The sequence below is a fragment of the Solanum verrucosum genome, unplaced genomic scaffold, assembly GCF_900185275.1.
Source record: "Solanum verrucosum unplaced genomic scaffold, falcon-dt-bn FXZP01000128.1, whole genome shotgun sequence".
Lineage (NCBI taxonomy): Eukaryota > Viridiplantae > Streptophyta > Magnoliopsida > Solanales > Solanaceae > Solanum > Solanum verrucosum.
The window spans coordinates 1,182,833-1,252,333 of record NW_026020327.1 but is presented as its reverse complement, the minus strand read 5'-3'; the positions used below and the strand labels follow the sequence as shown (position 1 = coordinate 1,252,333).

Sequence of the window (69,501 nt, the reverse complement as noted above, 5' to 3'; positions counted from 1 at the left end):
CTTGAGAAATTTGCTGATTAGTGAGAATAAATAATTTGCTATATTAGTAGAAACTCGAGATCATGGGAAGAAGACATAAGCTTGCTGTATTTTTCATTCTTTTTCTTTTGTATAAATATTGATTTATTATTATTATTAATGATAGTTGATAGGGAAAGATTCTAAAAGGCTTTTCTTGTGTTATTTCGCCGGCTTAACAATTATAAAGAAAAGAAAATGACAATTTGATGTATAAAATAATCCGTATTAGCCAGATTCAAAAAAAGATGGTTTGAAAAAAGAAAAAAAAAATCTCAAGGAATTTTTATAACAACTTAACCAATATATTAATTTTTTAACTTGTATCAAGAGGTGTCAATAATTGTATATACATTTATTAAATCAGTACATAATGTAATTTTCCGACGATGGGGTATCGCTTAACACCCCTTACCCAAGGGTGGATCTGCCCCTATACATAGAGGTAACTTTATTATTACTTCAATGCGATGACAATTATAATAATAATTTAATAATTATAATAAAATTGAAAGTTACTTCTCAATTAGGTCGTCTTTACTCCATATGTCAAATGAAAATCATAGTCAGTAATTGTTACAGGTTTTATTTAATACTCTTTGTTTTATCCCATGTTTGACCTCATATTTACGTTATCATTTCAAAGATTTAGCAGAGTATTCTCTTTTAACTATGCAAAATTATTTACACTATCAATATTGAGCAAGATATGGTGGAAAAAACATCTTTGTATTTCGTTGAGCCAAACGAAGCCAAAGAAAAACAAGTTTGACACATTGACAATGCTCATGTCAAAGAACTGATTCGTGACACACATCAATACTCTAGCAAGTCATCATGGATTCATACGGCACAGTGTTGGGTTCGAAAGTGATTAGGGCGTCATGCGGAAGCTTACAATTGCAAATCATAGAGTTGATAAATTGGATGACAAAAACTTATACTAAAAACATAATATTAATATATAAAAACTAATATAAAGTAAAATATTATAACTGTAGAGAGATTAAATCTTCCCACAAACAAAACTCTTAAATGTCTACATGTGGAAGTTATATGTGTTTTTGATATGAGAAGGGGGTCTTCAATTTATAGGATTCCAAACACTTCCTCTAAGGAAGGAATAACCCAAATATGAAAGAAAATTATATTCTCCTTTCAGGAAAAGTAAAACCATTTATGGTAATGTTTTGTCTTTTCTTTTAGGAAAAAATAAACTTCAAATAAGGTGAGAAAATCAGAGCAAAACCCTAACACACAGTTGAACAACTATACATATATCTAAAGGTATCTATATATAAATTTTGTCTTCGGAGTTCATCTCAAAAGTTCGGACCATAATGCTTTGAGTGCAACAAGTATGACCATATTGCATCACATTTGCAAGAAGGGAAATATATGCAATTAGTGAAGTGATTTCTAAACTCTCAAGCAACTAATATAAATATAATTAGAAAGGTAAATATCATTTAAATGAGATGAAAAGAAAGATATAAGAAGTAGAAATTAAATCTAACAAAGTTATAATCATGACATGAACCTCAAATGCAACATTTGTTCTCAAAGTTGAGATAATGTAACAACAAACCACACCACCTCCATATATATATATGAGTCATGGAAGTAAACTAAACATGAAGAGAGCTTTTAATGGTGTATGAATTAGAAAGCACAGCCTAAATAAAGTATTTAATTCGTCTTCTTAATTTTGTACCAATTGGATATATATATATACTAAAATTAATATATGTCGTTTAAGAAAAGGACAACCTCATGGGAAAGGTTCTCAAAAGGTAGTTTTTGTCTTATTTGCTCGTCTTAGAGGAAAGGAATATTAGATCGGTTTAAACATAATCAGAAATCAGGTTGATTTGAAATAGAAATTTTATTGGGACATGCAATATGGATTATTTATCGATTGGGAAAACTATCAAAACTTTCAAAGTTCTTATACAATCTTATCAAATAAACAATATAGTTCATAAAATAAGGTGTCGGAACATATTAAGGCAACGTATTGATAATCACATATCTTCAGAATTTTTTTTATAAATAAATGCTTGTGATTACATGCTTGTACAACTTTTTAAATATACATATTCTTATAATCCATTAAATCAACAAGTAGTAGTAATTAGTTATTCTTTAATGTAATTTTTTCATATGGTACAAACAATTTCTTCATGTGGAACGTGATTTTTTTAAAATAATAAATAAATTAAAGTGGTGAGTCTTTTTTTTAATAAAGGAATAATTTCAACACCTCCCTCGAGGTTTCTTAACTTTCACATCCCTATGGTTTACGATATTACGTCTATTTCCCTTATTTTGATTCTTTTTATAACCAATATTCTTTAAATCTATTTAAAATAAATATAGATTAATTATAATTTGATAATTGTGTCCCTCTTTATATTAGTTTCTTCAGATTAATTCATATTATTAAAAAATTATTCATTTAATAAATACTTTTAAAATAAGATAAATATATATTATGAGATTATTTTACGAAAAGTTGAGACTCTTTTCGATTTGAATATTATATTAAAGCAATTTCTTTTTATTTCATATATTATTTTTGGGTCAAAGAGATGTACATTTTGCTTAAAAGTGAAAATGACTGGTTGTATTATATTAGCCATTAGTAAATGGAATAATATTGCATGCTTCTTGATAATGCAACAAATCTATTCTTTTTATTTAATCAAAAAAGTTTAAACGTAGGTTAGATGTGACCCTCACAACTAATTGATTATTGAATGGTTCATAATTACGCCTTTTAACACTTTACGTCAAGAAAACAACCAGATTATTAATTTACTAATAACAAATTAAATTACTTCCATGGGAAAATGACACCAAATGAAGAGAAACTCCAAAAGGTGATTTTTGTCTTATACTCAAAAATTAATTAAGTTTGCCGGCCATAAGTCCACGGATGAAAGATTTTGAATAGATGTGTAAAATTAGCTTGTGAAATTATAATCGTTTTAATTTAGGTTGAATATTCGATATGTGTAGCTTAGTTTAATCCATTTCCGCCACTGAAATTTGGGCTGACATCTAGAACAAAATGATCTATGAGTAATATTATTAAAATATTATTAATTTTTATTTATTTATTTGATGTTATATAAAGTATTTTAAATGGCTGTTTTGGAATTCGCGTCGGGGCAAGACACTGGCAAAAGGTATACATCGAGGCTTATATGTGGGGTTTAGTTTTATGAGGTTTATGTTGTAGCCTGTAAGTGTTCGATTGTATGTCTTAAACACGTCTAACAATTTTTATATAAATTTCTTAGTTTACTATATTGACCCTCATAATTCTTCGTAAATGAAAGATATTTTGATTTAAAAAAAATTCCATCTATAAAAAAAGATGAACGTAACTCAAATAATAAGTCATAGTATTGCATATTTATTATTTGAGAATATCGTGTGGTTTGAATATCATTTAAATTTCTTTTTAAAATATTTAATCAAATTACCCTTCGGGGTGACCTTGTGGGTTGAGATTGGGACTTCCATGTTGATGGTCTCAAGTTCGAAATCCCTTGCCAGCGAAAGCAAGGAGTTTGCCTTTTGGATCGAGCTCGTCGCACCTCTTTTGTGTAGTTTGCAAGCTATTGCATAGGAGCAGCAAGCAACTGCGAATTTCCCTTGTCATAAAAATAATAATATATTTAATCAAATTTTACATATTCACTAATCATTATTTATCACTGTTTTTGAATTTCGAATTGGTACAAACTATGTCTATCCCTAGAGGGAGGAAGGGACACTTCTAGTCCAAAAACCAAGAATAAGATCAATTATGTTCCAATAAATGGACGAAGACGATTTTAAATAAATAAAAATTGGGTAATGCTAAATAGCCAGAAAATTTGGTCATAATTTGGCCAGAAATTTAAAAAGTCTATAATATCCTTTTTATTTTAAAATAAACTGTTCTTTTTTCCATTTTTAATTAAAAAGTATTAAAGTTAAAAAGGTAAAAATGTTCAAAAAGGTAAAATAGCATAGTGTGAAATATGTTATTATCACGACCCCTAACCGTCGTGATTGACACTCACACTAACCCTCAGGTGGTAGAACCATTACTACAACCCAAACAAACAAATTTTATGAAAACTAAGGCATTTAAAGATTCAAAAGAAGGTTTATATGACTATAAATATACGGAGTTCTCATAAACTCCAAAGGTTTAAACAAATAACTTAATCAAACTAATGTGGAAGAACGACCCCTAGAACCTGAAAGTCAATGTACCAAAACTCTACTAACGACAAGTCTAAGAACAAGGGGTACAACTCCAAAACTAAACAACACCTTAAACAAATAGTCTGAGTCCGAAAAGAGTGGACTTAAACAAGAAAGATCCATGGCAGCCTGAAAGAACTGGCTCACCCTTGAATCCGGTCACGCTCAATAGTCACTTAGCTGAGGTCTATTAATAGCCGCCTTAAGATGCCTTGTACTCAACAAAGAACAAGCAAGTGCAATATCAGTACACAACCATAGTGTACTTGTAGGATCACGCGGCTATCCCAATAAGTGAAACACATACAAGTAACCACAACATTATAAAACAAGCATATACCGAACATATACAATATTAGTCACCTTTTCAGGATCAATATAGCATCCACATTCTCAATAATACACATTGGTTATCAATTTAGAGCAACATACAGTCTACCAATATCAACTATCATTAGATATGAACATAATCATCACAAGTAGATACACAACACAATTCAATGGTCCTCTCACGGAACTCAATTCAATGGTCCTCTCATGGAACCCACACCCAAACTGTTAGCATATCGGAACGTGGTACCCGATCCAATGTTTATATCGAAATGTGGCAATCGATCCCATGTTTATGTCGAAACGTGGCAACTGATCCAATGTTTATGTCGGAACGTGGCAACCGATCCCATGTTTATGCCGGAATGTGGCAATCGATCCAATCAACAAACCACAATCACAGTGTATATTCTCACAATCATACAACAAGAGGTGATTCATGGCATACAATTAGTCAATTATCCTCAGTTACGATTAGGGTGATCAATATTGCAACATTCGCATACATACATGCATTATAATGAGCAATTACAAACCTATATCACACCAACATGGAATCACAACCATAACCTACCTCGAATCCAAGCTTGAATCCCCTAAGGCACTTGAATCTTTCTTTCCGGATTCTTCTCGTTTGTTCGTGGTCTAAAAATATACAATTAACGCAAGGATCAATAATCAAAGGTCTTATTATCCGGATTATAACAAACACAATAACCCTAGACCAAACCCAAGAACCTAATACCCAATTTAGGGCTTTTTCCACCACTAGTTTCAGATCAAAACCCTTCCCCAACAATAATTACCTATGAATTTACATTCTACGGATCGAAAACGGATTCGGGTAGTGAAAATCTTACATTTAGCCTCAAGAATGGTGGAAAACTGTCAAGAAAATCCCTGGGTTCGTTCCTTAGCTCTCAAGTTCGAAAATTACAGAATAAAATATTTTTAGGGTTTATTTCTGACTTTAAGTCGCGTCTGTCCCGCCACAACAACCTCACCCCGCTACAGCGTCCCAGCCCTAGTGGCAGAAAATATCACTATAGCAGCTTGAACGGAACAATGAGCAAAATTAATAATTCCAATACCCCCATTTCACAACACACATTCAACCAACGACACTCAAAAACTACCTGTTCACGCCAAGATCAGTTTCAGAAGTTCTACTCACCCGAATTCAATTCCGTAAAGTCGTACGGATTCCTTAACGTCTTAGCTAACTTCTCATGTAATTAAAATCATAATTAAATCGCCCAATCATTACCAGATTTCCCTAGACTCACATGAAATCCCAAGTTACTGCCAAAAAGTTTTCTGACCCCAATTCTTTCCCCATTGGCTTTTCCCTAACTACGGAATTAGGTCGTTACAGTTATTTTACCATTCTGGCCAAATTTTCCGGCCTAAAGGATTTTTCACACTAGAAATATTTTAAATCATTTTTCATTTAATATTTGTATTAAGTGAATGATGATATGTACCTTCATGACTACGTCATAACTTTTTAGTGTCTCATCAAAAGTCAGCTTAATTAAATTATACATGTCTAATTAATTATAAATTCCAGTGAGGATCGATACTAATCCAAAATTCATAATATGCTTCGTATATTCTCTGCACACATTATAATATGATACCCAACCTTAATATAATTAGTTTTTGATTTGTTTCTTCTTATGTTCCTTTGCTTACCTTTACTTAATTTTTAATTAGTAACTTTATGGGAATCTTTTGTGACAAAAAAACATTTGATTTAAAACGTTTAATATTATGACAGAACTCAGAATTATTTGATGCATTGTTATTATTTTTCTAAAAAAAGAAATTTGTTTTGTCTCTTTTGACACTAATTTGAGCATCATGCAATAGTTTTTTATAATCACATCCATTACGATATATTTAAAATCACAATATTCAAAAGTCTTATAAACATGTAAATATTTTAATTAAGTATTCAAAACTATAAATCTCCAGGAAAAAAAAACTAGTTTCAATTAAATATTTTTCATAAATTGAATTTATGCACAATTTAAAAAAAGTGTTCTCTCCGTTTCAAATTACTCCCCCATTTTGTATTAGTTGTCCACCTTAGTTGAGATTATCTTACTAAAAATAGTTATCCCATATTAGTTGTCGATCTTACTAAATCAAAAAAGTTAAATTTTTTCTATATTACCCTAGCAATTAATCCTTTTTTGAAAGTATTCACGTTTGTTTGTAAAATTTTCAAAAAGTTTTTCAAGAATTGAATTAGTAAAAATATTTTCTTATTTATGATTTCTTAATTAATATACGTGTAAAAAGAAAAATGATCAACTAATATAAGACCGGGAAAGTATTTATCCTGATTCTCATTTACACGCCCCTTGAGATACATTCATTAGGAAGAGTTTTTTTTTTTATCATTTTATCTTTCATGGCTAGTTGAATAATCATAATATATTATTCTATAATTAAGGTATTTGTGCTCTTCAACAATAATATTTTCATCTCAAAATACTTGTAGTGTTTCCATTTACATACCTTTTAAGAAAACATTAATAAAAAAGAGTTTAGTTCATCCTTATTTATGTTTTACTCTCTTCATTGAATAATTACTCTGTGAACTTCTAAAATGATAACTATTCTGAGACATAATTTTAGTAAAGGGTCTAAAGACGACAAAATATTTTGAGACGAAAGAAATATCTTTCAAAGGTGAAATGGAAAAAATAATTAATTTTGTCCCAAATATTTAAAACGATAAATAATTTTAAAATATTATTATAAAAATCAAGATAGATAACTTAAGACAGAGGGAGTATTACTGGAAGAAATTAATTTCAAGATATATTTAATTCTAAGAAGAATACGATAGAGAGGACAATAAGTTGCCTTTTCCAACACTAGATGGCGAGGAACTTTCTATTTTCTTTTCATTTGGTGTTTAGTATTTATTTTAAAACACGATTACTTTGAATTAGTCTTTGAAAGTGACATATTGAGAGTAAAACATTTTGTATCAAAGACGACTTCATATTTAAAATTTGAATTCAATTTTCTTAATTATGAATAAAAAAAATACTTATCACTCTACCATGATCCGTGGCAATAAAATGCCGAGGACTCAATCATGTAAAGAATCATAATTAGAGCCCCACCCTTTTTGTTTTGTTTTTCCAGTATTATGTTTAACATTTTGGACTATTCTAGCATGATTAATTAAAGTTCATGCATTAACATAAGTACATCGTAATTAGCATGTCATCATCACAATTTATTAATTGGAGAATTAAGTACCAAACCCATTTTGTCTAGGCATGCTCTTTGAGGTCAGAACACCAAAATTGGCCATTTGATGAATTATTTTTAGAAAACTTTGAACTCACAATGAGGAAATATAAATGATAAAACGAAAAAGATACTTATTTAAATAAATAGTAATTTCTAAATTAAGAAAATAATTTCACTATTATATGTCCAAAGTGGTTATTTCCGTTTGGCCAAATCCATCGGTGACCTCCTAAAGTTGGCACCAAGTTTCACTTAGATACTTCAACTAGGCGATGTTCATTTTAGACACCTCATGTAGAGTTTTGTTGTGTCATTTTGACACATTTTGCTGACATGTCAAAGTGAGTGTGATACACTCAACAATAGCGTGTGAAAAGATTAATTTAGCCATTTTTTATTTTATTTTCTCTTCTTCTTCTCCATTTTTCAAGCCACCATCCCCCACCATTTTTTCAAGCTTAAACTTATTCAATGGAGGTCGAATTTCTTTATTCAAATTTGTTTTTAAGTCATTTTTCTTCTTCTTCATCACCATCACCTCTCTCCATTTTTTGCCATTTTTTGCCGGAAAAATGGATACCAACACCCATATTTCATATTTATTCTCTCTTTCTTTCTTCCTCTCTCTTTTCTTCCAAAAACACAACACTAAAAAGAAAAAGAAAAAGAAAAAGAATAAATATGAAAAATAGTAAAAGAAAAAAATAAAAAATATATAAAAAGCACAAAAGAGATTTTGAGTGTAATGAAAAAGAAAGAGTTTCTTAGAATAATATTTTTATTTTATTTACTAAATATATTTTAAAATAATTATTAACTGAAAATAACACATGTAATTATTTAATTGATTGTTTGTCACGTCATCAACAAGTGTATTACACTCTCCTTCAGTTTTTTGTTTATTGTCAGAAAAATGTCAAAATAATATAACGGGACCCTACATGAGGTGTCTAAAATGAACATCGCTTAATTGAGATGTCTAAGTGAAACTTATTGTCAACTTTAGGAGGACACCAATGACTTTGGCCTTTCCATTTTTAGGAGGGCACCGATGACTTTGGCCTTTCCATTTTGAAGTAAGTTGATTCACCATTTGTACTACAAGTTGACAAATTTGACCTTATTATTGAAACATGTGTCAAATAGAAGGGTTGAATTGAATTTAGGCACGTTAAAATAGACTGAGTTAATGAATGACGGATTATTGACTCACTCAAGAATTACTAATTAACTGAAATAGTCCAAAATGTTGGATATATATATTTGAGTTTCAGTTCAAAGTTAATTTATGTATATGTGTATCTGTGTATGAGATTGGGAGAGAGAAGAGAGATGAGCGAGATTCAGATTTCGAAGAGGGAGAAGATTGTGAATATGTGCATCTTAATGAATATCTCAATTTTTCATTGAGATACATGTTGTATTTGAGATATAGACTACTTATCTCTCTCGATCTCGCACATATCTTTCCTCTCTAAAACTGTTATTATGAATTATAATTGGGCAAAATATTATAGCCATCATTTATAATTATGATCCAAACTATAATTATTTATCAAAATCCCTCTTTTAATAAATGGACCATTACCCTTTGTCATAATGAGCATAAACACACATTAAAAATAACAAAGACTAAGAACCCAAAAACAAAAAGTAAAAATAACAAAAGTTTCAATAGAGAAATATTATTCAAATGATAACAATAATAACAGGGACATTTAGGTTCGCCTCAACTATTAATTCTCCTTAACGTTACAAATATTGGTGGCGCACTTAGCTCTACAAATTCGCCATTCGTCTGGTTCTGCAACAATAACATTCTCAATTAGTAATTTGTCTAAATAAATCTTTCCATACAAATGCAAATTAGTCAGTCCAAAAAATAAAAAAAATTAAAACGTTATATTTAAAAGGACTAGATACTAACGTATATAAAATTTTGAGCAATGACGAAGTGAGCATCCAATATTGCAATAATCAGAATTAGAAATAATATCATGTGGACAATTCCATCCACAACGATCATAACATTGATAATCTTGAGGAGCACAACCCTTAACACAATTCATAAAACAATCATCATTTGTATTAACACAATTTATTGTTTTCAAAGAAGAAAACATTAAAATCATTATAAATGATATTATCATGGAATAAAAAATATCATTTCCCTTCCTAATTCCCATTATCTTAAAACAAAGAAAAATATTCCTCTCTTATGCTATAAGTGCTAGTATTGTAAAAAGAAAGATTGTTGTTAAGTAAATTTATGACCAATGAACAATTATTTATATATGTTTAAGTAATTAATTACTTGCCTTGTATAGATATAAGAATAGATTATAAGCAATTAATTTTTTGTTGACTAAGGAAAAATATAATTAGTTAGCCAATTTGGTCAATAATTATTAGTAAATAAATTGATTCTTGCAGGGTAAACTCGATTTATCAAAGGCTATAAATCTGGTCTAATGTATTACTTTGACCATGATTTTGAGGATATTTGTCATTGTTTTAAATAGGATTCTTTATGAAATTTTAAATATTCAATTTTCATTCTTTAATTTGAATTAATTGACATGAATTAAGTTAAATTTGAAAGTATTCAGACAATGAATCAACGAGTGGACTATATAAATTTAGAATGTTTATAATTTTTTAAATTATTAAAGCAAAAAAACGAAAAAGAGGAGGAAATAACATTTGGCATTTAAATAGCATTTGATTGTGGTAGACAAGAATAGATGCATAATTTTTATTTTTCATTCTTATTAAAAAGTAACAAAATTATTTAATGTTGCTATGGACATAGGACTTTTAATATCCGGTCCTAAGTTCAATCACACTTCATATAAATATAAATAAGAAAAATCTCTTAAAGATGGAAATATATATATTCCTATGGATCTTTATCATAAATAGTGCACTATAAGTATTGAAGGTATTTGATCAAAATCTTTAGACTTACTATTGGTAGATGGTAATCTTAGAGATTTGATTTATATAAAGATAAGAAATTATTATATTACCAAAAAAGAATATATAGTTTTTCCTTTTTTTTTATAAGTTGCTAAAAATAATATAAAAATCACATGCAAAATAAATAGGAACAACTTCAAAATAAAAAAATTAAAATTAAAAGGAAAAACTAAAAAATATGTTTTATAGTGAGATTTTAAAATAAATAGCAAATTATTGCCCTTATGATATTTTTTTAGCAAATTATTCATTCCGATTTTTTAGGTAAGATTTTATTAATTCAAGTTTGAAACATATCATTTTATATTTTGCTAAAAAAATATAAAAAAGGCAATAATTTGCTATTTATTTTGCATGTGATTTTTATATTTTTTTTAGCAATCACAAAAATAAAAATAGGAACAACTTCAAAATAAAAATGTGATTTAGCAATATAATAATCACATGCAAAATAAATAGGAACAACTTCAAAATAAAAAACAAAATTAAAAGGAAAAACTAACTAAAAAACAAAAAATTAAAACATAAACTAAATACAAAAAAAAAAAAGGAAAGAGACGCAGGGGCCTTGCGCCTTGTAAGGTTGTGCAGCCGTGCCCCTTATAAGGCGCATAGAACTTTGCGCCTTGCTCCTTTTTACCTAATTTACACGGCGTTTGTTAGACCGTCTAAATGTTGCCCTTTTGAAATTTTTAGCTAATTTTCTTGCCCTTTTGGCTCCGAACTCAACAATATCGTATATATCTCATCCACAATTTCCTCTTTGACTATATGTCATCCTATTATGCTACGTACACAAAAAGAAAACCTCCGGTGCCACCATTTGATCGTCGTCACAACTCCACCTCCAAACTACCGCCACCGCACCTCCACAACTCCACCACCTCACTGTTTCAACCACACATCTTAAAAATAGATTATAATTTATATATACAAGATATTCTAATTATTCACTTTATATACATATGATATAAATTGTATACGTACTGCATAATGCATTATACACTATGTATAGTGCATAAATATAGTGTATATAAATTATACGAACACTAATGTGTATGCATTATAATATAATTATCATTCATATTATATACATTATTTCTAATACCCGTCGTAGTCATGTAATCCTTCACACTAATTAATCTGTATAACAAATGTATAACCAGCATATATAGTCAGGTTCTAATGTATACACATAAATTCTACACATATCATACAATTAGTATACGTTAATTACATACATTTTTCGTGATTTTTCACGTAGCCTATTGTTACCAACTCCATGAATGGACATTATTAAAATCATCAGATTTGGTGAATTGAAACTTCCCTCGACATTAGTATTAGGTACTGTGTATATGAAGAATATAATAAATGTATATATTGAGTACTGTGTATTTGAAGTGTATAAGCAATGTTATACATAAAATATTTTTAAAATGTATATATAGTGTATAACATATATTTTAGCTACAATATGTCTTTTGATTTAATATGGCCATCTGACTGTAAATATTTTACTAACACTCTGTTTGAATCATTGTTAACCATTGTATTGCATTGTATTGTATTGTATTGTTACTATACCTACAATGTTTATTTTGATTGTTACTTAAAATGCATTGTATTGTATTGTTAAATTTCGTTGTTACGTAACAATGAAAACCCCTATTTTATGAAACAATCAATTTGGTGTGTTCCCATTGCTACTTAATTTCTTTTTCTAATTATATCTTTACATAACATTTCAAAATACTATTTTACCCTTTACCTTATATTATTTAATTCTAGTCTAACCTCCTACCCTAGAATAATTAAGGATATTTTAGTACATTTATAAATTACAATACAGTACGATACAATCAAACCAAACAACTAAAATGTTATTAAACAACAACAAACAATACAGTCTATCCAAACATTGTATCTACCATACATTACAGTACAATACAATACAATACATTATGAAACAATGGATAACAATGATCCAAACAGAGTGTAAGATGTTTACTTATGTACTTGCCTAGTTGGCCTTATTAGTTTTAATAAAGGGAAAAAAAGACAAATATACCCCCGAACTATCGTAAATGGTATGTATCTTCCATCATACTTTTGGGACATTGGTGCCCCTACCGTCAAAAAACTAGAGCATATATGCTCTTCACTCTAACAGAAGACTATATATGGACACGTGACACAATCTTGTCCGTCGATCTGATATTTAATAAATGTCGGGTCAGTGGATAGGATTGCGACACATGTATGTCCGTTATTATAAAGGGTATATATGCTCTAGTTTTTGGACGACAAGGGCACCAATGTCCCAAAAATATAACAGAGGGTATCTGCATACCATTTACGATTTGTCTTTTTTTCCTTTAATAAAAAAACATTATGATCCAGTCCAATTAATTCATTTGACCCCGTAAATAGCGTCATTTCTAAATCATAAACTTTGAGGTTCAATTTCTATGGAATATATGAGTGTATATATAACCTTTGTGTTAATATATATACGCAGTCTCCATACTAATGGGTGTAAGAAGAAATCGATCTTTTAAAATTTGATACGTGAAACAATAAAGATTTTTTTTGTGTAAAAAATAAGTATCATTCGTAAAAATAACATAAAAGTAGAAGCAAATTCGTAAAGGATTAGGAAATCAAATCTTGTGTGTATATTGTTGCAACCTAAAAAAGAAGAAGAGATAATAATACACGCAACATTTTAATAGCTGAGTTGATTACGTATCTAAACTCTTGTCTTGTTGGTGAGAGATTCAGAGTCCCCGTATCTGTTTTTTTTTTAAAAAAGTAAAAGCAAAAGAGGCTACACGCAACTAAGCTATTGTATAATGTGCTTCATTGCTTGTACATCGAATTTGTCCTAAACCCGGGTCCAAATTGCTAAGGCCATAAAGGCAACACAAAATTCTCTGCTTCACTCTATAAACCAAAACGGATTACCCCTCTTACGCCATTGTTGAGCACGATCCCCGAGCTTGAAGCACAGTATTAAACGGTAAGTTTCTTCTGCAGTTACTCTGATTATCCAAAATTTACGAATTTCTTAGCCTTTTTGGTGTAATTTTAGGTGTAAATTCAACAAATACGCCAGACATGAATGCCCTAGTGAATGAATTCATAATCAAGCTGAAGAAACGGTAATTCCCGCTCTTTATCTCTATGTGTGTGTGATAATCTACGGAGCGATGATTTTTTTTGTTTGCTGTATGTATTGAATGTTGCGGGTAGGAAAATTGAGGGGTCGAAGACAACAGCGAAATTGACAGCGGAAGTGTTACGCTCATGCATATCGCAGCAGAGACTTCCTCAAACTAACCAGGCTGCTGCTCTTATTGATGCAATCAGAGGTATTGGGGAAAAGTTGATTGCTGCTAATCCAGTAGGTATAAGCTTCTGTTTCTTCTTTTATCCTTTCCGTTTCACTTCTGTAACTATTAATGTTTCTTGTGGTTCGATTGTCTTTTGTTGTAGTTACTATTCCTTTTTTGTATGCTCTGTCTTGCTTTCTTTAGTATTCTGTCTTGTCTTCTTCACTCGTGCTGTTCTCTTTTTTCAAACTGCTGTATACTGCTTTTACTTGAGCCGGGGGTCTATCGGAAACAACCTTGGGGTAGTCCACTTGTGGGATTACATTGGGTATGTTGTTGTTGTTGTTGTTCACAATGTCTGTTGAAGAAAAAAAAATACATAAAAGTGTCATCTTTCTAACAAATTAATGTTTTACTTGAGGCAGTACACACAATTAATGTTGAGCGTGTGCTGTGGTTTTTAGTTTATATCTCTGTATGACCTATAAGTCATAGATTCAAGTCCTGGAATTAGCCATTGATGCTTGTATCAGGGTAGGTTACCTACACTACATTCCCTAGGGGCGCAGCCCACCTAGGACCCTGCGTGAATGTTGGGATGCTTCGTGCACCAGGTCCTTTTTGTTATATCTACATTTAAGCCTCAACCTAGCTTTCTGAGATCAACTATATGAATCATTAACAGCCATTTTGCTTTATTTGGTTCCACATTTTAATAATTTTCTTTTTTGTGGGGGATAAGTTGAAAATGTATTAATAACTGGAAAAAAAATAATCAGACATAATCGTTTTTTTATAACCGTGGTGTCCGCGCCAACTTGGGCAACTTGGGCACACCTCAACTAATTCCATGGGTAACCAACTTTGTCCACCAAGGTTGGGATAGATGGGAAGAAATCACCTAGTATTTTTTGCCTTGCTGGAATTTGAACCGGAGACCTTATGGTTCTTAACCCACTTCATTGGCCACTAGGCCACACCCTTGGGTGCTAATTGGAGATAATCTAAACAATAAGAATATGGTATATAGTAAGAAGACCAGGTACTGGTTAACTGTTGAAACTAGTAGCATGTTCTATCTCTCCTTGTCTCTCATCTCCTTCATTCTTGGCTAGTTTGTTGTAGGTTTTGTTCTATAGTATTTCCAGTTGACTTAGAGTTTCGTTTTTTTTTCTTTTTTAAATGGTACTCTTAACAAATTTTATGTATTAATGCACAAAGGTTGTGCAAAATAAATATTTATAGAGAAGGAAACTGACAAAATGCTATCCTATCAACTTACAAAGATTGTAAAATCTCTAGGATCAGTATTTAATGGAAATTCTACTTTACACCAAAAATGAAATAACACAAGGGGGTTTATCTTAATCTTCCGAATTAACCTACCCATGTCTTCAAAGCATCTCAGGTTCCTTTCCCTCCCATCAGTCCACCAAATGCAGGCTGGTATCATCTTCTATTTGCTTTTTCTGCCTAGGCAAACCTCCTCCCCTTTTCCAGCATTTCAGTAAGTCCAAAGAACTTTTTGGCGTTACCCATGTGAGACCTCTCATGCACTGAAAAAAATTCCAGATTTTGAAGTCACCTCAAAATGCAAATATAGATGACCATTAGTCTCAGGTTTCTTGCCACAAAGATGGCATCTAGAGCATAGCTGAATGCCTCTCTTCATTATATCTTCTTCTGTTTAGCAAGCCTCCTTGACCACCAAACAAACAAAGCAAGCTACTGTAGAATTTAGCTACCTCTCAATGCTGCATCAAGTTCCTCCTGAACCTCTGATCCCAGAGAGTTACCCTTCTTGTGAACCATGGATATATTGTGCTGTCATCTCTGGCTTATTTTAGATGCTAGGGAAGTTGATCCTCTGCTCATTTTATCTAAATCACCCGTGGCTCAAGAAGCTTATCTTGTTGTTGTCCTCATCTTCTAACCTACTGTTGCCACTTGTTTTTTTTTCTACTTTGTGATATTTTTCATAGACCAAAACCAAATGGTAGTGTGGTGTTCCTACTTCTCCATCCCCTAGTTGCAGTTCCATACTTGTCCACTATTACTTTCCCACATATAACCTTGCTTTTTTGTCCCGAATCTCCATACCCAATTTACCCAGCAGTCTTTTCAAACGCTTTGAGGTTCTTCACACCAAGTCCTCCCCACTTCTTCAGGGAAATGACATTCTCCCAGCTCACAAGTTGGTGCTTCCTAGTCCCATATCTTGCATCTCATAGGATGTTCCTCTGAGCTCCATTCATGCTCGGTGCCAATGATGGCATACAATGTGGAATTTGGTGATTGAGATAGTAGAGAAGAGTCTAGTCGTATGTAAAAAGAGATGCTTGTCGAAAGGAATGAGGTATTGATTCAAATTACTCTTGTCTAGTATCCCCACTTATTTCACGCCGCTTTTTCAGGCTCCTGGTAAAGTGACAGAGAAGTTGAAGAGATATCAGCGTATTTTCTATGGGATACAACGAAAAAATTAGAAAGTTTCAGTTAGTGAATTGGAGAGTTTTCACATCTCCAAAGAAATGAGAAGGACTTGGTTAGAAAGATCTCTCGGTCTTTGAAAAGCCTTGTTAGGGAAGTTGTATGGAGATTTGGGTTGGAGGTGAATGCGCTTTGGAGGGGTGTGGTAGCAAAGAAGTATGGTATCATGAAAGGTGGGTGGAGGACTAGAAACATCTTAACGCCATTTGGGTGTGGCTTATAGAGGAGCATTATGAAGGGGTGGGAAGACTTTAGTAAACATGTTTCTTTCAGGACTGGGAATGGTAGCAGGGTTAGTTTCTAGGCACCAGATGCATGGAGATGGCTAGAGCTGGATTGCTCACCTTTATATCTTTTCATGAGCAGTTATTAAGTAGAGTTGAATAAATTTTCCCTCATTGTGCTGTATGGGTACCTAATGCCCTGAGGAAGGTATTTTTCTATCGATCAAGGCTTTCTTGAGTTTGAAATAAGGGGAAACACGCAAGGGTGTATCAGCTGTGCGAAAGCTTTTACGTGGTTGTCAACGAGGGGTATGATATTGACAACAGACAATCTGAGAAAGAAGATCACTTATGTTAGCCGGTGTTTCATGTGCAGAAGTTCAGGTGAAGATGTAGATCATCTCCTACTGCATTGTCAAATGGACAATGGCTAATCCACTGTGGATGGTGGTTCTTAATTGGTTTGGGGCGCAATGGGTGTTGCCGAGCACAATGAAGGAGGCACGCATTGCTGGGGCATCAAGAGGGGGAAGGGAAGTCCTAGGGCATGGAGGTGTTGCATCATTAGCAATTATGTGGATTATTTGGAAAGAGAAATAAGAGAGCATTTGAAGGGGTTGAACAAGATTCTGTAAAGATGCAAAATATTTGTTTCTAGTTTCATTTTGGTGTTACCCTTAGACCTTGTATAGAAGATAGGGATCTTCTTTAGAAAGTCATATTTTGACGGTTTTTTTGACATACGGTATTGTTCCCTAATTGTTAATAAAATTCTTTACCTTATCAAAAAAACCTTTGCATGGTTTTGGTTGTGTTATGAAGTCTGAATTATATTGCGAAAACCATATCACAACTTCCTCTTACCAGTTATTTGGTGTTAGTTGATCAAATGAATTGGAGTTCTATGCTAATTATTAGCTGAAGTAAAAGAAGTTGGAAACTTACATGTGGATGTAATTCTGATGGAAGATAATATTTAATAGGTTACTGTGTTTGCATATGTTTTATTCTTAAGCTGTATGAATAATTGGTAACGAGACAATGGGCCTTTTCCGCTTAAATATGTTAGGAAAAACTCTCTTTCCCTCTTTTCACATTGCCATTTTCCTTATGTACGTATGGAAGTGTATTTTCAATTGTCGTAATTCAAAAAGAAAAAATAAAGTGTAGGGAAGAGAAAAAAATTCATTAATGAACATGTCAATTATCAAGTGCAAGCTTCTTCTCTTATCAATTACTACCTCTCCTGACTCCTATCATCTTTTATGATCAAAACTGTAGGGAAGAGAAAAAAATTCATTAATGAACTTTGAAGTTTCTGGAAAAGTCACTTTCAGTTCTGCTTTTAGAGCACTAAGATTTAATTCAATAAGCATATAACTCTCACTTACCTATCCAAAGGAAAATGCTCTCTTTAGTTTATGTGTTAGTCAAGATAGGATATGTAAATGAGAATAGATCAACGGTCCAATTTGAAGACGACATAGATTGCATCCAGATGCTCAAATTCAATTTAACAAATGAGTACCCTTTTGGTTGGACTGAACATGTGGTGCAGATGGAGTTGATGACCTCTCAGAATGACTCAGTACAAAGATCAAACCAAAATCCTATGTTTTCCCTATAGTAGCTTAACCAAGATTGAAAGAATACATTTTTTTTTGCATTTTGCTAGTATCGTTCCAGTTAATTCTTCTACAGATACTGAGGTTTAACTATTTCTTCTGAGACTCTGTTGGTCTTCTTTGCTTAAGGCTTAAATATAGAGCTTGTTTGGGCCATGATCTATTCTTAGTGCAGTATCCAACTAGCCATAGCTGATTACTGATAACGAGGTTGTATTTTGTTATTTTGATGTCCAAATTATTTTTCCATGTTCGAGCTTCTTTCAGCACCTAATTTTGGTTGTATGCTTACATATTCCATGTACAAAAAAATGTTTTTCTCAAGCAGTAGTTTTATCAACCTAGCACGAAGTTAAGGGTGTAAAGTAATCTCACCTGTTTCTTTAATTTATTGTTATTTTTATACAAAACAATCTGCATTCATCAACTTTTGCTCAATATTCTGTAATTAATATGTTAGAAAATGATTACAAAATTTATTATCTAAACATCTTTTGCCAATATATAAAACCCAGACCCAGGCCAACTAATATTTTCAGGTGAAGTGAGGGAGTAAACATATTTGATAAGTCAAAAATTCCAGGCGGTACTTGCTCTGGACACTAGAACTCTTACGACAGCAACTGATACCTTGACTTTAGTTATTACCAATGGTTAGAGTGTGTGTCTCCTATCCAAAGACTGAATAAAACAAGGATTTTGTTGAATGAATCTGCTAATATTTTGACTGAAGGGCTTATGATATTCTGCTAGTTTCAATTTCTTATGCTGGAGGAGTTTATTTTTTGTGTTCCTTCTTCTAGATCTCCTCTCTTTTGCTAATTTAACTTTTGATGATATTGCATGAACATAACAGAGCTTGCCGTCGGTAACATTGTTAGGCGAGTTCTTAACATTATAAGGGAGGAGGATGTATCTTTGACAGCTGCTGCTGTTGGTGGGTTGGGTATATCGGCTGGAAGTGATGATGAAGATGATGTCAAGCAAGATGATCATCAAGGTTTATCTGCCGCAGCTGTGGCTGCTGCTGCTAGAAACACCTTGAGACCACCTTCCTTGCAGACCCTCCTTGAAGACATCCCACAATCAACAGCTGTACCTCGAACATCTTCTTCTGGTGGTGATTCTGAAGGAAAAAGCAAATGTAAGCAGTCTATAGATCATGATATAAATCATTGTTTTTAGGGGATAAGTTAGATCATGACATTAAACTATTTTGAGGATCTTTAAGATGTTTTTCTAATAAGTGAGTTAGCAAATTACCATGAGGCCACCAGCTGTTGTGATTGGATTAGTGCTGTGAATGCATTTAAACACTTCATGTCACTCCAGAAATTGTAAATAGTTGTACTGGGATTACAAGAAATGAGTCTTGTCAGGTTGTGACTTGTTTCACATTTTCTTTACAGCTGCTGATAAGAATTCAACGAGCAAGAAACTAAAACATAATGTCATTGAGGCTGTTAATGAACTTATTCAAGATATTGCTACTTGCCATGAACAGATTGCTGAACAAGCAGTTGAGCATATTCATCACAAGTATCTTCTTTCTCCCTCTTTGTGATTTGGCTGTCAGTTTTTACCCCATTCATATTTCTGATATTTGGTGTCACCTACCAAGCTAATTGGGGTCGGGCTATATGGAATCAACACACAATAAAATCAGCATAAAGTGCTTTGCAGGTCACAGAACTTGAAGGCTGTCCTTCCATTCAAAGGGTATATATAATAACGCCTAGAATCTGGGAACTATAGTTTACTTAAAACTGGTTGTTATAAAGCATCAAGTAATAGGACTTATTTCTTTGTTTGAGCCTTTGAGGTCAAGTTCAAAGATAACTGCCACATTCTTGTCGGTTATCTATGGGTATTGACCTATAGGAACACAAGCAAAATCAGCAAGGCATTTCAATATATGAAGTCTTCCATCATTCAGTATTCTTGGACTTTTGCCAACATTTGGTTACAGCAAGAAACAATCACCATTAGTTGGGGCAGCACTAGTATTTTTGTGTAGTTCTCTTCCTTTCTTGTTCTTTTGATCTGTCAAATTTATTATTACTTATCCAATTGCATAGCATGGGCTTTGTTACCCAAGTGGGGGCATTAGAGTGATGGTACAAGTATAAATAAATTTCTCAAAAATTACTATCCAATTACAATGTAACATAACCTTCTACTGATTCTTTTTTAATAAATAGCCTTCTAATAGAGCTTTGCAAGAGTCTTATGTTAAGCCTGCCTCGTAGAGCTGCTATTTCATAGAGTATAAAACTATTCTGGTAAGGGATTGCCAGTGGAATTGTCAGAAATCTATTGGTGAGATCTGCTTTAATAACAATATTTTCTGTTTATCATGAAAATGACAACAATTTCAACCCAGGGTCTCCTCTGCTACCCGGGGATCGTATTAGTAGTGGTTATCTAGAAAATGATGGTCTATGGTAGCCCCTATACAGCATGCCTGCAAACTAAAAGAATAAGAAATTCAGTTTGGTTGACCTATATGTTCAGTGAAGTCAAACAGATGTGCACTCAACTAGGTAAGTTGGACTGACACATAAAGGGAGCTTATTGTCACAGTGTCAGTTCAAAATTATTTTCAAATGCATTATTTAGTTTTTCATATAAAATTCTTGCAATTTCTAGTAGCTGTTGACGGATTGAAAAGTATGGGAGGTTGACGCTTTCCTCTCTAATCCAGTTATATGTATTCCAACTCTTTCTTCACCTTTTAATTGTTGTCTGTTCCTACGTTCTTTTCAGTGAGGTAATCTTAACTTTAGGCAATTCAAGGACTGTGATGGAATTTCTATGTGCTGCAAAGGAAAAGAAGAGATCTTTCCGGGTTTTTGTGGCTGAGGGTGCCCCAAGGTTGGAGAAGTGGCTTACCTTTGATCATTAAGTGTTGTAATACTGTATGGTTACTGTAATTTCCTTCTTTTATAATTATCTGTTTCTTCTGCTAGTTTGATTGTCCCTCCTTGGTTTTATTTAAGGTATCAGGGGCATGCCCTTGCAAAAGAATTGGTTGCAAGGGGTCTGCAGACCACAGTGATCACTGATTCTGCTGTTTTTGCAATCATCTCAAGAGTGAACATGGTATGTTGGTGCTGTAACTTCTAGCATTTAATTATGAGGCCATAGTCTTTTACCTGAATTCTGATATTTCCTATGAAAAGGTGGTTGTTGGAGCTCACACTGTCATGGCCAATGGTGGGGTTATTGCGCCTGTTGGAATGAACATGGTGGCTCTAGCAGCTCAGAGGCACGCTGTTCCCTTTGTTGTTCTTGCAGGCACTCACAAGGTATTTTAGCATCACTAAGGCATTGGGTTGATCCTTCAGGAAATTAATATATTTTACTCCTACTTCTAGTTCTATTAAAAATTAAAGAACTAATTCCATAAAATAGATTATGTAAATATTGGAATTTTCTGCTGCTGACTGAAATATAGTCTTGTAGCCTAGAATCTGTTTTTGTTGCTGCAGTATTAGCACCTATGGATAAAAGAACTATTTGAGTTTAAGTAGAAGTTTACTTGGAAATAAGCATGAGAGGTTCCTTCACTGGTCAAAACATCATGGAGAACATGAAGTGCTCTAATTAGACTAAGGTATAAAGAGAGGTCTGTCTTGCTTTGATTTTGTATCCATGAAAGGTCAAGAGCATTTCTTAAAAGCTTTGAAGAGATCATTTCGGCAGCTGGAGTGACCTAATAAAAGGTTAATGTTCGCTATTCAATAGTGTTGTCTATGCAAAAGGATGTCAATAAGCAATCAGTGAATGCAATGTTGCATTTTGGTGACATCCATCCGGTTTTCTTTCCCACCTAGTATCAACACTGAAGCTGACAACTACAGAACTACCATGCCACATCTTGGCTCCTCTATCCTTACTATCTTAGAACCACAACAAACACATATAAATGCATCTAATCTTCTTGTCATGCCACTATTAGTCTCTTGCCGATAGCTCGATTAGCAGTGATGCCTAAAGAACTATTCTATATATTTCATGGTTGAAGTTGCATTGCTCTAGGGTATTGTTCGATGGGAGGATTAATTGATTATGATAGGCCACTACAGAAAGGTAATGATTATATCTCACAAGTCATATTAATAAGTTTAAAATGAAACCAGAAACATGAAACTTTATGGGGAAAGGAAACTGGTTTTGTACTCTACTACCACTAAGAGCCATAGATTTTAATAATGCTAACTGAAACCTTAGTCCAGAAGGCTAAAAGGTGGGGGAGAAGGAAGCCGAACCTCTAATCGACCTGGACACATAAAGAATTCTAAATACAGAACTATAAATTTTCCATCTCGAAAGAAATATATTGTACATTTTAAGCATCATACTATGGTAGTTAGATTTGAAGAAAATTACATACCTATTGAGATGGATAAGATAAACAAGACTCTTAGGGCCCGTTGGCCATGCGATATGGAATCATGATATGGAATCAGAATATGAAATCATGAGATGAAGTTGAAGTTTTGTTTGGACATGCGATATGAAATTTTTGTGTTGTATATTTTCTCATAAACATAAGAATCCCATAAGTTGTAAAACTATTAAAATAGCCCCAGTTATTTATTCAATCTTATCAAATAAACAAAAAATAATAAAATCGCATAATAAATTATTACAAAGTTATTTATTCTCCACTTAATTCCAGTTAAGTATTTAATATAATCCTCTCACATAGTATGGACAATCTTCTCATGTTGAGCTTGCATTTCTAGATCATATGATCGAGAAGACGAACCAACATTGTTACTTTGAGCCATTTGTTGGTCAACTCCTTTGGTATTCTCGCAAATAATTATGTAACAATGTAAAAGTTATGACAATTTTCACTTGTGTGTCAATATCATATGGTTCATGCCTTGTTTCACTTGTGTGCAATTACACATTTTCAGTGCATTAGTTTCGTGCTAAAATCAAACATATTGGAAGTAGTGATTATCAAACATACATCACCATTTTTGTCCTTTTTCATATTAAATTGCTTTAAACATTTTCATATGTAGCCGAAACAATAGTTTTTTTATTATGAAAAAACCAAAAAAGTATTACTCCCTCCGTTCTTATTTATATTCACCAAAAATCAATTCCTACTTTATCATTTATATTCACCAAATTTAAAGCAATAACAAATTTTTATGTTGGTGAGAATAATAAATTTTAAAAAGTAATGATGTGATTATTAATTTTATTTACATATGAAATAAATGGTTAGTAGATATAAATGTGGGGTTGTTCTAACAAAATATAAACTTGTGGGTCAACTTTTATATATAAAAAATTCCAAAGCATGATATGGAATTCCCAAATCATGATTTTTGGAGAATATGGTATTCCATCTCATGATATGAAATCATGAAATGGAATCAGCGTGAAATTGCATGTCCAAACGCTGATTCCATCTCACGATTCCATATCGTGATATGGTATCGCATGGCCAAACACCTACTTATAAACTGGAACCTGAGCGCATAGAGAATGAAGAAGACAGCTAAACAAGTCGCACTACCATTGTAGGACATGTGTTATTTTAAAATGCTACTTGTTATTTCTTGGTATTCTCGTGGTTGAGTCGAGGAAAAACGATAAGAAGTGGTGAACTATTTTTCTCAGGTCAAATATCTTTTCTTACTACATCTGCTTCAACTGAGAATCATTTGTGTAACTACTTGTTTGTGCAACAGTTATGTCCTTTGTATCCACACAATCCAGAAGTCTTGCTGAATGAATTGAAATCACCAGCTGAGCTACTGGACTTTGGAGAATTCTCAGATTGCCTGGATTTTGGGAGCAGCTCTGGTTCCCCTCTACTTCATGTTGTTAATCCCGCATTTGATTATGTGCCACCAAATCTTGTTAGTTTGTTTATAACAGACACGTGAGTTCCCCTTACTATTAGTATTTTTGAGAATATATTTCTTCATGTAATGTTACTCCTTGGTGAATGCTAATTGACGATGATGTAACCCGACCTTAAGATGCATGAGATGAATTTATAACTCAATCTACTTAAAAGCAAGAAGAAATATCCATGGGAAATCTGTCTGATCAATATTGACAGTACAAACTAATAAGTGTGAAATATTTTATTTTCTTATATTTTAACATGTTTCCTGTTTGGCAATACGGAATCAGATGATTGTTTGCAATATCGGTTCTCTGATTTGACTACATGATCTTTTATTATATTATTGCTTTCTGTTCCCTTTCTATTTTAAAACTCTGCGCTTATTCTCTTTTGCTGTTTCAGGGGTGGACATAATGCTTCATTCATGTACCGGCTCATAGCTGACTATTATTCTGCTGATGATATTGTGGTGAAACAGAAATCGATCTCTTGAAATAGTATCAAGCTTCAGCTGTTCTATAAATATTAGTGAGGTATCTTTACTTTTTTGGTTAATCTTCTTAGCATCAATGCATTTGTCAGATAAGTTACAGTGTCCAAAAATTTGACTCTGTAGTAGGTCTGTGATGTAGAAACAAGACACGAGTGTGGAATCGTTGCATGGAAGGCATTTTCTTTTTCTTTATTCATTTCTTCCAATTAATTGGACTCACACTTAAAACATCTATTTTTCCTCTTTTATTTGCTCATAGCACTGTGATACTGCAGCCTTGAATTGCCTATGGTTAACCTGTCTTCCACCTGAATGAAATATGCTATTAACCTTGTTCAACGTTCTAGCTAGTATTGCAAAGTAGTTTGAGCGGTAAAAACTGCTGAAATAAGAAAAAGCAAAGAACTTGAACTCCAAGAAAATCTGTGAATATTTAGTAGTTTCAGCTCAAAGAAAGTCTTGTTAGGTATTGCATCCGAACACTTTAGGTTTCAGTATGAACTAATCCTATAGTTGATTGATGTTCAGGTAACTCATTCAGCTGAACCTTAAACAAGCTGCAGGAGTGCTTTCCTGGATTTATTACAAGTACATGATACAACCATATTCTTCTATCAAACGTCTACCCAGATGTTCCTGTAAAGACACCTTGAACAACTGACGTTATAGTCAATAGCACAGGTTCAGTGGTCATTGTCCAAGAGGCTACACTTACATTGTACTGACTGCAATAAACAGATGAAGAGAACTACCAATCTTGGAGTGTAGATTGATTCTGGAGATTAGATTTGTGCTTAAATTTTGTGCTTTGGGATTATATATGACACTTTTTTATGAGCTTGGCGTAGTTTTCCTTTGTGATATTGTCGTGCTATTTGATGACTGAAAAGTTTTGTCCATTGGTTCATTCATTTGGGTTATCAACAATTAAAACGGTGTTGTGATGAGATTTTGTTTCCGTGAGAGAAAGGATGAGATTTGCACTCAGTATGTAGTTTTTTTGTTTGTTTGGTTGGTTGGTTGTTTGAATAGAGGCTTACACACAAGGAGTTTATATCCAAATATTGGGATAGGAATTCGTAGTGGGACGTTCGTTCGTTCCCCAGGGCCTCCTCAAGGTCATCTGATGCCACTTTAAGGCTGTTTATTGACTAGAATAACACAATGTTTAGTGGTGGGGCAAAACACTAGCAAGAAGCTTCCCCTTTTCTGTCTTTGATGTCAAGCCCAATACTTTTTCTGCACTTGTAACACTTTTCTGTCTTTGATGTCGAACCCAATCCCAGTCTTTAATGTCAAGCCTAGCTCCACTAACCCATTGGATTGGATTTCTCCCTCGGGCGGACTCCATATGAGAATAGCTTGTTACTTGTAAAATGCAAGAATAAATCCTTATGAAGGAATTGATAAGCTGATGCTCCATTACTAGGTTCCATCCTCTAACAATCATCGACTTGGAAATGAACGAAGTTTCTTCCCTTTGTAAGTAGAGGATTGTGATAATGGTGGACTAACAAATAAACTCCAAGGCCCCAAGTGCCTAGGTCACAATGGTACAAGGTTCTGCCAATGTGCCTAGGTTGCAATTGTCAAGAGTTGATAAGAAAGAGGCGTCTGAGTAAACAGAAGTAAGATCTAACTTTTCATTGATTTAAACAGTTCTCTCATAGAGAGAAATTGATCATCAAACCAAATTCAATTGAACAACAAAGAAATAAAATGTCGAATCCTTGAAAGATATGATGGTTCATAAAACACCATTATTCATCGGAGAAATTCAAAGAAGGCCTAATTGGCAGATTTGCTAGACAAGTGAACAGAGATACGGGCATTCTGTAATGCATGCACAGTGAATTGCTGAAAGAGCTACAACTGTTATTAAAGAACCAAGAACTTCTGCACATACATTAAAACTGAGTACATAATTTGAACAATATGTTACAACCAACCCTCTCTCAGCCCCTTTCCTCTTTTCAAGATAGGTGACAGAAAGGATACAACAATGGAATGGAACGGCAGATTGACTAACTAATTGGCAATTCAACAGATGCAGATTGTACAGTATTTTTGTCACTGCTTTCTACCTCAAACCAGAAGAAGAGTGATGTACGAGTATAAATGACTCGTACTCGTTGCAATGAAAGTGTCCCACTGGTTAGGACAGCTTTGGCACCTCCTTCAATTCGAGTTTTCAGAACCGAAACACCATTACTACAAGTCTTGAGTGCTGATGGGATGACCTCAGCCGCACCAGCAGTACTGATAATTGCATAGGAGAGATGGTCAAGAGGGTTCGACTCGCACTGAAGAATGCACCCATCAATTGTGAGCTTCCCGCTTCTATGAAGCAAGCAGCAACCAAGCTCTGTCCTCACAGTCAAATTAGCCAGCTTACAAGTGGACATGAACTCCAATGCACTGTTCAGAAACAAAGAACAAACATGCATACAATGGCAAGTGAAAACAGTTCAAAATATCAGAGAGCAAATCCAAATTTGGGTCAACTGTTCGAGTACAAACTTGACAATAGTAGACATCTTTAAAAAAGCATTGCATAGACGGAATTGAAGATCAAGTAATGCAATATTGTTGTTGTTCGTTTAGTATTTGATCAGAATTGCAAAAAGAATCTGATGCTCTAGTTCAAGGCACAACGTCAAGTTGATTAAGGAGAAAAAGAAGTAAAAAGTGATGAAGGTCTCACAAACCTGTCTGAGCTGCGGGAGCAAATAAGGGTTGTATCATCAGGACTCTCACCTGCGCCAATCTGTAAAAAGGAAGTTGAGGCAGCGAAAGGCTAGTGCTATCTTATATAATTTGCATGCATTTACTTTACTCTTGCAAGGTATATGCCTTTATGGCAAGGGAGAAAATTTTCAACTCAAGTGCATCATATCTGAATTCTGAACGGTCTAACGTTGATCCACCATCTCCACCAAAGGAGGACCTAGGATTTAAAGACTGCTGGCACAATTACTTGAAACAGAAACTAAATAGGAGTGTAGATTGGGTCAGTTCGGGCAATTTTGGGTTCACTTGGTTCAAAAATATCAAAAGGGAGCCATGGAGCAATTAAAGTTGTTTACGTGTGGTCTATAGGTCATGGCCATGAAATCAATCATGGATGCTTGTGTAGGGTAGGATCCCTATATTACACCGCCTTGTTGCACAAAAACGAATTGAAAAATACAATAGAAGAATAGAAGGAAAAAAAAGAAGTGAAAGACTAGCAGCTTAAATGACAGTGGATGTTTTTTTTTGAGATAAAGCAGTGGATGTTTCTTTTATATGGGATTCTTCGTCAAAGGAGAAATAGAAATGACAAAGACAAGATCCCAAGAAGAAAGAAATAAGGAATGTTGGCACCCTAAAGAAGAAAACTGAACACTTCCATCAAAGTGGAATTCAAACTCCGTTGTCAAAGATGACGCCCTCATACGGCTTAGTGTCAACCAGTGGTCCCCATAATCATTATTGTGACTGTGGGTGCCATGTTATTTATACATCCAAAATTTTGACAATTTCTACATATAGAAAGATTCTTTGCCGAGCTCACAGGTTCCGGTGCACCTCAACCTCTATAGGTGAGTCCACCTCCGATCACCACCTTTTTTCCCCTACAGTTCTATCCTTCTTTTGGTTCTTTTTAGTAGCAAATGAGGTCATGAAAAAATAGACCAGATGACACAACAGTAGTCCTAATGATCCCCCACCCCCCACCCCCGCTAGATCAAATGGGTTTACAAAACTATTATGTATTCATGTGATCAACGTTTCATCCACAAACTAAATAAGAGCTTTATGAGAGGAAATAGCTACACTGTGACTTCACATAAATATATAGCTTTGAAATAACTATCAGAAATCTCACAAGACTCAGAAACATCAAAAGACCCAACATCTTGTACGCATTAAGTATGTAAAGTAATCTGAGGTTAACATTTTGAAGTTACCAAGCAAAGTGGCTTTTCAATCTGAATATTTGACACATGATGGCTGCCTCCTGCAGCAATCAGTATAGTGTCCCCAGGCCTGAACAGCATCCATATATAAAGCCAGCTTGTAAGACGAAGATCAGAACAGAGAAAATAAAATAAAATAAAAATGCTAACCTTGCAGCAGAGACGGCCATCTCAATGTTCGGATAGACTCCAGGCTGAGATAAATCCTTCACAGCACGGTCTACTCGCAACCAAAGCCGAGGATGGCATGCCAAGAATCGCCATCTGTGGCAAACGAGGGCGGTGTTATACCGATCTGCAACTCAACAGCAAGTTGTGACAGAAAAGAATCACATAGCACTATAAATGTGGTCTATAGTAAAATCTAAAAACAGCTGGTAGGAGCATGGTAGAAAAAATGAAGCACAGTGCAAATCTAAATGAATCCCCCAGCCCAAATAAACAAAAATTAAAAAGTAACAAAACACAAATGGCCACCGACACCCACAAGAAGTTCTAAAACTAAGAATGAGATTGATCTAGTTTCTGCTAATCCAATAAATTAAGACAACTTTAACAGTGGCACTGGTGCTTAAAAACCACTACTCAGTACTCACTGCCTTTTAGGGATATGAGTGCACAAGCTTTTCTATTATTTCCTCCTTTTAAACAAGTAATGATAAGAGCTCTTAAAATTCATTGGCCACAATAAGACTACTTGCACTATTCAAACCTCGAAACAGAAGTAGATGCATATGGTGAACTGTTCAATTATATGCTCCTACACCAACATTAAGCTAACAGATTAAGGTTAACCTTACCTGATCAATTGCCTGAGCTTATAAAGCAACAAGGATATTTCACACAAAGAATATAGAGAATGGAGAAAAAAAGTAAATGAAAGATGAGTATACATTCAGGTTATTGCGGCAGCTGGTGAATAAAAATACAGAAATCTATAGTTATCTTTCTCAAAGAACCAATAGAAAACGAGAAGTTGAGCAACAAACTTACAGGAAAAATCAAGTTGTTCTCTTGTTTAAGTGCTTCAAAGCCTAAAATTCAGCTATTTTGGACGGAAATGGGGGAAAGGCATAAATACCTCCTTAACCTATAGTCGGATTTTCAGTTGCGCACTTTATTTGTGCAGGTTCAACAATTTTAGAATGGAATTAATAACCACCTCAGTTGATCAGCTGTCAACAAGGTTGAATGTACACCCTTAACGGTATGTGAGAAGTGAAATTAGATCCCCAAAACTGCTCTTTGTTGGCCATGTGAAGTCGAATTTTTGGCAGCCATTTTCAATCCTTTGAAGCCTTAACTTTATAACAATGATTTTGAAATTAGTTTTTGATTGAAGAGGTAAATCATTTCGGTGCGAATTGTTGCCTTATTATATAGGTTTTACATTTTTTAAGCAACTAAACTACCAACTAAGCTCAAAATTAACTAGGATAAAGTCCATCAGGTCTCAATGCACAGAAAAATCCAATCTTTGCAACTTTTTATTGAGTTGGGTATTGTAAATCAACTATGATGAGAACAATTAGGGGAATTATCTATTAAGATACTAAATACGAATAGAGCTGAGAGACCCAAAAAAGAAAAACAAAATCGATCTTTTGTTACCTTGAAATGATGGAAATTAAGAACTGGGTTTTGCAAATTTTGAACCAAAGAAACAGTAAATTTAGCTGAAACTTGAAAAGTGTTTCAAAAGCAAAGGAACTGATAGAGAAATTTGTTTAATACCTGGAATTGGGGAGAGAAAACTGAAGATATGCATGAGGCAGCCATCATCAAGTCTGTTGATAAGAGAAAAATCAGTGGAATTCTTAGAGATTCGCCTCCATTTCCGCTTCTGTTCCTCCATTCAATTTGGGTTTTTTTTTCTTCTGAAATCTGAACAAGAAAGGATGATTTTGATGATGAAGAAGACCCGACAATGCTCTTCTTCAGTCTTCATCCATTGTTGGGCTTGAAATTGGACTTGAATAGCATCAAATCAAAGCCCAATCAAGGGTATCATAGTCTTTTTGGATAGCTATTTATTTTTGTTTGAAGAATTTAACTTAAATAGTGGTCCACCTAAAAGATTATGGGAAAATTACGCAAAATGACAAACATCTAGAGTATAATATGTAAATTTTTAATTCGTGGCTACATTTTCACGAATTTTTGCTATTTGATTTCCTAATTGTATAAATTCAGGATTTGTATAAATTGGTCTCTGATTATATAAATCCAAAATTTATATAATTCAGTTCCTAATTGTATGAATACAGAATTTGTATACGCTCACCCTACCTATATTTGTATAGGATTTATGAAAATTCATAATAAATTATCCCGTTTGTATATTGGCAAGCAAAATATGCAAATGGAGTTCTGGAAAATTTCTAAATGTATAAATACATAATTTGTATATTTGCAAGAGAAATATACAAACCGCAACCTCCATCTGTATATGCTTACCCTGTTTGTATATTTACAAGCGAATATACAAATCGACAACCGAAATATACAATATGCAGCCTTCATAGCAAACAGAACTATAGCTATAGAGCGCAATTACTAAAATTATAGTTATAGAGCCTTATTATGTCAATTATCTTTGTTATTTCAAAAAAATTCTCAAAGATTATACCATGGATGTATAATATATGTATAAATTCACATATAATATGTGTTTGATCGTCTATAATCTATGTATACATGCTAGGAAAGTAAATGGTAAATTTATCCGATTATTCGTACAAGGTTTGCGTGGAGGGAATAATATAAGACCAAAAGTCTCAAGGATGTTTTGTAGAGCCCATTGTCCTTACGTCCACTCCCAAGGATCCCCGTTCTCGGGTCCTGAAAAAGACACCGATTAGAGACGATTGTTAAGGAGTGAAAGCCACTTGACGGTAAGGAGAGAAACTCACAGACAAGAGATTAAAAAATGAAACATATAAAAGAGAATCCAAGGATAAGGGCGTGATGGTTTTCTTTCACAGTACCACTCCCAACAATGAAAGTTTTAGCTTACCCAATTAAAAATCCCTAAATTCTTATAAACACTTCCAAATAATTAACCAACTAATAATACGTCTCATTTTATACAAATTTAAGACAACTGTTCTATTCCTTAATATTGATCTTGGTAAAATTTATCTTTACCAATTTGTCCTTTTCCTTCAATTGATTTGTCTCTCTTTTTCAAACTCAGCCACTAACGTAATTAAATTGAAAAAAGTAATTAAACTTTGCTTTGTTGCCTAAAATTCAAATCACTTAAGTTGTAGGTTTTTTTGAACATTTTGATTGTTGTTGTTTGAAATTGAGTGATGCATTCCACTACTGATTTGAGAGTTGAATCGTGAGATATTCAAAGTTTCAAACATGAGTTTTTGAATATGAGTTTTTGGAATTGTTTCCGGTTAAGTGTTGTTTCAAAAGTTTGGGTAAATACTAAGAATGTTACGTACAAATTTGGGGTGATTTGGTGTAGATTAGAGGTAGTTTTGGGCAAATATCCAATGGCAACATGCGATTTATCTATATATATTTATGTATCCTTATTGTATAACAGTATGTCATGTGTATATCTTGCATATGCATATGTATATTAAGTGAATTAGTATTATATATACATGATACAAGTGATACACATATGATATACACGTGTCAACATGTTATTTTAGATATAGATGTTTTCTCCAAATTGATGTTCAATATCTATAAATTTAGAAATTATTGAGGGCGAACAAGAGAATAGCTTATTTTGATATTTATGTTGGCTATTTTTTTACTATACTTAGGTTATTGACAAAACTTCAAAGTTTGTGATTCACAATAATATTGTTTCATTTTGACATTGATAATCTTGTTTGATTAGACTATGTTCAAAGTTATGTTCTATTACTATGTGTTTGTGATCACTATCTGTTTAGGCTAAAAATAATTTTATAAATAAGAAAATTCTTTCAAGTTTTTTAAATAAACTCAAGATTAAGTTAATGTTGTCCAAGTGATAGTTTGTTAATTGTATTTTAAAATTAAACATTGACCAACATTTAATTATTTGGTTTTATAAAATAGGCTAAATAAATATAGTTCGTATAAATATGATTTGGCCCTCTAATTTGTTAGATTACTTGTTAGACATGAATTACTTATATATTGGTATGGACTGACAATAGTGTAGGTTATATTGGATACCTAATAAAATCAATTACGAGGAAGCGTATTAGGTTAAGACATCATGTCTATAAATAGAGAAATTTATCAAAACAACAAACATTTAGTATTAAATAGGACTCCATAGTTATAATTTGCTTAATTATAGATAATAACAACATGTTTAGGGCTCTATACAACTTATCTCCTCCATGGTTTAAGATGATACGTTTACCTCCCTTATTTTGATTTTTTTGTAACTATTGTTTAAATCTATATAAAATAAATATAAATTAATTACGATTTGAAAATTTTACCCTTCTTTATATTAATTTCTTCATATTAGCATACACTATAAAAAATAATTTATTTAATTAATAAATTAAAAATAAACTAGGACTCCTTTATTTAGAGAATAATTTGTGTAAATAAGTACTCCTTTATTTTGAGAAGTACCTTATTCCCAAGAAATTGTTATAACATGAATCTATTTGATAGTTCACATTAGTGACGGCTCAAGCTAATTAATGGCCTAATATCAAAATTAAATCGGATTCGAACTTTTAATTTTTATATATGAGATTCAAAGTTATTTCTTTCTTTTTAATAATAAAACTTTATTTTTTCTATGATTTTAAACTCTATATCTATATATATATATATATACACACACACATTGTTTAATCTTGTGGTCTTAAACCTATTGTGGAAGTTTAAATTTAAAAATTGATCCCAAAAAGAAACATTTTTTAATGTTTCCAAACAAACTAAAAAAAGACAAATAAATTAAAAAATATAGTATATTTTTTTTGTTAAAAAAAGCTTATAATAAATTTATTAATACTTTAAAAAAAATAGGGCCCAAGGCCTATGCCTAATTTTTAAAGGCATTGAGCTGCCTCTGATTCAAACTCATCTCATAGGAGAAGGTTTTTTTATGTTGTAACATGAGCCTTCTTACCACATACCATTTAACGACATCCATCATTTCATTCAAATATTGTCCTTTTAGTTTAATCCTCAATTTTTTTCCCCTTTGGGAAATATTGTCCAATTTTTTATATACCGTTTAAAAACATCCATCCTTCCATCCAAATATTTCCCTTTTAATTTAATCCTCAATTTTTATTGGTCTTTTGGAAATTTTACTCAATTTTTTTTATTCTTTTAGCTCCGGACTCCTAATAAAGCTGTTCATTTTAGACCCCAAAATTTTGAATCTCAAGTTTTTTTTTGTTTTTTTTAATAGTTTAATTTATGTATTTATTTTCACTTAGACAATATTGAAATTTATAGAAAAGAAAAAAGTTCAAATTTTTTTTAAAAGGAAAAAGGGTCCACCTACTTTTAATATTAGAAGTGTTTTAGAATTTTAAAATTAACTGCTACAATGTTCATATTAATAAATATTTTTTTATATAATAATATCCCAGATAACATATTAAAAAGATATCACTAAACATCATATAAACTTAAATTAGTACTTACCTATATAAGTAAAGAAATTGATATTATTATATTAAATATTAAATAATATGTGCGAAAAAAAAATGCTTCATTAAGAAAAGTATGTACACCATATTTGAAAAGTGTAACATTAGTTTATGCAATATACTTGAGTTTATTATAAATATAATTTATGGAAAGTTTATTCATATTAAAAAAAATAAAAAAAATATATATAATGGTAAAAGTTAGTTGAGACTTCTTTATTTTAAAAAGTAAATAATGAATGTCAAGACAATTTTCATATGTCGGTTTTTTTTTGTTTGTTTTTCTATCCGGTATTCAAAATTCATACAGGAGCTGACTAAATTCGGATCGACCAATACATAGCCCTCGTTTGAAAATAGTGCTTTCAACATGATTTTTTTCATACCAAGGCTCCAACATCGATTCTTTTTCCCTAATGTTTTGATAGTGCTTGTTTTGATGATATTTCACAGTTATTGGTTTAATTAAGAGAAAATTAATTCATGATAGAGTTCAAAACTGTTTTAACATCTTATTAATACTTTACTTGGCAAATGTTTAGGTTATGACTTAAGAATATTTCATATTTCATATTTTTTCACTATTACAACAACAATAAGTCAATAACTATCCAATTTAGCCTACAAGTATTATAATCCTACCTTGTCAATAGAAAGTTTAGCCCTACAAGTATTATCTGGAGAACAATAGAAATTGTTTGGGAAAGATTTTTCGGCACATAAGTAATAGTACGATAATAAGAAAATAGAGACATAAGACAACCGGTAATAGAAAATTAAGAGTGAGAAATACCAAATGGTTATTTTATAACAAAAAATCAAGTAGGTAAAGCAAATATAGTCGAAGACTCATGTGATATATCATTCCAAATACTTAAGTTGCGACTCTTCACTTTCTTTGCCGTATCTATGTCAGATTCTCCAAAAATATATACTATTTTTTGTATTTTTGGAGAATCTAACACGTACCCATTGACATTTTTAAAGAGCAGGAGCAACATAACCAAAAACATGAACAAATAAAAATACCTTCAAACATGTAACTTAGCTTCAATCTTGAAGTTTAACCAATGCAAAACACAAATCAACACCCTTTCTAAATGCCCACAATTGCACCTTAGTATCACATTCCAATTTATTCCTTCTTACAACTTCATTCCAGTATGTCACCAACACATAGCTCAAACTTACTTTCCCATTATCTTTGTTCATAAACCATTTTCTCAGATTAATTTCACTTATTCGACGTGAAGGCTCAATCAACATTACCTTCATCTCACACATTTTCCCCTCATTACGCGTGTTTAAATGCGCGTCTTCTTCTGGTTCAAGAAAGCTATTACTCATCTGTTTTTGCGGAATTGAAAACCTCCCTTCTTCTGGTTTAACATCAGTCTTGAATAGTGTTTTTTCGATAACCAATTTAACTGATTCAAGTGAACCCCCATTGCATATAATCAGATTCTTGAATTCAATATCCAATTCTCTGTTCATTATTGAGCTTCCTCTGTTTTCGAGGATCACTCTGTTTTCCACAGCTTTCTTGATTATTGATTTTTCGCAGCCATTATTATTGCAGATGAATTTTTCAGTAACTTTTCTTGGCCGTGTTTTTGACATTGATCGTTTCCTCCTTGAGAAGACGAAATCAAGAATTGATTTTTCTTCTTGATGATGATGTTGTTGATTCATTAACATGGATTTTAACAAGAACACTTCACATACAGCAAGCAAATAGTCCATTCGAGTCATGCTAGACGTACACTCCATGCTCGAAAAATCGTCTACACTCAGCATTGTGTAAACCATTGCAAAAGATGAGATGAATTGAAAAAAGTTTTTTTTTTATATACAATAAGGAGTTTTTCTAAACCCCCAATTCTGGTAAGAGAAGACTACACAAAGTAGTGAAGAAGAAGGAGTCTTAAGAATGAGGAGAGAGAAACCTGATTCCGACGAGTTTTATGAGAGAGAAACCTGATTCTAACGAGTTTTATATATATGAAGTTAAGTTATGGTGATATTATTTCTGACGAAAGGTTTGGTTTATTGAATTTAAAATAATATAGATCGCATAATTTCTACGAATAAATTGTTTTACAAAAATATTTTCCATAAATGTAAAATTTGTAAAAACTGATGTAATAAAAGGATTTGAGGGAGTATTTTTGCCAAATTAACATTTTTAAGGTATATTAAAAATTTATTTCAAAATTATCTCCATTTATACATCACACCAACCAAATAGTATTTAAATTTTCAAATTTTAGGAAGGGAAAAGGCTCACTATGTCCTCCGTTGGCTCATCTATGCAATTTTTGTTTGAGAAAAAGTTTATCCATGCCATTAGTGTTAACTAAAAGTCTAAAATAACATAGATGAGCCTTTTTTTCAAAGTTTAATGACATATTTGAGCATTTTACTTTTAAAAAATAATTTAATTAATGACGTGGCCTAATCATAATTAGCCACATATAAAAAATGTTTTGCAAAACCAAAATTATTTTCAGTTAACAAATAGTAGCATAAATGAGTCTTTTCTCAAACGGAACTGGGTAGACTTAAAATTAAATGAATGGAAGTGGTCTCAAAAAGGCACGTAATTGCTTGGAATTAATGCATATGTAGCTAATGATATGATATCGTGGGGAAAAAAAAGATACATAATAATGTAATATGAGCTTAAATAATGAAATGACAAATTCATATTTAATGTAATTATGTAAAGCACATTAAACATAACAATTGAAAGAAATACAGGTTAGAGAAACGTAGTACAGAAATGAAACCATGTGCCAATAGTGAAAATTTGTAAAAATACAAAGCTCTAAATGAGGTACTTGTTTCAAGTATAACCAAGTAAATCATCGATCAAAACCTCATGCTACGAAATCGCATATCCAGAACGCTGATTTCAAATGTTCAAACGCTCGGGATAATCTGAACTACTCGGAATCAAAACATATTTAAGAGCTTGGAATGACGGTCAAGTTCCTTCCTTGCATCGGGTTGAAACTTTCCTCAATCATAAATTTCCTACTCAATAAGTATCACGTCGAGGATCACCAGTAACCTACAGATTGGTGTTTCTGGAATGCAGCATATCAAGGTGCAAGCTTGAACCTTCAAGCTTTAATTTCACAGTAAGGACAATAATCTTTTATAGTTTACATACAGGACCACCATTTCCTTGATCGAACAATGTGATGATAAGCTGATTGGAATGTGGTACCAAATTGGTGAATCATTGAAATGTATGACAAGTCCAGAGGAGCTAGAGCTTCATAAGGCTTAATTACTTGTGAGGAAAACTATTCAAGACGAATAAAGTTGAAGGACGATCAAGAAAAAGTTGTGATTACTTAACTTTAGATGTTGAACAATTGGTAAAGCTCCTCATCTTCGAGAGAAAGATCTCCTCAAGGTCCAATACGTCTATGAAACCACCTTTCTTCAGGCTTTTTGAATTACTCTTAGTTTAGCACTCCGGCTTCGAGGATTCAGTGTTTCCTCCTTTTCAGATGGTGTTATGGGTCTTTTTGTAAGGATAGTTCCATTTTGTCCTTGTATCACCTGTTTAATCCATGCTTCCTCTTTAACAGTATCCAGATTAATTTTCCTCAGCTCACGTAAGCGCTTCACTTCTTCATCTTCAACCCCACCTCCATCAACTTCACTGCAGTTCATAATATTGAGAAATGCCTGCTTTACTATTCTGTCCTCCAAACTGTGGAATGAAATTACGGCAAGCCTACCACCAGAACTGAGAGACTCAAAACAAGCACAGATGGAATCCTCCAAAGTCTTGAGTTCATCATTAACAGCTATCCGCAAAGCCTGAAAAACTCTTGTCGCGGTCTTAATCCAACCTTGCCTTCCTGCTTAAGCAAGTATCCAAAGTATAATCACATTTCTCATTTCCACAGACAAGAATGTGCAGAAGATTATTAAGTATGAAGAAGTACCTACTACACCAATTCCCGCTAGTAATGGTTAAGAAATTTATAAAATTTTAGACAAATTTAAAATATGAATAACGACAAAGCCACCTAGAACTGAAAATCACCTTTCGTCCTAGAAGTTGAATTCTGAATAAGGTCTACCAGCTCATTGGTAGAATGTAACCCTCCATGTAGACGAGCCTTAACAATTCTGTTTTGAAGAGAGTACCAATTGCTTTCTTCTCCATATTCTCGCAGAACTCGCCCTACTTCATCAGCTGGCCAAGAATTCAATATGTCTTCAGCTTTTAGAGTTGCCTGTCACAGTCCTGTGTCAGTTAATCAAGGAAACCTCTATGAACATTTTCTCCACATCTATGAAAGATATATAAGAAAATATAGAATGAGAAGTGTTTACTGAATCAGATGTCTGGACATTAGACAAATAGTGACATCAACATCGAAAACTTAATAGGATGCGATCGTGATAACTGATAATTGCTATAAAGCTTCCTTATAAATAGTTAGTGTGTGTAGTGACTAGTTGTATTCAAACATATCCCTACATTTAGAAAATAAGTCTTAAAATGTCATCTTCGAATCCATTTTTCTGGAAAAGAGGTCCGATTACATATCAGCCAGGTGACATTTTTTAATCGATGGGAAAAATATGGTTATTGGAATGCGAATTTGAGTACTCACTCAATCCGGCAGATCCCTATATCGACGAATACACCCGTTTCATGAGGAGAGAATGGAACTACCGTGTTGCAAAAGCACATAATTTGGAGATAGACGCATATGTCGTCCAAAACGCCATGCAATTCAAATGTTATAAATCTCGTGAAGATGACAACCAAGTCGTGGGAAGTTGCACGACTTAAATAATGAAAGGGAATAAATTTCCTTGTCTTGTCATGTCAATGTGAAATGAACAGATGTGCAGATTTTTTCTTCTTATAAAGTGTGGTGCCGTACATGCCTTGTATCAAAATGAATTGATGCAAGGCGTGTAGGCATTCACACATTCACGCCTTATAAGAAGAAAAAAAATCAGTGCCAGCTAAGGCGTGAAGCTTGTACCACCTTACAAGGTGTGATGCCCTTCACACCTTAGCAATGACAAAATGGCCCCGTTAACGTTTATAGTAAGGCGTGGGGCAGTACTCGCCTTTGCCTTTTTGGTTCGTTTGTATTTTTAGTTACCCCTTTGGAATTTTGAAGAAAAAAAAGAGTTGTCCTTTAGGCTCCGGACTCCCTTTTAATCCTTTCCACAAATTATTTTTGTGAAAAAGAATTATTTCATTCACCCCATTCATTTTATAATTCAGTTCCAGAAAACCAGTAATCTCCCATTAATCATTAGCTGACAATTTTACCATTGAGTACTCCCCACTTCCTGTTGTTCAGTACAGTATATCTGCTACTAAAATGATATCCAAGCTACCTTTCTTTGTTGAACTGCTTTTAAAGTTGTCTAAAGACTTAGAACCCACCTTTATGATTATTACCCACAAGTTTCACAAATGTGCAACGCATCATATAATTGTCAACCAATAACAAATTAGAAGGATGGATGACATATACAAAAAAAGATGACTTTTTTAAAGTATATTTGATGTAGAAATTGACCACCCATTAAACCAGAGGAATACAATCCCAAAATCAGCATAGTACAAACTAGTAACCATGAATCTCATAGAATTTTAGCATTAAAGCAAAGGAATAAAATCACAAAATCAACATAATTTTCCAAAGGGTGGATACTGGAACTCTTAGAAACATAAGCCAATGTGCAATGCAGCATAAGATACTAGTAGCATTTGAGAGCTAGACAAATCAGAATGACTGTCGAAATTTACACACGATCTGGAAAGAAATTACCTTTGGATTCATTCTCATGTCAAGAGGTCCATTCTTCAGCACGCTAAAACCTCTTCCAGCATCATTTACCTGAATAAAATATGGAAAAAATTCAAGACATTAATATTATTCTCAGAAATCTGTATCCTGATAGTCTCTAAATATTTCTCCAATAGATGGTTAACAGGAAGAAATACATTTCTCTGACCCCAGCGTGAGAGTAGAAGTCAGTTATCAAATGCATCAATTTTAGCCAGGGGGAAATAGTCTTTTACGGTTTTAAAGAAATCAGTGTGACACTGTGACTAGCTTTTCTTCTCATAAACAGCCAACTCACACAGTAGACACACGGGAAAAGAAAGAAAGGTAAGGCGGCGGAAACCAGATTATCGAGCAAACAACTTGAAGTTTTACAGTAGTTTGATGAGATTCGAGTACAGACCTGCATAGATGACATACCCAAGTCCATCAAGATCCCATTAACTCCACCAATCAATAAGTCATCTGCAACTTCACCAAGCACAGACTTGACGTCCTTAAAATTTTTCAAAAAGGTATGCACTTTCAAGGCGGAAGCCGTATCAAAAGAGTCCCTATCTATAATACTCTTCAGCTGAGATTGAGCCTTTTGATGCGCAATGGGATCAACATCAAGCCCAACATATACTTGCATTTCGGGATGAGCTCGAATTATCTGTATGTACAAGCATATAACTTTTAAAATTTTCAACATGGAAGACAAATGATCCCATATCACTACCTCAAAAAAAATTATGCAAGTAACTTAATGCAACTAAGTATACATTAGACAACAAATTCATTACAAAGTGATATTTCATGAAAGAACATGAACTTAACTAGGCATAACATGATACGACTTAATTCTTTTACTATTCCAATAAAAAGCTTAATATTTAGAAAACTTAAAACATTAACAACTTTCTAGATTTTTTTCTCGTTTAAAAATGACAAGATAATACATTTATCAGAAAAGGAGGCAAAAACAAAAACAACACACCCAGTGTAATCTCTCAAAGTGGGGTCTGGGGAAGGTAGTGTGCATGCAAACCTTACCCTACCTCAGAAGTATATAGGTATAGGTTGTTTCCGATAGACCATCAGCTCAAAGAAGTAACGGATGTGAAACCATAACAATCAGTTGCTACAACAAAATAATATGATAATTGTAATACAAGAAGCAATGGATACCAACAAAAAACTAAGTACAAGAGACTACAAGAGTAAATATTTCGACTAATTGTGTCGAAGGATTAGCTAGACAATGTTCTACTACCTGCTAACATACTATCCTAATCCGTATCCTCCTCAATTTACCATCTAAGGCCATGAACTCGATAAGTGTTAATCGAAGTACAACAAACAATGGATACTAACAAAAAAAAGTACAATAAACTACAAGAGTAAATATTTCGACCAATAGTATGGAAGAATTAGCTAGACAATGTTCTACTACCTGCTAACATATGACTCTAATCCGTGTCCTCTTCAATTTACCATCTAAGGCCATGAACTCAGTAAGTTGAAACAACTTTTATGTCTCGTCTAATCACATATCCATATACTTCAAAAAGGACAATAATTGTAGAAGGAAGGAGGTACAACTGTAAAAGCAAGGGAAACACTAACCGCAGAGGAATGGCCGGCGGCACCGAGAGTACAATCAAGGAAAGAGCGGAGAGTAACGGAGGTGAATACATCCAAAACTTCACCGAGCAAGACAGGGACATGGGCAGAATTGTCATTTCCATAGTTCTTCAGGAACGCCTCCTCATCCAGCTCTTTCTCCGACCGAGTCCGTCGCTTCACTTGTGAAAGCTTGCTTTGGTTAATTACACTAATATTGCTGCTCTTCTCCAAGTTTTTGCCTTTGTTTTTGCGAGCTTTACTGCGAATTGAAGCAGAAGTGGAGAAACTAAAGCTGCCGGGAAGACGGAGGTCGTGGAATTTGAGCGGTGTCGGAACGGCGGATGAGCGTAAGAGAAGATTCCGAACAACCCTCGCCATTGTGGAACAGGATAATTCTTTTAACTAAAATTAATAGTACTCCATTTAACTAGATTTCAAAGGGATCAATTGATTTTTACTTATTATTGAATTTCGAGATTCAAAGAAACTTTTTTATCACGATTTTTTGTTACATTTTAAATTTCATGCTCATATTTATAATTAAACAATAAATTATTAACTTTCAAAAAAATATTATGATGTTACATAAATTGGAAAATAGAGGGAGTACAATATCTTTTATTTTATTTTATTATGTCCAATGATCTTTCGAGAAAATTATCAACAAAAAAAAAACAATTTTTGAAGTTTGAATCTCAAGTTAGGAATCACTATTTCCTTTAGCAAAAGCTTTGATAATGAGTTTACTCTATCTTTTATTTTCATTTAATAAATAATGACAAAACTCGAATCCTAAATATTTGATTATTCTACTCTGATGAATTGCATGAACAATCTCATCTAAAAAGCTCCCTCCTTGTCCTCAACTTAATTATGTTCAACGTGATTTAAGGTATAGAAGTAAGGAGAACTGATGATAATTATCAGCCAAAGCTCCTGCTAGAATTGTGGGATTACCATTTTTTTATAGTAAATATATTTAAGGGAAAATTGTATATAATAACAAACTATTAATTTAAATTAAATGCTATAAATATAGTTTGATTTAATTGTACCCATAGCAAACTATTGCTATTAAACCTCTCTCCTGGTGAATCTCGCTCGCCACCTCGTTCTCTCCCTCGCCTCTCTCGTTTTTTATACAAACGCAAGTGTATAAAGTGCGTTTGTGTTTGTATAAAGAGAGAAAAAATTGTATATATACATATATTTTCGTTCCCCTCTCTCCCCTCTTTCAGATCTCGCTCTCTCACTTGTCTCTCTCACTTTATACAAAAACCGCAAATTGTATAAAATGCGTTTGTGTTTATATAAAGTGAGAGAAAATTGTATATATACATATATTTTCGTTCCTCTCTCTCCCCTCTCCTAGATCTCGCTCGCCACTCTCCCAGATCTCACTCTCTCACTTCCCTCGCTCACTTTATACAAAAACGCAAATGTATAAAATGCGTGAAAATTGTATATATACATATATTTTCGTTCTCCTCTCTCCCCTCTCCCAGATCTCACTCGCCACTCTCCCAGATCTCGCTCGCTCACTCGTCTCTCTCACTTTATACAATTGATCTTTTTGTATATGTATACCAAAGCAGATTATACAACTGCTTTCTTTTGTATATGTATAACGAAATATACATATTTATGTTTGCTATGGAGCGCAATTATGCAAAGTTTGCTATGGCATACAAATATGAATTTTGTGTTTGCTATATGTGAAAATTGCTCTTTTTAAAACTAAATAGGTTGGGCGTTAAAATTTTGGTATTTGAAAAAAAATGCTGATATTTGAAATTAAGTTGTAATAAAGTATTTGAAACTTAGTATTGTATTTAGATAAAGTATTTAACTTGAAATCAATGGCAGATTCTGTTTCATTTTCTCTCTCAACATAAATAAATAGTACATCCTTCCAACATTAGAAACTATACTCGTCACAATCCACTAGAATTTTACAAAAGCTGGCCTCCTTGGTGCATGATAGCTACGTAATATCCTTAGTTTCATCCCTTTTTAAGATACCAACGACCAAAATATGGAACTACTTGTTCTATAACGCAAGTTGGCATCCCACACGCTGTGTTAATCACTGTTTCAATGTATGCCCACGTTCAATGGCGCTTCTTACCAGGACCACCACCTTTGTTCTTCTTGCCCTTGTTCTTTTTACCGCCTTTTTTCTTCTTCTTCCCTTTACCCGAAGAAAAAGACTTCTTCCCATCATCAAATGATGCTTTAGGTGCAGAAGGTTTTAGTAACTGTTTAACATCAAGCACACCGTTTCTGAAGTTACCTTCAGTTGATTTCAGCACCCTATCCTCTGGTCTGCGCCTTCCTGCTGCTTTTCTTGAACTACTAGCTCCCCCGAATCGTCCAAGTACCAAATTCTGCAAAAACCAAATAAGTTAGCAACTTATGTTAAGTGGAATTTTCAGTAAGCAACTCCAAAGAAAGCTGAGTTTTCAACCTCTTCTTGCATTTTCTCCTCCCTTTCCTTCTGTTTCTTCATCATTACTCGTGCTACACTAAGTGGTAATCTCTGTTTCTTCTGAGGCTGCCACAATTAACAGAAACATTATCAACAGATGCACAAAATATTTTAGTATTTGTCAAAAAAATTGCAGAACATACTACAACAGCCAACGTTATTATTCATAAATTAAAGGTTGTGCCTCACCTTCCCACCAAGCGCAACTACTTTCCTGTTCTCCAGCTCCTTTTTTTCCTTCCATGTCATATGCGCGGAGCCTGAAAATAGGACAGAGAACCTAGTCAGTGCCATATTCTACATAAGCTCCTCCCATCAGCACACTGTTAAACCTGGATAGGACTAGCATAAAAGTCAAAACAGAATAATTAGGGGGAAAATCAAACAGCCAAGTTTCGATTTTAGCTATGCTAAGAAAGCTCTTTGATAGGAAAAACTGCTATACGAGACTTGTCAAGTACACCTAGTGCAACCGGAAATCTAAATGCGATGAACCTGTTGAAGTTAATTAGGATAAGGTGGCTAAGACAGACACCTGGATAGGGAAGCTGCCAAAGTCACAAGAAAAAGAAAATGTGTAGCGGAAAGTAATTTTGATTGATATGCACTTGAATGCCTTCGGGATGATATAAAAGGAAGAGTGACACAAAAATGAAAGTTACCAACTTCAATACTGTGTGCACTGGAACCTTTTCCTAAATAAGTTGCACGGGCTACCTTTTTCATGCAAGACTGTGGATATCATTCTTCACAACGAAAAATGCGTATAATTTCAGTTGCTTTGTCTTTGAAGGAAAAATTTTATACTATTAGTTGTTGTGTACGAGATGTTTATTATGCATTACTTTCATTGTGTGATCAAAGGCATACCGCACATGTTAAGAAAGACATACCGTAAGGGGGTTGTTTGGTAGCTAGTAAAGAGGTAACTTATCCATGTACTGATTTCTGTATAAGTTATAAATACTTGGGAGGTAAATTATTCATGTATAAAATTAATACGATGTTTAGTTTGCAACTTAGAAACCCGCATAACTAATACATCCCAGCCAAAGCAAGCTACTTCAATTTTAAAGCCTTTAATCCATCCCAAACTTTCAGCTCTTTTGAATATCAAGCTTAATATTTCCATAACAATGATAACCGAATATGGAGAAAGAGGATCTCCCTGCCTATGGCCCCTTTGGGAATTGAAGAAGTCTTTTGGACTGACATTGATTAGAATGAAAAACCTAGCAGTAGAAATACAGGTATTGATCCACCTTATCCATTTCCTTCCAAAATTCATCAACTGTAGCACATTCAAAAGACAAGACCAATTAACATGGTCATAAGCCCTTTCCAAATCCATCTTACAAACCACCCCTCTTTTTTTCTTTTTTTTAAGTGGTGATAACAATTTCTCTACGATTACGAAAGAACCCCAATATGAAATCAAGAAAGATGGTATAAAAATCAGTAGATAGCTGAGAACCATTATCTTTCTCTGATAAAGAACTGAGAACCACTATCTTGTCATCTATTGGCCACTTATGATAGGAGCAGCCATCGCCTGCTTCTACCTCACCTTTATAAACATGAGCCTACATCATAATGACCTACCACCACCCAACATCAAGTGCATGGATGCCTAACCCAGTCACCAACAGGCAAACAAAATAGCTGGTCAGCCTAATTAATGTGCCAACTTTCACTTTACCTGTTGAAAAATCTCTTTCACTTTACAGTTTCAGGTAGACAGTTTTGGTGCCCTGAGATCCCAGCTTCATGGGATCATCAACCAAAGAGTCCATTGTTGGCTACACTTAGGCAAGGACAACTGACTCACATAAATCAGGGTTGAGTATCTATTTTGGCCTATTTCTTGTAATGATTGATCAATATTGACTGATGGCCCATATAGTTTTTGATTCCCTAACTGGTTAGCACCAGTATTTTCCTTTTATGCTTTTGTCATGCATTCAATTCTCCACTTCCAAATGAACATGATTTGGGATGAAGAAAATGGTCTTCAGCACTACCTCTACAAGAAAAAGTGGACGACACTCTATCCACGATAAAGTAGCTACCATTATCTAGGGTAAAGGAATGTAAAGTTCCCTTCATATGGCTTACCAGATTAAGTAAAGGCATTTCTCTTCTTTCTTTTTTTTAAATGGTAACAGTTAGTAAAAGCATTTAATCACCGAGCGCTGCTTCAGTCCTAGAGATGGATTTTGAGATGTTTGTACTAATTAAACTCATTCATGTCAACATTTAAGGATATTGTTGTTATGGAGAAAAGGAAAAGCTATGAACCAGTCTTGTCCTCAGCTTAAATCCCGAATTGAAGTGTTCCTCTGCACTAAAATCCTCCTCAAGTTTGCTAGCCATTCACTAGTTTCAGATTTCAAGCACATTTCAGAAATCTTGACTTTCGCAAACACTTTCTACCATTCAGTTCCTCCACAATATCATGCCCAGTGTATCACAAAGACTTGTAAACTGAACCACATTAGAGTAACAATTCATGCAGGACATTGTCATACATGCATAAAACTTAGTTGAATCTAAAGTTTCAATATGAACAAGAGCGTATAGTGAACCAATCAAATGCTTTAATTGAACAATCACAGAAATTTTGTTAGCCAGTTTACAACTTCATAGTATCAATAGGATGTCACTTCACTAATCAAAAGAGAAGGATATCCTCTTATACGTTTCCGACTATGCCTGTCCTCGAAGTTTGAAATTAGTGAAATAAGCTAATGCACAAAATTTGGAAAGTCTCTATCAGTAAGTTAATTGAAAACAAAAAGCAATCCATTGTCAAAGAGGTAACTTTTTTCTCGAGATGTTTGTTCTGCTTTTTGTTCTAGAGATGTAGTGAGAGTACAACCCACCACTATCATGAAGGTCTCAAATTCTTGAACATAATTATATATGAATCACGAATACAATGTTTCCCAACATTCAGGCAAGAAAAAGATATTGGTTAACTGCTTCGAATGATGATTGAATCATTAATGCTAGATTATTGCACTGTCATAAGAACAAAATCCTAATTGGTTCATGAACAATATGGCTTACATAACATATCATTGACACAAAATTAATGACACAAATTTTGTACAGCCCTACTCCTTAGACAGAGGGTTCTTTTCTTTTTTCTTTTTTCTTTATTCAAAACCCAAAAACCCAAATAACATGAAACATGCTCTACTGAACCAAAACTACACATGAATTAAGATTTCGATCAAGTTGGAGTACAAAAATAGTACCCTTAATCAAGAGAAGACAAAAAAAAAACTACTACTTACCCAGAAATTCAGCCTCCTTCATTATCGACTTAAAATCCATCCTTTGTTCCTTCATGTCCATATTTGGCCAAATCTTGGGTGTTCTTATTTTTCCGTTGTTCCCTTCAGAATCTACAAGTAAAACAATCAGACACCGTTTATCACTTAGATACAAATAAAGAATGCAAAATTAGAGCCCGTTTGGATTAGCTGAATTTAAGTAGCTTTTAAGCAGCAACTGCTGAAAAGAAATTTTCAAGTTTGGAGCTGACTTTATAAATAAGCAGTTATACTTTTAGATAAAAGTGCTCAAGCTGGAAAAAACAATTAGACGTGTTAAACACATCCTAGTATCCACTATAAAAGAGTTGATTACTACAAAGATTTACAACAATAACATGCCCAGTAAATTCCCACAAGTGGGATCCTTCAGAGGGTAATGTGTATACACCCTTACCCGTACCTTGTAAAGATAGAGATGTTGTTTGTGATAAGACCCTCAGCTCAAGTAAGCACATAAAAAATCAAGCATGTATAGCATAGAAAATACAGCTACATTGAAAAACAATACAACATATAACACAATAATCTAAGTTTGAGTTGATTCCAATACAATAATAATTTATATTTCAATTTACATCAACTATCAAAATTACATCAACATATGCAATTAGGGCTGGGCGCTTGGTCGGTTCGGTTCGGTTTATTTCGGTTTAACCAAATTTAATTAACAGTGGCAAAAATTAAAGAAAGTTAATTTATTTATACTTATCAAGGATGGATAGTAGTCACTAATTTACCGTAAGCCTCATTAGGATCAAATGCTTTGATGTCCTCTACATACAAATGCACCGGAAAATAGCCACAAGCATGGTTACAGATGTACACTAATAGTAACTAAAACTCTAAAAGATGATAGATATTAGACACTCATGACTCAACACTACTTCATGAATACTTATTTAGCACAAATGTCAATAGAGTTGCCTATAAATAACTTAATTACAGAAAGACGCAGTACATTACAGTTCACAAATCACACAAATAATCACATAGTTGCATACTTGCATTCAATGATTAAAAAAACAATAGAGGACGCAATACATGTTTTTCATATTCTTGCCATGGGCTTTCATCAGATTTTGCTCTTAATGTGTATCTAACAATTTCTTTTGTTGTTTCACTTCAAGAATCTCTAACAATGCTTACAGATTTTGATGGACAGAGTAATGGGAGGTGACAGCATGGCGGCTCAACCCTAAAGCCACTAAAAACCCCCAAAAAATAAGGGCTTCCAAAGAAGCGAAAAACCCCAAATTCAGTAAGCTCAAATACGAAAACATACCGGAAGATGCAGAATTCGAGCAAGAGGCAAAGATTAAACGAAGAAGCAAAAGCACGCAGACAAAAGATGAAGAAATACAACCAGACCCTAAATATAATTTTAAAAAAATGTATTTATTGTTACTCCTATTAATTAAAACTAGTATACGTGCCCGCGCGTTGCGCGGATAATTTAAAATGTAATAATTTTATAATTAAAAATAACTAATAAAATAAAATTAAAAAAACAAATAAATATATATATATATTATGTTGAATTTTTTTAAGGATAATCAAACATCAAATACTTCGAATAAATTTACGTGTTTGTACTTTATTCTTTATATACATATATATATTATGTTGAATTTTTTTAAGGATAATCAAACATCAAATACTTCGAATAAATTTACGTGTCTGTACTTTATTCTTTTTATGTCATTTGAATAAATAACTATTTTAATAATTTATTAATTCTAACATTCCATATGAAATATTTGATATCGATTAAGTAATCTTGATACATTTTATATATGTTTTATTCAAAATATTATTTATTGTATTAATTTTGTGTAAAAATATAATTAAAAATTTGACATAAATGTAAAAATAATAATAATTAATATTATTATTAATAAAAAAATTCACTACTATAATAAATTCGTAAAAATTCAATTCTTTACGAATTCCTTTTATATAATTGATATACTCTTAAATTTGTTAAATGACTTATAATTGTGATATTGCTTAAAGTAATATTATGATAAACATAATTTATTGCCTTCTATGTTTGTGATAGTGATAGGTACTATCAAATTTATAATAAACATAATTTAATGTCTTCTATGTTTATGATAAAGATAGGTGTTATCAGCTTATAAAATTTGGTATGACAATTTCTCATTTATCTTGTGCTAAGGTTGAAATTCTGCAAAAAAAAACAAAAACAAAAAAAAAAACAAAAACAAATAAGAGATATGAATTAATATAATGAATAAATTATTAAATTCTAAAAAAATATTATAGAAACAAACCTCTAGCAATTACTTTGAAGTAATTTTGGTGTTGCTTTTCTACTTCAAGGATCTTCAAAACATTAAAATCTTACCTTTTGAATTCGACAACATAAACCCGAAAAAGAAGATAGAAATTAGCACTTAAATTCAAGAATTTATTAACAAAAATTAAGCATAACTACAAAAAAGTTGAGAGAACAACTTGTAAACAATGATTTTATTTATCAGTAGCACGTATATATAACGTTTGAATTTGACAACATAAACACGAAAGAAATATAAAGATTAGCACTTGAATTAACAAAAAATAAGCACAATAATTATATATATATTTATTTATTTATTTATCTTTTTTTTTCTTTTTCTAGAACTCATCATTCTAATCAAAGTATAATATTATGATAAACAATTTAATGTATTCTGTGTTTTTGATAGTGATAGTATTATCAGTTTATAAATTTTGCTATGACAATTTCTCATTATCTTGTGCTACGCTTGAGAATTTGCAAAAAAAAAATATAAAAAAAAAAGAGATATGAATTAATATAATGAACAAATTTATCAAATATTATAGAAACAAACCTCTGGCAATACTTTGAAGTAATTTTGGTGTTGCTTTTCAACTTCAAGGATCTTCAAAACATTAAAATATCTCCTTTTGAATTCGACAACATAAACCCGACAAAGAATATAGAAATTAGCACATCATTCTAATCAAAGTATAATATTACGATAAACAATTTAATGTCTTCTGTGTTTTTGATAGTGATAGTTTTATCAGTTTATGTATTTTGCTATGACAATTTCTCATTTATCTTGTGCTAAGATTGAAAATCTGCAAAAATAAAAAAATAAAAAAATAAGAGATATGAATTAATATAATGAACAAATTTATCAATATTAAAAAAATATTATAGAAGCAAACCTCTGGCTATACTTTGAAGTAATTTTGGTGTTGCTTTTCAACTTCAAGGATCGTCAAAACATTAAAATATCACCTTTTGAATTCGACAACATAAGCCCGAAAAAGAATATAGAAATTAGCACTTGAATTCAAGAATTTATAAAAAAATAAAAAAGAGAAATACAAAAAAGTTGAGAGAACAACTTGTAAACAATAATTTTCTTCATCAGTAGTCTATATAAAGCGTTTGAATTTTGTAACCGTTTTCTATTAGTTGAAAAATATTTTTTTTCTAAAAAAAAGGAGGACAAAATCGTTATTTATTGAAATTTTAAAATTTTAATTTTTAAAATTTTAAACTGTGCATCCGTGTTTCAAGGGCAGTGGAGAAATGGGATAAGCTTAAAGGGAAAGTGCTAAACTGTCGTGTTTTATATTAATTTAATTCAAATTAAACAGATTGTTTTGTTAGTATATTTACTTAAATGAATAATTTTAATTTAAAAGTTTACAGATATTTAAAATTTTAAGCTAAGTTAAACAAAAAAAATTATTGTTATTATTATTATTATTATTATTAGTTCAAGTATTTTTATCAGTAAAGATAGAACATGTAGATTATAGGTTGTATTTTATTAAAATATAATTATTTAAAATGCAAATAAGGAAAAAGATCTGATATAAAACTTAAAACTTTAAATGATAGTTAAATAATAAATTTAAAAGAAACTTCCCTACAATGCGTTTTTTAAAAATAAATAATTTAAAAAATAATTTTAGTTTAAAAGTTTTTCAATTTGTTTAGAAGTAAGAGTGTAATAGGAAGTTTTAAAACTCCATATTTAGTGGGATAATAATTTATTTTTTCAAAACTGATTTCACGTTAATACAATATATATAATAGAGATGATTTAGGAACATTATTTTTAATTATGAAAGGAGAATTTTTAAAACTGATTTCACGTTAATTATAATAAATATTTTAAAAACTCACATTCTGTTGCTATTAAAAAGGAGTAAAACGTGATTTACTATTCAAATTTATTTAAAATTCAAATTTTGTAAAAACTGATGATCTCCACATACGTTTTTTCCTCTAAATTCGGTTACTTTTAAGAAAAAACAGTTTCTTACTTTCAATTTTTAAATTAAAAATAGAGATTAATTGTGGCGCTGACACGTAAGCGCTATCACCTCTCCTATATATATATATATATATATATTATTATTATTATATATTATTTATTATTATCTACATTTGTTTGGCTAAAACAACTGTAACGTTTTTCTTTTTTTAAAAAAAATCTAATAATTTCAATTGGCTAAAAAAACTGTAACTTTTCTTTTAAAAAAGCAACTTTTTTTCTTTTATTAAATTATTATTGAATTAATTCTATTTAATTAGTTGATTATTTAAAAGTTAAAATTAGAGATTAATGTGGTGCTAACACGTAGGCGCTATCACCTTTCCTATTATATATATATAGAAGACTAGTAAAATTATCCGCACTTCGTGCGGGAATTCAATATCATGGAATTTATAAAATAATATTTAAAATCTACCGGTCATTATTGAAACACTATATTATCTTACATACAAGATTACGTAGTAACAAACACTAATAATGTAAAGGAAAATGAAAATTATTACATCTTATCATTTATCCTTAATAACATAAGCATAAATTAATAACTGTAAAAATACATATCAGGATTTGTAACATAAGCAATGGTGTCAGTGAGCCACTCAAAAGGAGCAAAGTACACTAATATTTAATTGTGAAGAAGAAGAGGTTCGGAATTTTCGTTGTTTTAAAATGAGAGGAAATCCCTCTATTTATAGACAACAAAGTGTAGTGTGAACAAATGTTTATTGTGTCTTATCGGAAATGTTACAACTATTTGGAAAAGTTGTAACTCTTCGGAAAGGTCACAACCTTTCATAAAAGTCACAAATTTTCATAAAAGTCACAACTCTTCATTCAAGTCGCTACTTTTCAGTTTTCATAAAAGTCATAACTTTTAATAAAAGTCACTATTTTTCATAAAAGTCGCAACTCTTTATTAAAGTCGCAATTGTTCATTAAAGTCACAACTTTTCATAAAAGTCACAACTATCACGAAAGAGGAAGGCTAATTTTGTAAATAAATAGATTAAAAGGAAATTCTAATTTGTGATGGCGCCACGTAGGCGGTCCTAGGGTTTTTCTTTATATATATACATATGATTTTCTTAATAGTTTGTTGCCGATCTCTTACTAATTATTATGCATATATTCTTGAAGTTTTATTATTGATGTAATTGTAATTATAATTATAATTCACTTCAATCTGAATCAACCATGTTTTAATAATAGTAAGATTATCTTCAATTTTTTGATGTGTTTTATTAAACATTTCAAACTCAAACTAATTAGATATATCTGAAGTTATTTATGAGAAATGTTATATTCCAGATTGTATATAATTATAAAGTTAGTGTATATAAATTAAATTAATTTATAAAAATTTAAAATCAAAACCAAATCAAACCCAAGAAAGTGTTGGTTTATAAAATTTATATTGGGTAAAAGGAAATTATGTTTAAGTGGTACATAAAAAATATATTTAGAGGGTTAAAATAAAATAAGGTTGAGTTGAAGTATCCAAACAAAATTTAGAAAGGAGTTTAAAGGGGTTGTTTATGTGTTTGGCCTTTTTTCTTCTTCTTCTTACTTCGGTTAATTAATCATCTTCTCACAAAAATAATGTATTTATATTTACAACAACAACATATCCACTGAAATTCACAAGTCAAAAGTAGGAAAGGTGGAATGTACGTGAAGACCTCACCACTATCTTATGAGATAGAGAAGTATACCCAGTGAATTTCCACAAGGTTCGAAAAAGGTGGAATGTACGCACAAACCTTACCACCACCCAAGGAGGTAGAGAGGCTACTTCTGAAAGACTACGGTAGTACATCTAAAAGAACACAAACAACTCATTGCCTAAAATAAAACATCCCTTGTTGCACACAAGAACATCACCTAAACAATTAATGACTTGTAAAATACACAAAAACTGCAAAATTTGGATAATCAAAGACAAAAATTGGTTGGTTCTAAGGTCCAGATAAACCAGGACATACAACTTTTTAACTAAAGAATATACAAATTTAATGGCCCTTTCATAGAGGGTTAATAACTTTAATGATTTAGTATTCACTGACAAATAGATGGAACTCCCAAAAAATAAATGGAACAAATTGTATGCAAATATTATGAATATATGTCAGCTCTCTCTGTTTCATATCTACATTGATGACTCTCTTCACCTATACTCCCTACCTACCTACCTACCTTTTTATTCTACCAACAGCCTTCTATATAGTATTATCTCTTCCTGCAAAAACCCTCTCACAGTACTACACATCGATGACTCGTCCGCGAAAGGAAATCCCAACAATGTCTTGCTGGAAATATTCTTGATTCAATCAAGTCTTTGGAGTGTTTAGACTCAATCGTCACAATCCAATCCGCAGACTTCTAGGAGAGGACCATCTTTTGAGACAAACGGATTGACTCGTACCCACAATAATGTCAAGACTGAAGCAAGAAGAATAGACCATACGATGACTATGGTTGGGGTTCGTTCTTGCCTTCCCATCAATCCTTTTAGGAATGGGTAGAGATGAATAATAACCCACAAGGCAAAGAATAGCCTACCAAATAAGGGTCCCCAAGAGTCATAACCATTGTTTATTGCATCCGAGATACCAACCACAACTCCAACTATGTTCATTATTAGCAAAGTCGTTGGTGGGATCAATAATGATGTCCACTTGAACATATAGAGCTCCGAAAATTCTCCATCGTCACCTGCTTTGGTGGTGACAGTGAATCTTGTTTCCACACCAGCTAAAACCTTGAACAATCCTTGAAAGAGAGCAAAAAAGTGTGCAGAAGCACCTCCAATAACCCAAAACTGCTCATTTCTCCACCAATCATCTATAACAACACCACCCCACTGCATCTCAAGGATACCGGTGGCAGCAATAGAGATGAAGAGCGCGATGAATATAATGCTGGCATAATTACTGATCTGTAAATGTTTAAACATACACAATTAGAGGACAACCTCAATTAACTTTTAGAAAATTGGAAGTGAAGGATCAGACTAAATGGGAAAGAAGTAACAATTCTCAGTAGTTAGAAGTATCAATATTGGCAAGCTATTATATACATATTGTTAAGCTAATGAAAGTCATTAACTATGAGTCTCATGTTTCTTTCTTGCTGAGGATTTCAGAGAGGTTCTGGCATGATGTTTCTCAATATAGATCCAGTTATTCCGCTGGGACGGATATATAAATAGTTTAAGTTAAAGACCCAAGCTTATATGAAGACTGACATGACTCTAAGTAAACACTTCATCTGCTGAACACTTGAATGATATAAATTGTTGATTTTTTCACAACATTTTTTTTAGATATAACCAGGTCAATAGCGGAATCAGAAATTTACCTCAGGAACAATGAATTTTCCAGTGATAAGGCAGATAGCCGGCAAGGAACAGTAGACAATCAAGGGAATGGCCGTCAAAGGATACACAACAGAGTTTATGTAAGAGAGCCGCTCCAGCCACTTCAATCCACCACCATAGCCATACCAGATAGGGCAATGCTTGCTCAACAAAATTTCAACTGACCCCAGCGCCCATCTTAGAACCTGATGGAGACGGTCTGAAAGATTTATAGGGGCTGAACCCTTGAAAGCAGGCAGCTGAGGCATACAATACACGGACCTCCATCCATGGCAATGCATCTTGAATCCAGTCAAGATATCTTCTGTGACAGAGCCATAAATCCAGCCAACCTGGTTGAAGATTAAAAATTTCACGACTCAGCAAACCAAATTTACTACATTCTTCCATAACAAAAAGTAATCAATGGGTCTTACCTCCTTCCCCCATTCTGTTTTATCTTCGTAACCACAGCAAATAACATGAACGGCTTCCTGCAAAAGTGATGAGACACTGGCTTCCTTTGGAACACCACCATTTTCTAGAAGTGTTGAGGCAACAAAAACAGAAGACTGCCCAAATCTTTTCTCTAGTTTCACTTGGGAAGTCGAGCGTGAATCCACATTAGCTTCTGTAATGCAGCATAAGTTAGACTTTTCACCTCTATTGATCAAATTAGTAACTTCATTGTACATTTTCTGTAACAAACGACTAGAACAATTATTATTTAAAGCATAAAGATCTAACCTTCAACTCCTTCTTCAATGGTTTCAAGAGCATGTATTTGACTTGATGCCTCCCAGTGCTTTGGCTTCTTCCCTTTCTTTGTTTTCCCTTTCTTGTTTGTTTTCGATCTGAAACAGCAACAGCAAGAGCACAATTTTGGCAAGCAGTTGCAGGTCTTGCTAGGTCGCTTCCTCTTGGCAGGAGCATCATATCCATAAAGTGCATGCCTTCTGAAAACACACCCCGTACCAACATATATTGGTCCTTGTATACCATCCAAACCTTTCATGTTAATCTGGAAACAACCTCATGAATCAGTTTCTTCCCAGATGGATTATGGATTGAACTCAAGTTAATGAAATAAGGCTATACATACATCAAAGAACACAACATTTCTGTTTGAGTATCTGTCATGACGATCAATCCCATCAAACCTTTGTGGAAACTGCACATAGCAGATTTTCTTTCCTGAAATGGGGTCCATCAAGAAACACATGGCTTCCCTTAATGCCTTGCTATTGTTGATGTAGTGATCACAATCAACATTTAACAAGAAAGGAGCATTTGATATGACAGCTGAAACCCTCATCTGCATACAGAAAGAAAGACAACATTGACAAAATCAGAACTCCATGTTCATGCATAAGAATTTTCTTCTTGTTCCAATATTTTAACTAACATAAGGTCAGTCGAATTACCAAAGCATTCATGGCGCCTGCTTTTTTATGGTGATCAAACCCAGGCCTCTTTTCACGGGAAACATAAACCAAGCGAGGTAAATCATCTCCTTCAATATCGTGGACACCATCATGACCCATTAATACCTGTAGAAGAGTTAATCAGAAAAACTGAGGTATAAAAAGAGAGATAGCACCTAATACCTTTGACACTCATTTAAAGCATTCCACTGAATTTATGATGACCAGAAGTCAAAAGATTTATCTTTTTTTGTTTATGTTACACATTCTTATGAAGTTGAAAACAATGAAAGATCCAGATAGTTCTGTTGCGCAAGGTCCAAAAAGTAGTCCTGGATGAACTGGACAGTGCAGCTCAGAAGCTGTCTATGCCCCTGGGCTTCATCCAGAGTATCCTAGCTGACTAAAGAGTTTGACGGTCAATGGCCAAGACAGATAAATCTTCCAAAAGAACTTTTCAACACACTGAGAGCAGAAACCATGCTGTTGGTGGAGATTACGGGGAAAATAGAGAAGAGATGGTTAACAACTGGGGAAACCTGGAAAGAGAAGATATCCAGGATACGATTGGCAATCAAATTAGATGGGTAATGCATAACTTGCCAGCAGAATATATGAAGGACTATGATACAAATTTTGAAGGTAACAGAATCTCGTTTGAGGTGAATTCATCACAATAAATTGTTCTTACCTGGATCATACCAGGATGGTCTCGGACATTGTTCCCGGGCCATACTGTGCCATCCTGCATTGTCCAACCGTCCTCAGGAACCTTTTGAGCAGTTGCCACAAGACTATTTATACTGACTTTAAACTCTTCATATTCTCTCTGAGGCCATAAGCACAAGAAAATATTCAGATCAACAGCCCTAGAAGGTACAAATCTAAGTGCCCTGAAAGGTTCTGATGCATGTCAAAACAAAACAGAGAGATAAATCTATGCTACAAACCTTCATGGCACGCCGTTCCCTTACAAATGCAGGATGAACTTTATTTTTCAGATAGTCCATCTTTAGTGAAAAATACCATTCTGGAGCACGAGGTTCAATATTATACTTCTTGCAGAAAGGAACCCATTTTCTTGCAAAGTTAGATGTCTCAGAAAGGGCTTCAAAAGTAAGCATTGCTGCACCATCATCTGACACATAGCATGTAACTTTGTCCACTGGATAATCCACAGCAAGAATGGATAGAACAGTGTTTGCAGTGATTAATGGTGGCTCTTTCAAGGGATCGACTGTGCTGACAAAAATGTCAATAGGAGCTAACTCTGAAGGCTTTCCTTCTTTTTCATACCTGAAATGATAAAGCTTGTGAATACACGACAACAATTCTTTCTCTGAAACCAATGAACCCATTAAGGGTATCCAAAAGTCCAAGATAAATCAATCCAAAAATCTTCTCAATTTCAAGTCGACCACAAAACATTTTAACAGCAGAACCCTACCTGAGTGAAAGCCGATCAAGGTATGTTTCTCTAACTATAGGGCACCACTTTGGGAACTGATCAAGAATCCATGAAGCAGCAAACCATATCTCACAAACAACTGATGTCAACCACAGGCCAATTGCATCATTTACCGGATGAAGAATTCTATAATGGAAGAAGAGGCCAAGAATTGTGAGACGGAGTATGATTAGAATTCTGTACGGGTTAATCTTGCTTGAAGATATGGGCAACTTTCTTGATAGTGGCTGCCTTCCTTCATCCATCCTGAGAGTATGATCATTTATAAAGAAACTTGCTTAAAAAATTCACAAATACATTAGTGAATCAGAACCACAGAGAGCAAAAACAAGTCTTTTTTTCTCTCAGGTTATGCCTAAAGAATCTCTGTACAAGTACTTTCAAGTTTGTAGTAAGCTGAATAAGACTAGCGACAACCTCACACATAAGAAACCCCACAAAAACAACTTCATTAACAGAAACTGGGGAATGAAAGAGCTTAAATTCATGATTATGATATACAAATCTTAATTGTTGGCATCAAATAATTTTTTCATCAGCAATCATTAGCATTCAATCTTTGCCCAAAAAAAAACATTTAAGTTAATCCTTGAGTGCATCTAGTATGCCTTCCATTCAGAACTAGAGCTGTTGAAACAGTATTTATATTTCAAGAAGATTAATAGTACTTTTAACCAGCATATATTTTTAAAAATTTGCACAGGTTTAGCAATTGAGCCACTAACAAAATAGGACGCAAAAATATTTACATACATAGGCAAATAAGGATAATCCCCATGAAAGCTCCCACCACCATCTCCTTGATGCTTGACCACCGGGAGATTCTCATTCTGCTTTTTCTTCCAGTCTTCCATTCTGTCCTTCCAAGAAACACTTCCATAGCCATATAGCGCAATGTCTTTCTCTGGAACCATTGGCCTCGGAAGCACTACATCATCAAAAAAAAAGCATCGCATCACTCTCAGGTAATCAGATACAACAATCTAGAGAAAATACAATAAGAATGGGTTAATAACTTACAGGATACCGATGACTCAGTATGACGATTTAGATAAACCCCATTTCCAAAGCCATTCGATGGAGGCACTATGAGAGCATGCTGATTGGAAGAAATCTGAGAATCCTGGATTAGGAAGTTGCAAGCATTAGACTTGTACATCTTCCAGATTATGTGAATGATTGCTTTTCTTCTTTCGTTATTCAAATTAAAGGGCTTACAAGAATATTTACCTCTTCACCATAGGTCAAAAGAGGTATTTCCATACCATCAGTTGATGAACCTTGTCTCGAGGACGAGCCATTTTCATATGAACCAGCATGACCACTTCCGCCATAAACAAAGGAAACTGGACCAGAACCTTGGCGTAAAATCCCAACGCCATAATCAAACTCGTGCTCTATGTCATCAGTATCATCTTCTTCCTCATCACCCTCAACACGCGGACTACCTGAAATCAAAACCCATACATCAATGTCCATGATCAATGCACTTGAGGTTTCTAGTTTTGCACTGAGAGCAAGTTTCCATACCTTTAATCCGCTTGTATCTAGTTTTGCACTGAGGGCAAGCTTGGTTTCCTTCTCTTCTTTCATACTCATAGCAAAGTCTACAAACAGGGAAAGCACATTCATTGCAGGCAACAAACAGCTCTCCATCAGTAATCTCAAGTTCATCCCCACAAATCTGGCACATTCGTGCACTGAGCGCATGCACAGACTCTACCTGGACAACAGAAACGTCATCAAGAACAAAAGTTCCACTGCAGTCAGCATCAAATTACCAAAAACAAAGTATAATCCTCATAGATTATACAATACAATATATTCCAGAAGGAAAAATGTAAAACTTAGGTTGATTTTATTCACAAAAAAATTCAAGATCAATTGATACAGAAGTAAAATGGACAAAATCAAGGGCGGAGATTCCTCATCAAAAGTTAGAAAAGGCTCAACATTTTTGGGGCTGCATTCCAATTTATCCTCAAGTAAAAACAACAACAACAACAAGTGGGGTTTAGAGATGGTAGTGTGTATGCAGACCTTACCCCAACCTTGGGAGGTAGAGAGGTTTGTTTTCCGATAGACCCTCAGCTCACAAATTATCCTCAAGTAAAAAGTTAAAATCATAAGGACAAGAAATTTTAAGGTCAATTAGAAAAACAAAGAATGAACTATTGTGATTCCTCCATAATAATTTCATAGTTAAAGAGTATTTGCATACACCAAATTAGCCAACAAAAAGCTGACAAATTACAAGACGAAGTAGCTAAAACCCTACAATAATATATTAAAAGAGTCATTTTCAATAAATAGTCCAAAAAATACTCAGAACTTTTAAAAAGTCAAAAAATATCAAGGAAAATTAACAATCACAAAATACAGCTGAAACAAAACCTCCAATCACAGAAAGAAATGAAGAAAAAGGGGAAAAAAGAAAGTAGAAAGGCAAAATACATTCTCAGAAACAAATCTCCTGCAACTCAAAAAAAATGAACCAATAATCAAGATACAGAAACTAAGGAAAAAGCATAATTTTTTTTCTAGAAACCCCAATCAAATGGAGGATTTATCCATAAACCAAAACAAGCCACCACAAAGACCAAAATGGGTAATCTTCAGAACTCACAATATAATCAAAATGAAGGACTTTTATAGAGATTTACCCTTCCAAATTCATCAGCTTTGATAAGCACAAACTCATTTCTAATGTGAGAACCAGCAATAAGCCTTCCACTAGTGTCCATCGTCGCCATTTTCCACAATCACTCACAATCCAAATCCCAGATTAAAAAAAAAAAATCTTGAAATTCCTCAATAACCCCACTCAAAGACTCAACCTTTCAGTGCCCAAAATCAATAAAGGTGCCACCTTTATGCACTAAAAACCAAATCTTGGAAAACTATGTAACCCCCCATCAGAAAATACCCAAACCAAAAAACCCCAACATTGATAAACTCAACATTACATAAAAAAAAATTGGGAAGCCCCACAAGGATAAATACAATATTACAATATTGTTACACACAATAAAGTAGGAAACCCCAAAAAAAGATGATGCTGGCAATGCTTGTTGTATCAAAATTTCTTCTTTACAAGCTAAGTCTCGACTGTAATCTGGCTGAAAGTGGGAAAAGAAAGAAAAAAAGAGTGAAAACACTCTTATCACAATGACACAAGTTTAGAAAAAAATATTGAAATGTGTACACACAACAAAAACAAGAAAGAATCAAACCAAACCAAACCAAAACAAAACAGCCCAAGTGAGAGAATGTGAAGGTAGGCAATCTAGAAAGCCTTTTTCAACCCCCACACCCTGTTAATTTTGATCTAAGATTTGAGATAAAAAAAACACCAACTTTGATTGATGGGATGGATATCTATCTATCTATATATATTTGTGATTTTCTTCTTGTAAGCAAAATATATAAGCAATTACTCACTCTTTTGTAAAGAAAGAGTGAGATAGATGTGTAGGGCCCAAAGAGTTGGTAGTATATGGAGTAATTAAAGAAGGAAGAGAAATTGGGAGATTTTCAGAAAAGAAAAACAAATCAATAGTGATGATGTGTTTGACAAAACAAAAAGAAAAAACAGCTAAGAGAGAAAGAAAAAAAGTTTGGTAGTCTTTTTTTTCCTTTTATCTTCTTGCTCACTAAGGGGTCGTTTGGTAGAATGTATTAGGAAAAATAACGCATGCATTAGCACTGTGTATTACTAGTACCTTGTTTGGTACTCTTTTCCAACCTATGTATAACTAATGCTTGCATTAGTTATACACTCTATTGTGTATTAAAGTGTGTATTGCTAATACCATGAATTTCTAGGTATTAGCAATACAATGGTTTTAATGCATGCATTAGATTAACTAATGACAAAACTACCCTCTATTATTAATAATAATAATAATAATAATAATAATTATAATTATAATTAATTATTATAATAATTATTATATTATTATTATTATTATTATTATAATTATTATTATTATTATTATTATTATTTTTGTAAAAGAATGTGGGGGTATTTTTGTAAACAAATATTTTTTTAATAGTCTTTATACAAGGCTTGCTATTTCCAATACATCAAACCAAACAATGTATAAGAAATAATGCAAGCATAACTAATGCAAGCATTACTAATGCTTGCATTACTAATACATCATATTCAGCATTATTCTTATACACTCTACCAAACGACCCCTAAACACTTTGGAGTTCTATTGTGTGTCTGTATTATATATAATAACAACAATAATATCTACGTGGTGTAGTGAGTAAGTGAATAAAATTGTTCCTTCTTTAAGAAGTCTTAATTTTGAATATGATTTTTTTAAGTAAAGAGAATTTTCGCTCAAATAATAATATCACCAAACGACATGGTGCAGTGAGTGAATAAAATCAATCTTTCTTTAAGAAGTTTTAATTTTGAATATGAATTTTTTTAAGTAAGGAGAATTAGGCTCGAATAAATTTTATATGACCCGAATTTAATCCTTATTAGTCAGACTCCAATACAAATAAAAACTAGAAAACAATTAAGAAAGGACTAATCTATGTAGTTCAATTGGCTGTTCTTTTGGGAATTCTTTTAAAAGGGTGTCACAATTTTAATGTGTATTGTAGGAATATATGTTATACTTTTGTGTATATATTGTAATAACATTTGTGTTTGTACATTTGAGAAAATAAAAATATAATTGGTAATAAATTTAAAAAAAACGTGCAATTGGAGATCCTACTTACTAGGTTTAAGGATAAAAAGCTATTTTTTAAAAATTATTTATTCCATGTTTGTTATTTATATTAAGACTCTGAGTAACAAGAATTCAAGCTACATAAAGCTTTAAAAAATTGCTTATTGAAAAAGAAAAAAAAAAGCTTTTTTTTTAATTATTATTATTGTCTGAAGAGAGAGAGGTTATTTTACTATAATAATATGGAATGTTACAATGCAGTGAATGTATTTAATTTGCAATATAAGTATTATTTTTTTATACCATAGTACTTGTAACAGTGAATGTATGTAATAATATTATTATTTTTGTACTATAGTACTTGACTAGTACGAGTACAACGAGATATAAAAGCACAGTTCACTGGCTTTTTACTTGTTAATATTATATATTGTTAATATTATATATTGCTTTACGGAAAATCAGGTTGACTTGAATTGAAGTTTTATTTCAATATATATATTAAATTTTTAAGAAGTAAGTATGAAACTTATATGATTTTGTGAAAACTATGCAATTTTTCTAATTTTTATATAATTTTATCAAATAAGTAAATTATCATTCATAAATTGTAATCAATATAACATACTCCCTCCGTCCCATATTATATGGCACTTTTTGGATTTCGATATTCAAACAAGTCAATCTTTGACCATAAATTTTTCATAAATATTTTAAACATTTTGAATTATTATTTTTTGTGACTTATAGTACTTTTTACGTAGTTTATCAATATATAAATTTCATTTCAAAAAAATTGAAGATTTCATGTGCAAATTCTCGATCAAACTTAAATTGTTTGACTCTCGAAAACGAAAAGTGTCACATAAATTGAGACAAAGGGAGTAATATTTTAATCGTATTAATAAATTATATATCTTCATATTCTTTAATCATATAAATAAATATTTGTGATTATATATTATTAATAAATCAATACAAAGATTTATTGGTCTAACAATAACATTAATAAGCTATTCTTAAATATAATTCTTGCACATGATATGATCAATCAATTCAAGTAGAATATAGTTCTTTTTTCTTCTTCTTTTTTCCAAAAGCTAAAATAATGAATCGTTATTTACAAAAATATAACTCATATGTCAAGTTATACATCTAAAAAAACATGAAATTAAATATGTCACTGAGACCAAAAAAAACTTAAAATTAATTCTTTCATATATATAGCACCTATATCTTATTTTGCTAACTTTTCTTTCATTTGAGGTAATATTTTAAGTCCTCGTTATTCGATTATTGTCATAAAAAAAAGTCCAACGACCCGTGTTCACAGGTCCAATAGTCTTGTCTTGACAGGACAGGAAAAAATAAATAAAAACAAGTACATAAATTAAGATTTTTTAAATAAAATAAAGGGTAAAATAAAAAATACAAAAAAAGATAAAAATAAAAATATGAGAAGTGTATGGGTGAAATCGATGTTGTTCAGGTGGATTAATAATGCATTGACACGTAATCAAAACACTTCGGTTAAGAAGCATTGAACAATATTTCTAAAACTTGGCCGGTGAATGCAACACGGTTTAGTAATTTTTTTTGAGATAAGCACTACCAAGACGAATGGCATATTTGACCCATCTAGCTCTAGAGGCACACAAACAAACAATATAATTGTATAGTTCATGACCTAATGGAAGAGGTTGCCTTAGGCTCACAACTTAAAAACTCTTTGTTTTTCGGCTTTTTAGATATTTTGAGTACACTGAGATTTAATATAATATTGCTCAATCGCTCTACTATTTTTATATTTATTTATTTTTCTTTATAATAATTTATTTCATTATTATTTCATCATAAGATCAATCTAACTCACGAGCGTGTCTTTAAATCATAATAAAAATTCAAATATATCGTTTTACATGTATACAACTTGAATAAGGAAAATCAAAATAAAAGTTCTTAACATATCTAATGTTGAATTATTGTACATTAACAACAATTTTCCTTATTTCATTGCAAAGGTCAAGAGTATTCCATTTTACATGTTATGTACGACCAAAAAATTCCTCAATTTTCTATATATAAAAAATAATTATTTTATTGGTAAATTTTAAAATATGCATTGTTGTTGAGGAAAACGGACTTCAATTTACACAAAAGACACTTTCTTCCCACTACAACATTATTTATCCGTCAAAAATGTATTAATATTATAATATTCTTGTGTAATTATTAAAATATTCAAAAGAATTATCTTTCGAAATTTGAAGACTTATATATTGGAAAAGCGAAATAATTGTTACTTATTGAAGTATAGGGTAAATTCTGAAAGCAATAAGTGGATGAATCAGAAGATGACACGTGAAAAAGCGGCAGGTCAGATTTGAGTCAATGAATAATAACATTCTAGAGGTCACTAAAGAAAATCGCGTTGATTCGTAAGAAGTTTGTCACGGTCTATTAATGTTCAGTGTTTCAAACAAGAGCTCATTTAATTTCGTAGAAGCGATACCAGAATACAGATAAGATTAAAGTAATTTAAATATTCTACCGTTACGCAAAGACGATTAAATTGTCAACAATCATTATTCAATAGCGATAATTAGCAATTAATAGGTTTTTAATATGCTTTAAGGGAACATATTTTATGAATCTCGTCATTTGAAAAACAATTACAAATTTTATCTTATTTCACTATTGAATGACATCGATCTGAGTTTTAGTCTTACACTATTATTATGCGATAATTCTTTAGGCTGCTAAGCTCTCAAGTTGATAACACACAATTGTATACCTATATTTTGATTCATATTGCTTAATTATATTTTTTACTATTTATTTCTTACAAACTAGTTCATTACAATCTTGTCATCTGTCAAATATTCAACCACGCAATGAGGTGAGGCGTAAGCCTCGAGACGTGGGGCGTAAGGGATTATAGATCTTTAAAATTTTAATTTATAATATAATATAATAATATAATAATACAAAATTATAAAAATAAATCAATAGTTTGAAATAATTACAAATATGATTAAATAAACTAATAGAAAATAAAAGTTCTAACATAACTATACAAGTATAAATAATTTAATATCTTAACTTTCTAATAATAAATGAATCATTATTTCTCAAAAATATTTTTTATCATACTATACTATTTACCCCCTAAAAGAAAATAATCAATAACCCTACTAGTTACTAGTATTATAATAAAAACATCACCCCGTCACGAATAAAAATAAAATTACTTTCAAATAGCTAAATAAAATATAATAATTTTGAGACATATGACAGAATCATGAAGACCAATGATAAGTGAAAAAGTAAATTTTGTGATGTATTTTTAAAAGAAATGTTATATACTACTTTCACAGTGTTACCAAATAGGAAAGATGTGGTACCAAAGCTTGTTATGTGAGTTATTCTCAATCTTCTTATCTCTATAGATTAAAAATTATTAAGTATCATACAATTATTCAAGAATTATGAGGGTTGACAATGTTAACTAAAGATTCTAACACATAATTTGTATAAGATATGTTAGGAGTGCCTCAAGTGTTGGGTGTTGGGTGTGCATAAGGCGTACAGTCGGGCACTTATGGCGCAAGTCTTACAGAATTAAGCCCCACACTTGAGTATCGGGGCATTTTGCTAAATCCCGCCCTAGGGCGAGCCTTGAGGTGAGTCCCAACAGAGTTTTTTACAACACTGAACCCACATGTCGTTAAATTATATGTACAAATTCAATTGTATTATTTAAACGGTAAATAATTAATCACATAATTATAATATAAAAGGTTTAAATCGCCTTTAAATAATTTAGTTACATAAACTTTATATTTAATATACATACAAGAAATTCAAAGAGCTTATTTAACTCTGTAGAAGCGGTATCAAAATATGGATAAGATTAAAATAATTTAATCGTTCTGTCGTTACACAAAGACGATTAAATTGTCAACAAATCATTATTCAATAGCGATAATGAGTAATTAATAGGTTTTTAATATGCTTTAAGAGGACATATTTTATGAATCTCGTCATTTGACAAACAATTACAAATTTTATCTTATTTCACTGTTAAATGGTATCGATCTGAATTTCATTCTTACACTATTATTGTGCGATAATTCTTTGGGCTACTAAGCTCTCAATAAGTTGATAACACACAATTGTATACTTATATGTTGATTTGTTTTACTATTTATTTCTTACAAACTGGTTCATTACAATGTTATCATTTGGTCAAATATTCAACCCACGTATCATTAAATCATATGTATAAATTCAATTGTATTATTTAAACGGTAAATAAGTAATCACGTAATTATAATATAAAAGGTTTATATCGCCTTTAAATATTTAGTTACATAAATCTTATATTTAATATTCATACAAGAAATTCAAAGAGCTCATTTAACTCCGTAAAGACGGTACCAAAATATAGATAAGATTGAAGTAATTTAAATGTTCTGTCGTTATACTAAAACGATTAAATTATCACCAACCATTTTCAATAGCGATAATAAGCAATTAATAGGTTTTTATTATGCTTTAAGAGGACATATTTTATGAATCTCGTCATTTGACAAACAATTATAAATATTATCTTATTTCACTGAATGACATCGATCTGAGTTTTATTCTTACACTATTATTATGCGATAATTCTCAAGGCTGCTAAGCTCTCAAGTTGATGACACACAATTATATACCTATATTTTGATTCATATCATTTAATTATTTGTTTTACTATTTATTTCTTACAAACTAGTTCATTACAATCTTATCATTTGGTCAAATATTCAATCCACGTGTCATTAAATCATATGTACAAATTTAATTATATTATTTAAACGGTAAATAATTAATCACATAATTATAATATAAAAATTTAAATTTATCTTTAAATATTTAGTTACATAAACTTTATATTCAATTTATACTTATAAGAAATTCAAAGATTCTACTTTCCAAAATACTTAAAATACTTAGAGGTGAAATATCTATAAATAAAAATTGATGTTGAGCAATACTTATGTAGCACAATTTTGGGTTCGACAAGGAGTTCAAAAGATAGATTCTTAAACTTTTTGGGTTAAAAAAGACAATACTTCATATGTGAAAGTTGTGATTGTCAATGTGACATGGAAATTGTACGTATAACACCATTATGAAATGCATATATAGATTTTTAATTTAAGAATCTTATAAACTCTACTAAAACAAAAGGATACTTATAATTTAGTTCACTTTGTGTTTGACCAATATTCTAGAAGTGTTTTAATTTTTGAAAAACATTTTTTGTAACTACTCAAAAACACTTAATTTTCCTCTTAAAAGTTGATCAAACACCTGAGTTTTCTAGAATTATGGGACCTCACAGATACTATAAATCTGAAATTTGATATCGAAATCAACTCAATTCACTAGCATGATTTCACTTGAAGGGTAACACATGTTGGTGGCAAGGTCAGAGCTAAAAGATAATAACAGGTTCGATAAAACTCAATAATTTATCTTATTTTTTTCCAATCTGTTTTAAAGAGAATGTCTCTTTACTATTTTGACAACTCTATAATTCGAATTTTCTTCAAGACATGCTTAAAACCACAAGATCAAATAGCATTTTAATAGATTATACATATCTTTAGCTTAAAATCACAATATTCAAAAATCTTCTTTCACTTTTAATTTTTGTCCCAAGTCAAAATCAGACTAATAAATTGAAACGAAAGAAGCAGTATTTAAATTGAATTGTGACAATTTTGTTGTCCAACTCAATGTCACTACCACCGACCAAAGCCAAAAAAACAACAAATTACAATCAAATGTCATCAACTACAAATTGCAATCAAATGAGAGTTTGTTAGTTTCTAGTTTTGGCTGCTTTCAATTGAGCTGACCTACACTATGGACTATCTATATGTTAAAGGTGAAGGATACATATCAATTCATGTACCTAATAATTAGCTGTCTAATTGGAAATTAACTAGTACCATATGCTGGCACTAAATTTACATGTAGGGTGTCAATCGATACGTAAGTAAAGAAATATTATTATAAAAATATGCATATATAATTTAAATAAATTATATAAAAATTGAGGAAAAAAAGTAGAGGTAGAGGATAATATGGGGGATTACGAGGATGGAGTGAAGTGAAGTGTATTGAATGGTGAAAAAACATAATCAATATGAAATGTGGTTTTTGAAAAGTATTTTCCTTACTTTCACTCGAAAAGTCACTTTTCTCTTTGACTTGTTCTATAGTACTAGGATTTTGCCTTTTATAAGTGTTAAAAGTTATGTACATATTTTATAGTTCTGTTAAATTTTTAAAAGTTTGTGCAAACAGTATGTGTCTGGTAGTTTGTAGTTATAATTTTTCTTTATAAAAAATTATGAGTTAGTATTATGAGTGGAAAAGTA

At 32.3% G+C, this 69,501-nt stretch overlaps 6 protein-coding genes across 6 annotated transcripts; 1 reads left to right on the top strand and 5 right to left on the bottom strand.

The window, feature by feature from the left end:
• The first annotated feature begins 13,800 nt into the window (after nucleotides 1-13,800).
• On the top strand, nucleotides 13,801-25,746 carry LOC125835937 (uncharacterized). Its single transcript, XM_049515046.1, has 11 exons — nucleotides 13,801-13,888; nucleotides 13,961-14,030; nucleotides 14,122-14,276; nucleotides 19,397-19,684; nucleotides 19,950-20,079; nucleotides 21,307-21,414; nucleotides 21,540-21,642; nucleotides 21,723-21,848; nucleotides 24,258-24,451; nucleotides 24,824-24,954; nucleotides 25,443-25,746. Exons 2-10 carry the CDS (start codon nucleotides 13,987-13,989, stop codon nucleotides 24,912-24,914), a joined length of 1,239 nt encoding a protein of 412 aa, XP_049371003.1. The 5' UTR covers nucleotides 13,801-13,888; nucleotides 13,961-13,986; the 3' UTR covers nucleotides 24,915-24,954; nucleotides 25,443-25,746.
• Nucleotides 25,747-26,816: 1,070 nt separating this feature from the next.
• On the bottom strand, nucleotides 26,817-30,813 carry LOC125835948 (F-box protein SKIP5). The gene is made up of 5 exons (XM_049515056.1): nucleotides 30,611-30,813; nucleotides 29,027-29,171; nucleotides 28,868-28,946; nucleotides 27,623-27,681; nucleotides 26,817-27,332 (listed from the first exon to the last, which is right to left on the bottom strand). The coding sequence occupies exons 1-5, from the start codon at nucleotides 30,729-30,731 to the stop codon at nucleotides 26,939-26,941; spliced, it is 798 nt and encodes a 265-aa protein (XP_049371013.1). The 5' UTR covers nucleotides 30,732-30,813; the 3' UTR covers nucleotides 26,817-26,938.
• Nucleotides 30,814-35,565: 4,752 nt separating this feature from the next.
• On the bottom strand, nucleotides 35,566-36,324 carry LOC125835708 (B3 domain-containing protein At5g24050-like). The gene has a single exon (XM_049514814.1). It carries the CDS (start codon nucleotides 36,322-36,324, stop codon nucleotides 35,566-35,568), a length of 759 nt encoding a protein of 252 aa, XP_049370771.1.
• A 1,359-nt stretch (nucleotides 36,325-37,683) lies between these two features.
• On the bottom strand, nucleotides 37,684-42,387 carry LOC125835931 (uncharacterized). Its single transcript, XM_049515041.1, has 5 exons — nucleotides 41,967-42,387; nucleotides 40,762-41,013; nucleotides 40,341-40,409; nucleotides 38,582-38,774; nucleotides 37,684-38,393 (listed from the first exon to the last, which is right to left on the bottom strand). Exons 1-5 carry the CDS (start codon nucleotides 42,342-42,344, stop codon nucleotides 37,969-37,971), a joined length of 1,317 nt encoding a protein of 438 aa, XP_049370998.1. The 5' UTR covers nucleotides 42,345-42,387; the 3' UTR covers nucleotides 37,684-37,968.
• Nucleotides 42,388-43,804: 1,417 nt separating this feature from the next.
• LOC125835954 (uncharacterized) lies at nucleotides 43,805-49,149 on the bottom strand. Its single transcript, XM_049515060.1, has 5 exons — nucleotides 49,078-49,149; nucleotides 47,754-47,864; nucleotides 44,644-44,714; nucleotides 44,434-44,520; nucleotides 43,805-44,353 (listed from the first exon to the last, which is right to left on the bottom strand). The coding sequence occupies exons 2-5, from the start codon at nucleotides 47,812-47,814 to the stop codon at nucleotides 44,078-44,080; spliced, it is 495 nt and encodes a 164-aa protein (XP_049371017.1). The 5' UTR covers nucleotides 47,815-47,864; nucleotides 49,078-49,149; the 3' UTR covers nucleotides 43,805-44,077.
• A 5,064-nt stretch (nucleotides 49,150-54,213) lies between these two features.
• Nucleotides 54,214-61,601, bottom strand: LOC125835915 (cellulose synthase A catalytic subunit 5 [UDP-forming]-like). Its single transcript, XM_049515021.1, has 14 exons — nucleotides 61,034-61,601; nucleotides 59,901-60,093; nucleotides 59,601-59,818; nucleotides 59,391-59,493; nucleotides 59,124-59,298; nucleotides 58,350-58,616; nucleotides 57,853-58,198; nucleotides 57,594-57,731; nucleotides 56,903-57,028; nucleotides 56,581-56,793; nucleotides 56,226-56,499; nucleotides 55,916-56,109; nucleotides 55,481-55,831; nucleotides 54,214-55,058 (listed from the first exon to the last, which is right to left on the bottom strand). Exons 1-14 carry the CDS (start codon nucleotides 61,121-61,123, stop codon nucleotides 54,474-54,476), a joined length of 3,273 nt encoding a protein of 1,090 aa, XP_049370978.1. The 5' UTR covers nucleotides 61,124-61,601; the 3' UTR covers nucleotides 54,214-54,473.
• Nucleotides 61,602-69,501: the final 7,900 nt, after the last annotated feature.

What these genes read in the sequence shown, in the direction of transcription:
- LOC125835937 (XM_049515046.1), top strand. Translation starts at nt 13,987, where the DNA reads ATGAATGCCCTAGTGAATGAATTCATAATCAAGCTGAAGAAACG. An exon ending in TTCTGAAGGAAAAAGCAAAT is followed by an intron (nt 19,685 to 19,949) that starts GTAAGCAGTCTA and finishes TTTTCTTTACAG; the next exon opens with CTGCTGATAAGAATTCAACG. An exon ending in GTTGAGCATATTCATCACAA is followed by an intron (nt 20,080 to 21,306) that starts GTATCTTCTTTC and finishes CGTTCTTTTCAG; the next exon opens with TGAGGTAATCTTAACTTTAG.
- LOC125835708 (XM_049514814.1), bottom strand. Translation starts at nt 36,324, where the DNA reads ATGGTTTACACAATGCTGAGTGTAGACGATTTTTCGAGCATGGAGTGT.
- LOC125835931 (XM_049515041.1), bottom strand. Translation starts at nt 42,344, where the DNA reads ATGGCGAGGGTTGTTCGGAATCTTCTCTTACGCTCATCCGCCGTTCCG. An exon ending in ACATGAGAATGAATCCAAAG is followed by an intron (nt 38,775 to 40,340) that starts GTAATTTCTTTC and finishes GGACTGTGACAG; the next exon opens with GCAACTCTAAAAGCTGAAGA. An exon ending in TTCAACTTCTAGGACGAAAG is followed by an intron (nt 38,394 to 38,581) that starts GTGATTTTCAGT and finishes TTGCTTAAGCAG; the next exon opens with GAAGGCAAGGTTGGATTAAG.
- LOC125835948 (XM_049515056.1), bottom strand. Translation starts at nt 30,731, where the DNA reads ATGGAGGAACAGAAGCGGAAATGGAGGCGAATCTCTAAGAATTCCACT. An exon ending in TTTTCTCTCCCCAATTCCAG is followed by an intron (nt 29,172 to 30,610) that starts GTATTAAACAAA and finishes GTTGAGTTGCAG; the next exon opens with ATCGGTATAACACCGCCCTC. An exon ending in ATGGCCGTCTCTGCTGCAAG is followed by an intron (nt 28,947 to 29,026) that starts GTTAGCATTTTT and finishes GATGCTGTTCAG; the next exon opens with GCCTGGGGACACTATACTGA.
- LOC125835954 (XM_049515060.1), bottom strand. Translation starts at nt 47,814, where the DNA reads ATGGACATGAAGGAACAAAGGATGGATTTTAAGTCGATAATGAAGGAG. An exon ending in TAGTTGCGCTTGGTGGGAAG is followed by an intron (nt 44,521 to 44,643) that starts GTGAGGCACAAC and finishes TAATTGTGGCAG; the next exon opens with CCTCAGAAGAAACAGAGATT. An exon ending in AGGAGAAAATGCAAGAAGAG is followed by an intron (nt 44,354 to 44,433) that starts GTTGAAAACTCA and finishes TGGTTTTTGCAG; the next exon opens with AATTTGGTACTTGGACGATT.
- LOC125835915 (XM_049515021.1), bottom strand. Translation starts at nt 61,123, where the DNA reads ATGGCGACGATGGACACTAGTGGAAGGCTTATTGCTGGTTCTCACATT. An exon ending in TAGATACAAGCGGATTAAAG is followed by an intron (nt 59,819 to 59,900) that starts GTATGGAAACTT and finishes TTTTGATTTCAG; the next exon opens with GTAGTCCGCGTGTTGAGGGT. An exon ending in GAAATGTTGTGTTCTTTGAT is followed by an intron (nt 56,500 to 56,580) that starts GTATGTATAGCC and finishes GGTTGTTTCCAG; the next exon opens with ATTAACATGAAAGGTTTGGA.